At 33.4% G+C, this 72,089-nt stretch overlaps 1 pseudogene; it reads right to left on the bottom strand.

Annotated features, from left to right (window-relative positions):
* Window positions 1–7,733: 7,733 nt before the first annotated feature.
* On the bottom strand, window positions 7,734–34,825 carry LOC120186913 (annotated as a pseudogene).
* Window positions 34,826–72,089: the final 37,264 nt, after the last annotated feature.

The raw sequence follows: 72,089 nt of genomic DNA on the forward strand, positions 1-72,089 counted from the left end.
GAGACATGTCGTATTCATCGCATTTAAATATTGCACAAATATTTGAAATTTTATGATGAGGTCTGAGTGGACTATGTGGCCACCTGCCCTCCAGTCAATTGCTTGCTTTCCCAAGGTTGCAAAAAGAGTTTCTAATCAATAATATGTCGTTATGACAAGAGAATTGATAGGCAAATGTCGCACTTCCTTCAGTGATAAAATGATGCCTCAACCAAGTTCGTTGTCATGTGACCATATCGTCTACCCCATAAAATGACCGAAGTCATTTCTCCATCAGAATTTTAACAAGGTAGTTATAGCCTTGTAAACTTGTCTCTCACTTCTTGAGGTAGCTTCTCAACATCACGTATGGAATGTGTGTGGCATATCCATTAAAAATGCAATATTTAATTAGAAATAATAAATGAAAAGATATCTTAAACCCAAGAGAGTGAAAGACATACCCATTCAAAGCTCCATTAAGTGTTAATCTTCACTCTTGAACTTTTACAAATAATTTGTAGTAATGTGGCGTAAACAATACCGATGAGAAATATAGAGAGATTGTCAAAATTAGCGTATACATTGGATTGCGTATTTGATCCCTGCAACTCTATTAGAAATAAGACATATCACATCACGTCTATCACACATAAAATAAGATAGAACATGTCTTCATAAGTTCTTAAGGAAGATTTCCCAAAATTTTATTTTCCTTTTTTACTATTGCAAAGGCGATATGAATAATTTTTTTATTTCCGTTTTGTGTAATCGCTAATAATAGTATTTATGTATATCTTTCATACAACCAAGTGCCGTCGTTTTAAACCATCGACTTGCAGTGGAATAATGCATTAACACACTGTAAAAATATCTAAAATAACCGATAAAATTAGCATACACCTTCTATGACACGATCATTTTCGTATGCCGCTACAGTTTTCAATTTACAATCATTCTCGTTATGTGTTTCTGCATCATTTTTAGCCATGGTCGCAACTCTTTGTACGATTCCTCCCATTAGCCATACAATTTTTGTGGGATCGATACCATACATATTATGCTTTTTGGTAGTCAAATGTGTAGCCGTATTGAGATGCAATTGCAACAATAAAAGTGGAACTATTATTCATGGATTTACTTTGACCAGTGGAATGAAGGCATCATAAAGAACGTGCACATCCAAGTTACGATAACCCTGATTAAGACTGATGACGATGCATGTATAAGGTTGGACATATTTTGTGAGCTTCCATAAGTTATTCATCGTCTTCAAGCGTGATACATGAAACCTCCAATCACATTCCTACTTCTTGTGGACACATTCAGTAATGTACTTGTCTGTTGTGTTTTTCACAGTCAACGTAATTGAGCGACATATATTATAGTTCTTAATAGCAGCCATGATGAGTTCTTTTATCCTAAAGGCCATTCCAATATAGAGTTCACCATCACCACGTTGGTTGGATTACTCAATCTGTGGGAATTGTGAAAATTTTAGAGCGTTAAAGACTTCCATATCAACCGTTGTGAAGTGGGATGGTGGCTAGTAATAAGAAATAGGAATATCAGCACATGGAACATTGATAGGTATGACGTTGTAACACCCATAACCCATATATGTCTCGAAATACAAGTTAAAGATGCCACACTGGCTTTTCATACGTTCTATACTTGAAAACCCATAAAAGAATTTCATTTTAAAACTTCAAATTATCAATTAAAACCCATTTAATCATTCACGTGAAAACTTAAAATAATATTTTATCATCAAATTTTAATATGATTTTAGGCAGCAATTAGGCAGTTCGATGTTGTTTCTCAACACCTATGAAACTGCTAAATTAATGCTTAATTAAAAAAAATCAACCATTACTGTTCAAACAATTCTATCAGAGCAACCAAAACATTTATAATATACAAGTCACTAATAAGTTAAAGATGTCTTACTGATATTGTAGGTCGATATGATTTCCCAAGAAGAGATGTTTTCAATGCTCCTCACTTCAAGTCCTTTTCTTTCAGAACCTATGCATGAAAATCATCACTCGCTAAGTAAAACTTAGTGAGACAGTAACACATCTAAGGTGAGATAAAACATAAAATATCATAAATACTTCAAAATATTACAAATAAAATTTAAATAAAATAATTGAACTTTCAAACCGGTCATTCAAGTTGTTGTCTTCTTCGGAAAAACCTAAAATCATCATCTCATGATTTTATCAAAACCATGAAAATCAATATCAAACATAAAAGTCATTTCATACCCCTTTCATTCAAACATATTTCAGAACTTTCGTAATTCGTTTTCATATTCCTTTCCTTTAAGATACTTTCAAATCTTTCACATTTATTTATCATATTTTATTTTCATAGCCCAATGTATATGTAAGATAATGCAAGGTACAAGAGTCGAACATCATGTGTGCACTAAGCACCAACGGTACTAATCATCATCATTATATAATACACTCGAAGTGCAATCATATCATTTGCACCGACGGTGCCATACATAAAGTACACAAATGTACCATAACTTTACTTTACTTTACTTTACTCAACTTCTTGCCATGCCAAGTGTACCTACGATTCTCAATGCAACATACAACGGACTTTCAAATTATATTATATTATATTCAATTAAAGATCAACCTTTCCAAATAAGAATAATTTTCCATTCATCATCATAAAAATCATAACTTGAGCAATTCATACACTAAAATAATTCACATAACATTTCTAAAATCATCAAGAAAATATTTCATCATTAACAATAAATATTATTCTTTAAAATCATTTTAGAAAATTCATTTGAATACCTTTTTCAGAAAATATCATATAAAACATATTGGGTAATTTCATACCCAAAATAATCATAAATCTTTTATATGTCATTATGGAAATATTCCATAATTAAAATAAAATCAAACTTTTAAAAATAATATGAGGTTGACTTATTGCAAGTCTTCCTCAATTAGAATAATTAAATAAATAAACTGAAGTCACATTTGCCTCACTAGTAAATATTAACATCGATTTTACTTTTACCCTGATCCTTTGTTTTTCTCTTTTTGCTATGGTTAATTTTGGTTGCAATCCCAATCTATCAGAGAATAAATTATTCGACAAAAATAATTTCAAAATATATGTTAGTATCTAACTAACATATTAAATATACATTTACCTAAATTCAAAAACACAACTATCACATATTCGATAATAATTTCTATAATTTAATCAATTTTATCTCAAATTATTAAAATAATCCTTCTAGTCCTTGAAAATAATCTTTCTTGAATTTAAATCACTTAACTTTCTCAATTTATCAGTTAACCACGAAATAACCATTTATTTCATTTCAACCCCTATATTTTGAACATCTTCAATACAATACTTTCTTGATCACTTTCAATCCTAAATTAATCATCATATTCACCATTCTTTCATAACTTCCAACTTAGCAATTCAACTTTATATTTTTACCATTTTATCTCTAATATTTTCCCAAACCTTCAAATTGTTACTTAATCTCATAATACTTTCAAATTTAACCCCAATTCAACATTCTAATAAAATTACCAACACAACACTTCAATTTTCAAAAGCTTACATTTTAATCTTTTAACTTCCCTAACCTTGCAAAATAGCCCCTAACAACTCAACCAAGATCCAATTATTCCAAATCATCATTTCAAACAACCAAAAGCATTCTAATACTCAATTCAACCCATAGAACATAAAAATTTTCCTAACAACTTCTCCTCATATTTGAAACTTACAATTTAATCCCCTAATGGTCTCCAAATTTTTTCAAGCTTGATTCATCATCCAACATTCATTTCCATAAATTCAAACCATTCTCAATCAATAACATACAAAAATAAACCAAATTCAACAATTCCTCATAAAAACCCAAAGTGGCCAAAAGTTTTTAAGTTAGTCCTTTAATGGTCTTTAATAAAATTTTCAGACTTGATTATTACTTCATAACACTCCTAACATAAAATTCTTCGTCTTATTCACCACCACCACCACCATCATCATATGCATATGAAGTACCACCATAGGAACTCGGACTGGGAATGATGTAGAGTAGGCTCTATGGCAGCGTCTACTTAACAATACCGTATCTGAAGTCTGTTGCCAATGGTGGAAATTGAAATGGTGGTGGAACAGATGCATATGTAAATGAAGGATAATGTGCTTGAACATGTATATGAAGACTATACGAAGGGACAAGCGTCGTAAAGGGACGAAACATGTCGGTGGAAAAAACCTTTTGACGAAGGCCCCATATGTTGAAATGATGATTGGCTCCTCATATGGTAAAATCATGAATGATTTAAGTGGTTGAATAACGATGGTGAAATCAGTTTCTGAGGCTTTGGTGTTGATTGTGCAGGTGTCTGTATTGTTACCGATAATGAGACTAGAGCGTGTTTTGTTGTCTGGCTTGATTCCCTTTCGTCTCTACCATAACATTGCATCGGCAGGAGGTTTTGGGGAGACATATATATTTCTCGTGCTAGCTCCTCTTTGGTAAGTATATGTGGCTTCCCATTTTGTTTGTACCACAACATGTAATCATATACAACACTATGGTTGAATATGGGTAAAAAATGAAATGCCTATCAAATCTCGTCACCCACTAGATTATCCACACCTCATGATTATCCGCCCAATTAGCATTTGTCTTCCCTTGTTGCGTTAAGCGATACAATTCTTCCAAGTCTAGCAGTGGTGGTGAAATCCCTTGGACCCAGTTAAATTGTCGCAACACGCGATCGGTAAAATGTAACTCGACTATCTTATGATGTATCATCGGGACCGTCAACATCCAAACGCCTGAACTAAGGTATATTTCACCCAGAGTACACGAGCTAATAGCATGATCATTATATGGCGTCCACATGAACTACAAAAAAAATTTAAACTAAGTTAGATCAACTTGAATTAAAAATGATTTTTAAATTAAAAAATAAAATCGATTAAAAATATTACCTCATCTGTTATCTTATCGATCAAGAGTTAAAATCTGGCAGAGTTTTAGGTAGGTGGGCGTGAGATAGTGCACCAACCCACCTATCATTCATACAACAAAATAGTATTTCTTTTTATATTATAAAAAAGTATAATAATATAAATATAAACTTAGTTTTTTTAATTACCTCCAAAGTAGTGAAACTGAAATGGGGTTGGTTCTTTAATAATCGGGCATAAAAACGACATTCAGAACCAAGCCCACGATTGTAAAAACATCAGACACCCTTCAATGACATGTTTGTTTGAATCGATGGCTTTACAAAGCTCCCAAAACAGAAATGCCAAGACTATCGATCCCCAACTCGTATTTTTGGAATCACAAAAACTGCGTGGATGATTTAACCATATCAAATGCACTTTGTTGCGGGATTTTCTTGGTATCAAGATCTCCCAATAACTCGTAAAATATGAGCACGAGCAAATCGCTACAAAAACAATAAAAAATAAATTATCATAAATAAAAAATAATCAAAAAATTTAAAATAACATAAAATAAAATAAAAATTATGAAAAAAAATTAAAATATTTAATCGTAAATTTCAAAAATTATATTAGCATCTTTAATTTCTAGAGTAGCATTCGAGGGTAGATGTAAAATTGTCATCCAAAACTTTAATCTTGATCTTACCACCACCCAACTTGTTTGGAGGAATTCCAAGCAGTTCCTCACACAAGTCGTACTAGTTTTCTTTTGCAACACCGGTAATAGTCGTTCCGTCAACAAACAGTCCAAGATGAAATGAAACATCTTGCAAGGTAATAATCGCCTCCCTACATGAAAAATGAAACGTGTGTGTCTCCTGCCTCCACCTTTCTAGCGATGCATTTATCAGTGGAGGATGCAACTTAGTACCACCAATTATACTGTTAATGTAACCAAAATCGACTTTGTTAAAATACGGAACAATATCCGCATGAGGTGGTGTGAAACGGTTGATATAACACGTCAATGCATGTTCACACTCCTTCAAATTAAAATTTAAAAATAATAAATAGATATTAATTAACTAACTAAAAAATTACCTTTGGATTTATCTCGCTAATAATTGAACACATGTCTTTGATCAAGCCTTAGTAACCCCGACATAATACTAAATATTTGGATTTTTAAAGTAATAAAATTGCTTAGAGAAATTTTAGATCAGAATAGAGAAGAAACGTCAAAGAATTCGGAAGGTGTGAAGAAAAAGGTTATAGGGACCATATTTATAAGAGTCCTCACACCCCTTACCAAGCAAGATTAATGGACCTCTCGTTCTGCAGAATGCGAGGTCCGTTGAAAAGACACGTCTATAATACAATAAATTCCAACGTGTTAGCAGGAACCTCACGCTTGCGCAATTCGAGGTCCTGGAGAAATTAATTTTTTATTTTTTAGATTTTATTTAAATTATATTTAGTTAGGTAATTTTTTATACTAAATCTTTTTAAATTAGGTATTTTTTAATTAAGAAAATTTTATAAATTATATTTAGAAATTTTATTCTTTTATATTAATATTTTTATTAGGATTTTTATAAAAATCAGAAATTTTTTAAATAAGGATTTTTTAATAAGGATTTTTTATAGTAATTTATGATTTTTTATTTTTTAAATATGAGTTTTTTAATTCTATTTAGTTCCAATGCATTCCACCTGTCCCAAAAGAACTTTGCGTTCTACAGAACGCGAGGTCGTGGAAATTAATACTGTGATAAAATCTTGAGATGCTTCAATTTCTTGTTAGCCTGAGTTTTGTAGAACGCGAGGTCATTTATTGTAATATTAAATTAGGTTATCTGAAAAGTTCTTTCAAGTCAGACGAGTCTCGCATCCTACAGAATGTGAAGTCCTTAAACACGTTATGCAGAATGCGAGATAGTCCTACAAAGACAGTTTGAGAGTCATTTTTTCGAAATAATTCCTGGCGAGATTAGTTTTCTAATAAATGAATAAAAAAGGGTTTTTGTCACGATCCAATTTTTAGGATTGAAACAAAAGCTTTTAGGGATAAAACAGTACCTTGAAACAAAAGGACAGGTATTTTGAGTTAAACATTCAAGAGGACCATCTTAAAAAAAATCAAGAGAACCAGACAAATCTATGAATTTTCTATGGATTAATTTAGCTTTAACGGTATTAGTGATAAAAAATAATGTTATTTTCTTTACAAAACATGAATTTAAATAGTTATGTTTGCAAGATTTTTGTACATTATTAGTAGACTACGAAAAATCTTCAACAAATACTACACCCTAAACCATTAAAAAATTAAAAAAAAAGGTTAGACGTAGGAAAGCATTATCAAGTTAAAACTGCAGAAAAATACTTATAAACTAAAGCGACTTTCTATAATAATTTCTAGGAGATATAAAGCATTCCTAAACCCTCATAACAGTTGAAAACCCACTAGCAAATAGAGGTTCAATGTATAAGGCAAACAATGTAGATGCTATAGAATTTTGATATGGGAATGATGGGCAGTGTTCATGTTTCTTCCAATGGTGATACCATGGATGATATATAATTGGAATTCTTGTTTTGGTTCTGGACGAAGATAAAAACTTAAGTTAAATCGATTCAAAATCGAAGGAAAGCTAATCCTGCGAAATTTTCAAAGCCTTCTCTAATTTCTCAAGATCCTTCTGCTTTTATGTATGATATAGTAATAGTATTTTGTAACTTATACGACGGCGAACTCCCATGTATACTTTATATATCAGCAAAACTCATGGTGGAATAACTCTCTCTACATCATCTTTACCGGGTTTGTGAACATTGCCTTTCGAGCTATAACTTTCAGATTTCGTGTCGTCATCATCATCCATGCTGTCACCTCCTGGAGTGGAGTTCCCTCTGGTGTTTATATCTAGCTGGAGAGGTCCTTGAGGAGAACCAGACTGGGAACTGCTTCCCTTCGAGGACTCTCCATACTGATCTTGGGACATCCACAGACCACTCCCCAAAACGACTGATTGATTTGCAGGGCTGGTAGTGGATAGTGGAAGTTTTCTCGTGTGAAGTCGGTATTTCTGGAAAGTCACAGGAAAATTATCCCATCAAATACTCATCCATAAGAAACATTCATATAACCATTAATCTCTGGAAAATATTAAGACACTTAACATTTCTCCTCTTTTTTCACTCCTTTTATGAGATCAAACTACCAATATGAAAATATGAATCTAAGAACGAACCTGCAAATGACTCTTAACTTCATCATTGGTCAAGCCATCTACTTGCATAAGTTCCCTAATCTTCTCAGGAGTGGCCACTGCAAAAATTCAAGAAGCTTCAATCCAATGATGTCGACAGAAAGATTATCGATTCAGAGTCACTAGTTCTGTAACGATCTTTTATCCTCCATGATCAATCAATTATACATAATTTATACGCACATCCCTAAGCCAGATTTAATCTATACTTTCCATCTCTAAAGCAGAATCAGATTGAATGCACAAATTGTCACCAAGTACATTACCAATTCAACATCATTTGCTCAACTTGAGAACCTCCTAATTGCTGCAAGGCATTGATAAACTGGCGATGCAACTCGGGTGACCAGCATCTCCTTTGCTTCCTAGCAGTCTGCTGTTGTTGCTGCTGGCGTTGGGACAGCGGCTGTGGTAAGGACCGAAAATTTGACTGAGCATTGGGGGCAGAAGAAGAAACTGCCCTGCTACTACGTGTCCGTGATCCATGATTCATCTCTCACATTCTTGATTCCAGGCGTCAAATACGTTGGCTGTATCTCCTCTTTCTCTTCCTTCCTCACCGCAAAACCCAAATCCACCTTGAATGGCATAAACACCGTCGCTCCTCCCTTGTTTTTACATCCTTGAGATGAATCTCCAACGTTTCTCTTCTGTAAACCAAGAAACAATATCCAATCTTTAGCCATTTCATTTCATTATAAACTACACTTCTTCAGCTTAAATGTGGTTTAATCTCTCCTTTTTTTCTTTTTTTACTTTGAAGTACCTTAGAATCTTAGTTTTCTATCAATGGAACAATAATCAATCATCATCAATATTCCAAAGCTGAACAGAACTCATCCAATTTCTGTAACAACCCGGAAAAATGGAAAAAATAAATAAATAAATTGTAATTAAGCAATTAGGCGAAATTTGGGGATTAAATTAAAAGTTTTCAAAACTTCTAGCTTGTTTTATAGTTGAAGGAAATTCAGGGACCAAGCCCTGAATTTAACCATGGAGTGTCGGCAGAACCATATTATATACGTAGTTTTCTGTTTCAAAACAGAAATCAAATTCCCAATTTCCTTCCTCCATCGCCCAACTTCCAAACCCAATTCCAACGCAGTCCGACCACCGATCATCGATTTGAGACTACCATCGTGTTCATCATCGAGTGATGAACAAACCCCTTAAATCAATTGAAGTGAAACGTTGTCAAACGTCGTGAATTTCGATTCAAAGTTTTGACTTTTTTTAGCACCACTGCCGAGAAAATCTTCAATTCATCTCCGATCGTTGCTCAGTTTTCGGCACCTCCCGCACCATCGTGTTCCTTGTGTCGTTCCGAGTCCGTCGGTGTCCTCCTTGTTTCCATCATCATCGGCTCGTGAGGGAGGTGAAGCAGTCAAAGTTTTGGACATGTTGAAATCGAGCTCTCCGCCGTTTAAAATAGTGAACCGAGCTTTGTAAGTGCCTCAAAATCGCTTAAAATAATTTTTGGAAACTTTTCTATAATTTTTCCGACGCCGGAAGAGATCCCACGCGCCCCCACGCACCGTTCCTGCGTGTGGGGGAGGTTAAAAATCGATTGGGAAGCATTAAAACCGGTTTGATTGGTTCCTACTCGACCCGACCCGTTGATCGTCGTTGACTGTCGTTAACTGCCGTTGACCGTCGTGACTGCCGTTGACCAGAACTTTGACCGGCGTTGACCGACTATTAAACGGCCGTTGACTTTTTTTCGGGTATACCTATTCTGAATTTTACTTTGACCAAAAAGTCAAATTTTTGAAATGTTATATTTTATGTTTTTCGACGTCCTAAATCTGATTCCAATGTCCGTTTTGCCAAATTCTGATCCAAAATCCTCGAATCGAGCTTGTTAACCCAAAAATGCTTAGTATTTTAGCATTTTGATTATTTATTTGAGATATGGCTATGGAATTAATTCAATAAGATATTTTATGAAGGTACTCGTGTTTCACCTAAGCAAGGATCAGTTAGGTCTGGAGTTGTCCGTTCGTTAGATCAGTCCGAACCGCGTATTATGAGAATTAACCGTAGGTTTCCGTAAATTATTTAAATAAAAATTAAGATTATTTATATTAGGATTCTAATATGGATTTTTTCAATTCGTAAGATCTAGCGCTGCAGCAGAGCGTGATCGACAGACCCAATAGTAGGATTCCCTATCCGATTTCTCGGACTATTACAAGTGTGTTTCATGACAGTGTTATTTTACTGTTTTAAAAATATTATTTGAATTGTTTCAGATTGGTGATAATACAGAATATTGTTATGACATGATACCTGATTTCTGAATATTGGTTACCCGACATCTGATTACCGTATTTCTGTATATGATTTTCAAGCATGAAACATTTTCATGTTTTAATGGATTAATCACCATTTTCACTCAATACATACTTGTTTATTACTGTCATTAGGGGGAAAATATTGTTGGAGGAAAAATACTTGCAGGCTCCTAGGCTTTGTGCTCAGGGCTTTACTGGACGTGACGAGGAGTATGGTTTTGGGGAACCTACACATTTTGTTCGTGACAGATAGGGGTAGTGTTCATATTTAAAAAAACATGTTTGATAAACTGATTTTAGTGGAATATTTTATTAGTATGTTTTTATACAATTTATGGAGCACACTGGGCTGTTTAACTTATTTTGTAAATTTTCCCCCTTTCATATAACAGTAGACCGTAAACTAAGAAATTTGGCATCAGGGGAGATCAACTACTTTTATTTTGTATGAACATATATCTATATATGCTTTCAGTTGTATTTGGTGACATATTTTTCTATCGTATTTGATATAATCTTATTACTGATATTTTGTTCTGTAAATGTTTTATAAGGTTTTCTGTGATATTTTGATATGTATGTGTTTTACATGATTTTCAAAAATATGTATTAATATATGTTTATCGTATAAATACTTATTATGGATAAATTTCACATATTACTGAGAAATGGATTTCAACGTTGTTTTAAATATAAAAAGGAATCTCTGAATGGGATACGTGGCTGCTTAGGTTTTGGTCTAGCGTTCAGGCCGGGTCTAGGGGGTTACATTTGGTAGATCAACTACTTTTATTTTGTACGAACATATATCTCTATATGCTTTCAGTTTTATTTGGTGACATGTATTTTGCTATCGTATTTGATATAATCGTATTACTAATATTTTGTTCCGTAAATGTTTTATAAGGTTTGTGATATTTTGATATGTATGTGTTTTACATGATTTTCTAAAATATGTATTAATATATTTTTATGGTATGAATACTTATTATGGATAAATTTCACATATTACTGAGACATGGATTTCAACATTGTTTTAAATATAAACAGGAATCTCTGAATGGGATATGTGCCTGCTTAGGTTTTGGTCTAGCGTTCAGGCCGAGTCTATGGGGTTACATTTGGTGGCATCGGAGCTTTCTTTTTAAACACTCGGACCGTGGATGAGTCCTAAATTGGATTTTAAGAGATTTTGATATTTTAAAAAACGTGTCACCTTATTTTATGAATTATTTTTTTCGAGATCCCTGATGCTAATCTGACTTATGTTTCAAATTCTTTCTGTAGAGCCTTATAGATCCAACGATGAGTGCTGCTAGAGTTCGTAGGACAGGACGTGGCCGTGGTCGAGGGCGAGTCGCTCGACCTTCTGTTATGATAGATGATCCGATATCACCACGTGATCTCCTGTTCCGCATATAGATCCGACCATTTCTCATGATGATCAGTTTACTCCTATGAGAGACCCTCCCGTCACTGAAGATGAGGATACTGACATGAACAAAGACGCCATTAATAGAGCTATCTTTTGCATGTTTCAGAGAGCTGGTAGAGTCCCTAGTAATATGACTAAGGTCGAGATTTCAAATTCTTTGGTAGCTGTTGGAGTAGTTCCTTTTGAGGGAATTACTAGGGGACCTCCGACAGACGTTGAGTATTAGCTGAGGACACAGAGAGGACTATGGATGAGATGAATCTGAGGCCTGAGCAGAAGTTAAAGGGGCCCTAACTATGTTGAAGAAAGAGAGCTTCAGATGGTGGCAATCGATTTCTGGTAGTATTCAGAGGAACCAGCTAATATGGGATCTTTTTAAGACACGTTTCTGGAGTCGCTACATCAAAGAGATATCTACAGGAGCGACGCAGGAGTTTCAGAATATGGAGCAGGGTAGCATGTCTGTTATGGACTATGAGGTTGAATTCATCCAATTGAGTCGTTATGCTCCTGGACTTGTTGACACTGAGACAGATAGTTGCTTAAGGTCCAAGAATGGACTCAGGTATGAGATCAAGAGTCGAGGCGCTACCCACCGAGAGAGGAATTTTGATGCCTTGGTTGAGATATCTAATACTGCTGAGGAAATAGAGCGATTGGGTATGGAGCGCAAGAGAGATAGAGATCGAGCTCAAGACCGATTCAGGAGGCCTTCTGGTTCTATTTATTCTTCTGCGCACCCAAGCAAGAGAGGCATCGGTGAGTCCTTTCAGAGAGGCGGTGTGAGTGTCAGACCTGTTGCATCTGGTTCTTCAACTATTCAGCCGTCTAGACATGATGTTCTTTTGGGTCGCAACCCTTGCCAATATGCGATTATTGTGGAAAACATCATTTTGGGGAATGCAAGATGAAATTGGGCACTTGTTATAAATGTGGGTCTGGTGACCATCACTAGAAGGATTGTCCAAAGATACCTCATTCTGTTTAGATACCAGGTACTCCAACTCGTACTCAGAGTACTGTTCAGACACAGAGTACCAGGATCGACTAGTAGAGGTCGAACATCTCAGATTAGGGGTCCAATCAGATTTGAGGCCAGACAACCTACATTGGTTTACACTGCTAGACTTTGACAGGATCGTGATGGGCCTAATGTGATTGCAGGTACTATTACTATTCATTCAGTTCCTTACTTTGCATTGTTTGATAGTGGTTCTACCAATTCCTATGTATTACATTCTATTTCTGAGGTCTGAATTTCTTGTTAAGAATACTGAAAATTCAGTGACAGTTCAAAGTCCCTTAGGCAAGTCCATAGTGTTGGATCATATTTTTAGAAAGTGTCCTATCAAGATCAATGGGGATTTTCTGGCCGACCTGATGGAGTTACCTTTGAAAGAGTTTGATTTGATTCTTGGCATATATTGGTTGGACAAACATCGAGTCAATCTCGATTGTGAGACCAAAACAGCTGTTCTAAAGACCCTAGATAACCGAAAGATTGTAATGATCGGGGAACGTCGTGGATTTTTTACAAATGTTGTGTCTGCTTTGGTAGCTGAAAAGATGATTAGGAAGGGTTCCGAGGTATTTCATGCTTATTTTGGACACTAGAAGTTCTCAATCTTATATTGAAGGCATCCGGATTGTCAAGGAATTTCCTGATGTTTTTCCTGAAGAGTTGCCTGGATTACCGTCGGATAGAGAAGTTGAGTTTGAGATTGAAGTCTATTATGGTTCCACCCCGGTTTCAATGGCGCCTTATCATATGTCCCCAAAAGAGCTTAAGGAACTGAAAGTCTAACTTTAGGAGTTGTTGGATAGGGGATTTATTCGACCCAGTGTATCACCGTGAGGAGCCCCAGTTCTATTTGCAAAGAAGAAAGATAGGACACTGACTCTGTATTGATTATAGGAAACTTAACAAGCTCACGGTTAAAAACAAATATCCTCTGCCCAGGATCGATGATATATTTGACCAATTTAGAGGGGCTTCTATATTTTCAAAGATAGACTTGAGATCTGGTTATTACCAAATTAAAGTGAAAGATTTTGATATTCCAAAGAATGATTTTCATACTCGGTATAGACATTACGAGTTTCTAGTGATATCGTTCGGGTTAACTAATGCCCCTGCTGCTTTTATGGATATGATGCATCGGTGTTTCGACCTTATTTGTACCAGTTTGTAGTTGTGTTCATCGATGATATATTGGTGTATTCTAGAACTGAAGCAGAACATGAGTAGCATTTAAGGATTGTTCTACAGACTCTAAGGGAAAATAAGTTATAAGCTAAGTTGAGCAAGTGTGAGTTCTGGCTCAGCGAAGTGACTTTTCTTGGACATATCATTTCTTCTTATGGTATTCGGGTGGATCCGAGCAAAGTGGAGGCTATTCTGAACTTGAAGCAACCCAGGAACGTATATGATATCCATAGTTTCTTGGGCTTCTGGTTACTATCGTCGTTTCGTTGAGGGGTTCTCCTTTATTGCAGCTCCTCTAATGAAACTATTAAGGAAAGACGTTCCATTTGTCTGGTCTGAGAATTAACAAGCTAGCGTTGAGAAACTGAAGACTGTTCTAACTCAAGCCCCAGTGCTGATTTAGCCTGAATCTAGGAAAGATTTTTCTGTCTACAGTGATGCTTCTCACTCTGGATTAGGATGTGTTTTGATGCAAGATGGGAAGGTTGTCGCTTATGCGTCACGTCAATTAAAGCCGCATGAGGGTAACTATCCTACTCACAATCTGGAGTTAGCTGTCGTGGTTTTTGCTTTAAAGATTTGAAGACATTATCTTTCGGAGAAAAGTGTTATATCTATACCGATCATAAGAGTCTGAAGTATCTGCTTACTCAGAAAGAATTGAATTTAAGACCACCTCACTGGTTGGAGCTTCTAAAGGACTATGATTTTGAGATAGAATATCATTCAGGGAAGGCTAATGTAGTGGCCGGCGCCTTAGCCGTAAGGCGATATCAGATCTCATAGCCTTATTCGCCAACTTGAGTTTATTTGATGATAGTAGTTCGTTAAATTGTAAGTTAAACCTACTTTGGCCGAGAAGATTAAGGCCAAACAGCTCCTTGATAGCTCATTGCTTCCCATTATTGAACAAGTTAAGTAGGGTTCGAGTTCAGAGTATACTGTGGATCAAGATGGTATTTTGTATTTTCATAGTTGTTATTGCGTCCCTAAAGATGATGAGTTAAGATGGGTTATTCTTCAAGATGCTCATAGTAGTCCTTATGCTATGCATCATGGTGGGGACAAAATGTACAATAATCTTAAAGAGCGCTACATTTGGACTAGTATGAAAAATAATATTTTATATTCTGTGGCGAGGTGTTTGACTCGTCATCAGGTTAAGACAAAACACCAGCATCCGTCTGGATTGTTACAATCAATTAAGATTCCTGAGTGGAACTGAGATCACATTACAATGGACTTCATAACTGGTCTTCCTCTGACTCCTTCCAAAAAGGATTATATTTGGGTGATTGTTGATCGACTCACCAAGTTAGCGCACTTTATCCCTATTCGATTAATTATTCTCTGGACAAACTGGCTAGGTTGTATATTTCTGAGATCTTTAGACTTCATGGTGTTCCGTTGTCTATCATATCTAACCGAGATCCGAGGTTCACTTCCAGGTTTTGGAAGGCTTTGGATGAGGCTTTGGGTACTCGTTTGAATTTAGTACAACTTTTCATCCACAGACTGATGGACAGTTTGAGCGAGTTATTCAGGTGTTAGAGGATATGTTACGGGGTTGTGTGATTGATTTCCGTGGTAGCTGGGAAGATTTCTTGCCATTAACTGAGTTACTTAAAATAATAGTTACCAGGTAAGTATTCACATAGCACCATACAAGGCTCTGTATGGACGTAATGTCGTACACCTATAGTTGGATAGAGTTACATGATTGAAAACTTTGGTCCAGACTTGGTTCGAGAGACTGAAGATACTGTCAGACTGATCCGTGATCGCTTAAAAGAGGCATTTGATAGGCAGAAATCATACGCAGATAAGTGACGTAAGGATATCGAGTTTGAGGTTGGGGATCAGGTTTTTCTCAAGGTATCACCATGGAAGAAAGTATTGAGATTTGGACGTAAGGGTAAACTGAGTCCGAGATTTATTGGGCCGTATCGTATTCTGAAGAAAGTCAGACCTGTTGCTTATCAGCTTGAGTTACCTCCCCAGCTCAGTCGTATTCATGATGTTTTTCATGTGTCTATGTTGAGGCGATACCGTCCAGATCCATATCATCATTCAGGTTAATGAGGTAGAGCTGAGACCTGATTTGTCATATGAGAGGAGCCTGTTCAATTTTAGAAAAGGATGAGCAAGTTCTTCGGAATAGGCGTATTCTAATGGTCAAAGTTCAGTGGAGTAACCGTGGCCCCTCAGAAGCTACTTGGGAGACATTGGTCAATGGAGGTTCAATTTCCTCATCTATTTTCATAAGGTAAATTTCGAGGACAAAATTTCTTGTAGAGGGGAGAATTATAACAACCCGAAAAAATGGAGAAAAAATAATAAATAAATTGTATTAAGCAATTTGGTGAAATTTGGGGATTAAATTAAAGTTTTTAAAACTTGTAGCCTATTTTAGTTGAAGAAATTAGGGACCAAGCCCTGAATTTAACCATGGAGTGTTAGTAGAACCATGTTATATACGTGGTTTTCTGTTTCAAAACAGAAATCAAATTCCCAATTTCCTTTCTCCATCGCCCAACATCAAAACCCGATTCCGAGTAGTCCGACCACCGATCGTCGATTTTGAGTCCCCATCGTGTGATGAACAAACCCCTTAAATCAATTGAAGTGAAACGTTGTCAAACGCCGTGAATTTTGAGTCAAAGTTTCGATATTTTTTTAGCACCACCGCCGAGAAAATCTTCAATTCATCTCCGATCGGTTCTCCATTTTCGACACCTCCCGTACCATTGTGTTCCTTGTGCCATTCCGAGTCCGCCGTTTCCTCATTGTTTCCGTCGTCGGCGGCGCGTGAGGGAGGTGAAGCGGTCAAAGTTTTGGACGTGTTGAAATTGATCTCTCCACCATTCAAATTGTGAATCGAGCTTTGTAAGTGCCTCAAAATCACTTAAAATAATTTTTGGAAAATTTTCTGTAATTTTCCGATGTCGTAAAGGTCCCACATGCCCCCACGCGTCGTTCCTGTGCGTGTGGAAGTTAAAAATCGATTTGGGAAGTATTAAAACTGGTCTGACCAATTCTGACCCGTTGACCCGACCCGACCCGACTCGACCCAACCCGTTGACCGTTGACCGTCGTTGACTTCCGTTGACCATAATTTTAACCATCGTTGACTGACTATTAAACGACCATTCACTTTTTCCAGGTATACCTATTATGACGTTTCTCGATGTCCTGAATCCGTTTTTGGGGACCGTTTTCGCCAAATTCGAAGGTCATATTTTTGGAAGGTCATATTTTAAGTTTTTCGACGTCCTGAATGATTCCGAAGTCCGTTTTGCCAAATTCTGACTCGAAATCCCTGAATCGAGCTTGTTAACCCCAAAAATGCTTTGAAATTTAGCATTTTTGATTATTTATTTGAGATATGGTTATGAAATTAATTCAATAAATATTTTATGAAGATACTCGTGTTTCACCTGACGAGGATCAGTTAGGTCCAGAGTTATCCATTCGTCAGATCAGTCCGAACCGCGTATTACGAGAATTACCCGAGGTTTCCATAAATTATTTAAATAAAGATTAAGATTATTTATATTAGGATTCCAATATGGATTTTTCCAATTTGTAGGATCTAGCGCTGCAGCAGAGCGTGATCGACAGACCTAGTAGTAGCTGCCCTATCCGATTTCTCAGACTGTTACAGGTGTGTTTGGAGAGTGTTATTTTACTGTTTTAAAAAAATTATTTGAAATGTTTCAGATTGGTGATAATTCAGAATATTGTTATGACATGATACATGATACCTGATTCTGAATACTAGTTACCCCGACATCTGATTACCGTATTTTGTATATGATTTTCATGCATGAAACATTTTCATGTTTGAATAGATTAATCACCATTTTCACTCGAATACATACTTGTTTATTACTGTCATTGGGGGAAATATTGTTGGATGAAGAATACTTGCAGGCTCCTCGGCTTTGTGCTCAGGGCCTTACTAGACGTGACGGGGTGTATGGTTTGGGGAACCTACACATTTTGTTCGTGACGGATGGGAGTAGTGTTCATATTTAAAAAAAACATGTTTGATAAACTGATTTTACTGGAATGTTTTATTATATGTTTTTATATACTGTAGGAGCACACTGGGCTGTTTAGCTCTTTTTGTAAATCTTACCCTTTTTAGATAACAGCAGACCATAAACTAGCAGATTTGACATCAGAGGAGATCAACTACTTTTATTTTGTACGAACATAATCTCTATATGCTTTCAGTTGTATTTAGTGACATGTATTTTTCTATCGTATTGATATAACCATATTACTGATATTTGTTCTGTAAATGTTTTAGAAGGTTTTCTGTGATATTTTGATATGTATTTGTTTTACATGATTTTCTAAAATATGTTTTATATATGTTTATCGTATAAATACTTATTATGGATAAATTTCACATATTACCGAGACATGGATTTCAACGTTGTTTTAAATATAAAAAAGATTTCTGAATGAGATATGTGACTGCTTAGGTTTGGATCTAGCGTTCAGGCCGGGTCTAGGGTGTTACTATTCTCTTATCCTTATTATAAGCAGTTGTTATTGTTAGAATCTTTTTCCTTTTTGACGGTGATTAAGGCATCATCTTCTTCACTTTGATTATTTTCCTTCTTGTTCTTCAATTGAATAATTCTTCTAAAACTGGCTCAAGGTTTCTTGACATGCATTTGTCACGGGACTAGACTTCTGCTAGACGATTCGTGCGACACTTAAATGATTTCCAGGTCGAAATGGCGCCTAAGTCAGCCTTATCCACGTCCTTGTGAGTCTCTGGCTCACTAAGTGACGAACAACCCTCAAGGGTTAAACAACATGCAGAAATAACACTTAATCGGGGCTAATCCAAGCCACCTGGGTTGAAGCACATCTCTGAAGCACGTGCGCTGTGGGAACTTTCTAATTCACCAAGACTTGAATCACTTTGGCACTTTGAAAGAACTAGGAAAACGATCCCTTCGTTGTTTCCTCTCAAAATTTGTTCCTTTTTCTTAGCTATGGTTTGTATTCTTTTCGTGCCATTTAGTTATATGTTGAAGCAGAGATGAAAGGAAGTGAAATAAGAACGAAGTGGTAAGATCTATGAATGAATATCATTTAGAGAGAGGGTAAGTGAGCGATTTCTAATTTATTTGTTTATAAATAATTTATGTATCTGAAGTGTGAGCGAGAAGTGTTTGTTGTTTGGGGAGAGGGTTATAAATTCATTTTCGGTTCCTCGCATATTCTATCTATGGCTCACTCATCTCTTCAAGTTTACTCTCTTGTTTTTGATTTTTTTTTATTCATATTTTAAAATTTTGGATAAATTATTTAAATATTCAATAATATTTGAGTAATTTTTTTTCCATGTTAATGTTTTAAAACTAATAATTTAGTCATTAATATTATTAATTTTTAATAAATTAATCACTCATCGTTAACAATTATTATTAAAGACGGACAAAATATTGATTTAAGACATTAACCGACTGACTTGGTCTGTTTTGCCAAGTAAGACAACCTTTCACAATGTTAGGTGGTGAACTCCCCTCTTTAAATAAGTTTTACAAAATCCTAACCTCATAATATTATGCCAAGTAATCCAACCTTAGTCAAAGAGATTGAATCTCATATCATCATCAGACTTTTCTTCAAACTTTAGTTTCTTCTTCTCCACTGCAGCATCAACAGTAAAATCAGAGCCAACATTAACAGTAACTTGAGTAACAGTAACTGTAAAACTTATTAGGATCTGTTAGGTACTCTTTCACTTTATCAGTCTAAGGAAAAGAATACTATGTTACAATTGCAACAAACAAGACATTCTTGAACACATGGATATATATGTGAGGTACAATAAAAGGGTTAGGTACTAGATGGCAAGAGACAATGCAATAACCATGAAAACACTAATAGCAAATTTCCCAATAAGATCTTTCTAGGTGAGATCCAGAACCTTAGGGCTAAAGACTGAGCCATTATCATAAACAGATAAGACAATGAGATCATATGAAAAATGATTTCACTACTATATTTTTTTCTTGAATCTTTTCACAAAAAACGAGATTTTCTATGTGAGATTTGAATTTAATCACAAGATATTCTCTCGTGTCATATCAGGTCGGTCTTAACTATTTTTTTTGACCCAGGGTAAAATAGAATAAATGGGCCCCTAATTTAGAAGAAATATAAAAGATATATAATATAAAATTTATATTAATTTTTTATTAAAATTAACAAATAGTAGTTCATTATCATCTCAAAAATGTCAAAAATATATTTAAGCACCTAAAATATTTATTGAAAACATTGCCATTGATGATAGTGTCAACATCAATGCTTTCCAACATATATTTTTTTAATACATAACATAGCTAGCCTATTCAATATTTCTTGTGACATTGTTGATCTCAAGTAATTTTTCAACAATTTCAACTTTGAAAAACTTCTTTCCATGGATGCTACCGTCACCGACATTGTTAATAGGATTCGATAAGCAATTGAAATATTAGGATAACAATATGCAGCTTTAACAATTTCAAGAATTTCAAGCACTGACATGAACACATTTGGCAAAGTCAATTGCAACACTTTCATTTCAGGAAAAAAAGTCATTTTCATCAACATCCGCCAAATTATTATGATAAAAAATAATCTTAAAATTACTACAACGTTCTCTTAATTTATTATCATCAGTGACTTCAACAATATAAAATCAATTAAAAATCCAAAATAATTTTAAAAAAATCTTTAACTGCTCAAATCTATCTTTTAGAGAAGCAATTGTCATATCAACAACAACCAAAAAATAATTAACTCTAAAAGACTCCTCTGCTGATTGCATATCTTCATCATGATCATTCTAATCAAATTGTCATTTTCTAAAAATACGACGCTTAGTCAAAAAAAAACTACTCTATGTTCATATCTAATGCAAGACTTTTGGCAATATTCATACTAGCTTCGAACTCATTGTTTCTATAGTTTTCAAAATACGACATTACACCTTCCCTCTTTATGGTATCAATGCACGTTGATTTAGATTAATTTCTTACTTACCATATTGATAGAAAATAAAATATCATACTAGATAACCATTCCAAGTAAGAATTCAAAACATTCAAGGACACTAGTAAACTTTTTGCTTCACTTTTTGCTTTAACATCATTACCACAAGATTCATATAATTGTAACAAAGCTAATTTTATTTTAGGAGCTTGACATTAATAGATTTGATACTTTTAATTCGACTTTCCCATCAAGTATCAGATAAAGATTTCATAGTTTCTGGAACATTATCAATATTTTTTTTCATCTTTTGGTAGAACTTGCGAACAATGAATATATATGTTGCACAATCCCAAAAAATGAAATAGCTTTAACACAAGAATGTGCCATATTAGAAAGAGAAAGATTAAGATTATGACAAGCGTATGACATATATAAAGCTATAGGATTTATTTGAAGCAATTTCTTTTGAACTATTTGGTGTTTTCCTTTTATATTAGAGCCATTATCATATCCTTGGCCCCTTACATCATCAATATTCAACTCAAAAGATTGCAATGTATTTACTAATTCATTTAAAAACCCTAATCCAGATGTATCATCTACTTTCAAGAACTCTAGTAAGTACTCCTCTGTTTTTTGACATGTTTACATATCGCACTATCAGAGGCATTTGTTCTTGATGACTTACATCAGGGGTACAATCAAGAACATCAGTGAAATACTTTGTCTTCCAAATAATCTTTAGAATGAATGTTCTAATACTATGAGCCAAGAGTGAGATTAGTTCATTTTGAATTTTATGACCAAGATAATGATAATGAATATTTTCATTTTGAATACGTATAATTTGGTCTTGCATAGGTAAATCAAATTCTGAAATCATTTCAACTAACCCCAAAAAATTTCCATTACCCTCATCATAAATTTTCTCACTTGATCCTCGAAAAGCTAAATTATTTTTAGCAAGACATTTTAAAACACTTATTATTCTTATTAAAATTTGCCTCCAACGTTCTTTCTTTTTAGAAATTCCTTGTTGTAAATCTTTATCAAGTGTTTGATTAGTTTTTAATCTCACGCTTAATTCACTCCAGACATTCATGTTAGTCATATGCTCAATATTATCTCATGTTGTTCGAGTCTCTCACTAAGATGCTTCCAATCATTTAATCAATCATTTGCTAAACATGTCTTGTTATTTTTCTTTGTAAACAATTTACAACAAAAACAATAAACTTTGTCTACATGTTTAGAATAAACTAACCATTTTCTATCACTGTTCTCTCCATTACTCAACTTTCTAGAAAAAAAGCATATGAAAAATTCCTAGAATTATTGGCTAAGGGAAATTTCAAATTCAATTATCTTATAGGTCATTTTTCAACTAAAATATCTCTAGATTTATTATCAAGATTACCCCAATTTATAGGATCATAAATGTCCAGATGAGGGACTAAGTGTTGATCAGTACCAAATCCTCAACATTAGACTCATTTTGTGTATGATTATGGTCATTTAAATTAGAAATGTTATCATCTATAAGATTTAGGATATTATCATGATCATTTGCATCAATAACACCCACATCAGTATAATTTGGAGAACTATCAATATTATTTAAATTCACAACAAAATCATTTAAATTTTTATTAAAAGACTCTTCTACTTTCTTTTTAAAGAATTTGTTAAGAGATCCCTTTTGTGATTCTATTAACTCATCTATTTGTTTTCTTTTTTTTTCACTACGAGACAAAGGTTTTTTAGGCGGCATTATATGCAATGCAACTAATGTAAAAAAGAATAATAGCACATGTTGTAACACCCTCAGACCGATGCGGGTGACTCGATCCGACCCAAGGTGTCACATTAAGGCGACCAGAGCGACCCACAACAAAAATATAGGAAAATTTTAAAACTTTTTGTTAATCCATTTAAAACTGTAAAATAATTTATAGATAAAATACAAGTTCAAAAAATCATTTATATATATTAAATAGAATACAACCTACGTGCCCCCTAATTACATGCACCGTACTCTGCAAGCAATGTCGACGAGATTCCTTTACTGATGTCAATACAAGCACATAATCAAACTCTTTAACCTAAAATGGTAAGTAATAGAGTGAGCTTTGGAAAGCTCAGTAATACAAAACTACCAGATGAATGCATAGGTCATCAGGTATATGGTAAGGCATAGATTTCCTTAGTGGGACAAACATCATCATATTCTATCGATGATTTCAGATTCCATTAGCTAAGTATTCAGTTACGGACATGAATTTTCGGTCCAGAGGAAGTATTCAGAGAGACATATTCAAAAGATTAAATTGGGGAGTCTAGTGTGGTCCAACAAAACAGAGAAATGTGTACAGATCCTTTAAAAACATTAGTAGTTTAAAACATATTTTAAAACCACAGTAATACCTTCCAACCGAACATCAATATGTAGTTTCCCCAAAACTGCATCAATAAAAACTTACCCTAAGCACACAACAAATGAGCCATCCTAAAGGTATACATTAGGGCCTATGGGCATACCCAAGGGCCTCTTTAGGCCCGTAAGGATTTACCAGCTTGATCAGAGCTGAACTTCCATACTCCAGACTCCTACACGTACAATATCCAATAGAAATCAGATTTAGCATTAACTTTAATATCAAAATCATGATCCAGTATAATATTATAAAAATGAAAATGTAGTTATTTAAATCACATGAATGCCCTTCATCCGTACACCAAAATACAGTCCCATACTAAGGGAGTGCATTGGGGCTTTAAAGCCTACCCAAGGAATGCCTTAGGTACGTAAAAAATTACCAGCTTGGTCAGAGTTGAACATCTATACTACAGAATCCTACCCAGACAGTATCCCAATAATCGGTTTATACAATAAACAGTAGATTCCATGATCCATAAATCAGAAATGATTATAATTTCCAGTGAAAACAGTTAACCAGAGAGCACATATTAGGTAGTCATAGTTCATAAACAATAAATCAATACATCAGTAAATCATAATATCAAACAGTTAGAAGATACAGTAAAACAATAACTTCACTAAATCACATTTCATGAAAGATAAAATAATCATATAGCACATAGAGAACACACTAGATGATCCAGTTATTCTTCGGAGGTACTTGATATTTATCAGGTAGGGAACCACAAAACTGTTATAATTTAATAAAATTTTAGAAATGAAATCCCTATTAAAAAGGGTTCGATAGCTAACAGATTAATCAATCATTCATAAAGTGATATATCAGGATCATTTAGTGTTTGGATATATCTTAAGTGTATTTAAGAACTGTTGTATCAGAATTACTTAAGATTCAGATATTCCAGGGGTGATTTTTTCAATCAGATTTATAAGGGCATTATAGTCATTTAATTCCTAAAAAATTTGATAAATCATTTTAATAAGGGTATGAAACGATTTATAGAATTCCAAATTTCAAACATCTCAACAGGTTTCCAATACCAATCACATTGTACAAATCTCAGCAAAGGAAATACTTATCAAGTATGTAGGTAGAGAAAACTTCACGAATGTTCATTTCTAAAAACTGATTGCATTGTAGAATCAAACTGATCACCTTCAAAACCATATTTGGATTGATCATGAGGATACGAACGAGTATTTAAGCGGTATTTAATTACTTTCAGTATTGTAACAATATTAGGGATGATCAACCTACTTAGGTCGTACTTTATAAACCTCAAGGGCGTTACCGTATTTAAAGCTTCATCGGTATCTTTAAAATTTATCCAAGACATTTGCCCAATCCAAATCATGAGGGTATTTAGGTCATTTTGGTATTCGAGGTTGATTTATTTATTTCGAAGCTTGAGGGTATTTAGTCATTCTAGGGCTTAGAGGTACTTTGGGTCATTTTACACTTCAAGGGTGTCGTAACCGGTTTTTGCCCGAGTACGAATTTTTTTTACATGGCGGAAAAATAAAATGAATAAATAAATAATTTTGATTTTTAAAAAATAGTTTGGGAGTCGCCATTAACCTTTTTGAGTTAGGTAGGTCAAATACCTAAAAACAATCTTTCAAAATAGTTTTTAAGAAAACATAATTTAAAAGATAAATTGATCTGCGTATAACCAAAAAATTTTAGTAAAGAAGGGATTCGTGGTCGATTACGTTTAGGGAAGGATTAGCACCCCTATAACGCCCAAAATTGGTACTCATTAATTATAATTTGTCTCTATTATTGGAAATTAAAAATTCAAAAATATATTTAATTCATAATCCTGTTATTTCAAAATAATTTTAAGAAAATATATTAATATATTAATATATATATATATATATATTTATAAATAAGATATTTATTTATTTAGAAATATCAGAAAAGGACTTCTATGTGCTTTAAGACAGCTCATTAAAAAAATAAATAAATATTAATAAAACATTTTTCTAAAAATAATAATAAATTAATATATAATTTATAAAAATAGGATATTTATTTATTTAAGAATATCAGAAAAAGACTTCTAGGTGCTTTAAGACAACCATTTCTTAATATTAAAAAATAAATAAATATTAAAATATGATTATTTTTCTTAAAAGTAATTTATGTAAAATTAAAAATAGGATTTAATATATATATATATATATATAATATAAAAATAACTAAATAAATATTATTTATTATATATATTATATGACTATATAAATAATAATAATTAAATATATAACATGTAAAATTAAAATATAAATAACAATGACTAAAATAAATAAAATTAAAAAGTAATAAAACTTGTAAATATAAATGAAAGTATTAAAATTAAAGACTAAATTATAACATATTAAAATCAAATACCTTAATTCGTAATTAATCATTTAAAATTATAGGGGCTAAACATGCTATTTTACCTTATTATTAATTTAGTGACTAAAATAAAATCATATCGAATTCGAATATCAAATTAAAACAAATTAAAACATGCTTGTTGGGACTAAAATATTATTTAACAAAATTATAATGGTTATTTCGGTTATTTTACCTAAAATATATATAAGTAAATCAGTGACTAAATTACAATGAATAAAAATTAATAGACCGAATTATAATATATATAAAAACATGCTGTAAGGATCAAATTGCAAGTTTTCAAAGTTACAGTGGATGCGATAATAGTTTAGCCATGCGCGAAATTACACAAAGACCCTTATTTAAACGACGCCGTTTAAGAGGGTATAAATACCCTATTATGGGCCACATTTTCCCCTTTTCTTTTCTCTATCTAAAACTGATAGAGAGATTTCTCTCTCTCCTCTCTCTAAATTCCTCCAACCGGAGGAAGGTCGTTCATCGGTCGGCAGTCGTCTACAGCCGCCAATTCTTCCGTCGGCCACCGTTGACGGTGGCCGGATTTTACAAAAACACCACCAAATTAAAGCTCATGCTTTCCTTAATCTAGATCTAGAGTGGTTTTGGCTAAAAACCCTCTATATTTCCCTAAATCTAAACAAAACCGTAGGTATTACATTCGGTTTGCACAGTGAATCTGATGAGCAGGGTACGTTTTCTTCTCTTTTTTTTTCCGTAACTAACTGGGATCTTTGGTAGTAGTTTTTTTTTTATAATTCTCTTTTTTTTTCTTGCTTGTTGTGTGTTTTTTGGTTGTTTTCACTTGGTCCCTTATCGTTTGCAGATTCGTTGATGGCTTTATAAGCCACCACCGGCGCTTGTCTCGGACCGTGTAAAAGGGTGGCAGTTTGGTGAGTCACCAAACTATAGTGGTGACTCACCATAGCCCTCAACGTGGACGGCATTCCTTGTTTCTTCTGGAGGCTCGTCGAAGCATGGCAACGACTGGTGGAGGTGTCATAGAGGAGGCCGGTGTCATGGCCCTAGGGTTTCATCTGGAATGTTGTGGGCAGTTGGATCAAGGTCAGATCCAACGACTGAGAAGAGGAGTGGCGGCTGGAGCTGAGATTAAACCCTAAATGGGTTTTAGGGTTTCTATTAGGTTTGGACCAGTCTGTTGGGCCTGAAATGTAATAACAATATTTTTATTAGTAATAATAATAATAATAATAATAATAACAATAAGAATAAATATAATAATAATATTATTAATAATAAAAGCAAATGGATGAAAAAAAATAGTATCTTTAGTTGCCCCTCTTTGCTCATTCTTGTGTCAACAAGAATAGGGCAAAGAAAAAAAGATAATAAGTTTTTTTTATACATTTGACTTCACTTGATTATGATGGTAATGTTGAACAAGTTCTTCTTATTTGGGACTAGTTCTTCTCATTATGAACTCTTCCATTTTTCCACTGGGGAAGACAATCTATCTTCTGTGATAAGATCTAGCAAAAAGGTTTAACAAGCTCTTTTCATTACGAACTTCTTCTTCTTCATATGAGTTTTTCTTATTATGAATTATTCTTCTTCAGATGAGTTCTTCTCATTACGAACTCTTCTGAAAATATTGACCTTCAAAAGAGGCATTGTTGATTCAACTTCAATATGTGATGAATTAAATTAAAGTTGAACAAGTTCTTCTTATTATGAACTTCTTCTCCTTCTTCAGATGAGTTCTTCTCATTATGAACACTTTTGAAAATATTGATGTTGATCTATCTCCTTCTCTGATAGAGTCATGTAAAAGATTAAACAAGCTCTTCTCATTATGAACTTCTTCTTCCTCTTTAGATAAGTTATTCTCATTATGAACTTTCTTTTGAAAAGTTGATGTTGATCCATCGAGTGATGAATTTGAGAAAAAGGTTGAACAAGTTCTTCTCATTATGAACTTCTTATTCCTTCTTCAGATAAGTTCTTCTCATTATGAACTTTCTCTGGAAAAGTTGATGCAAATCCATCGAGTGATGAATTCGAGCAAAAGGTTGAACAAGTTCTTCTCATTATGAATTTCTTCTTCATTCTTCATATGAGTTCTTCTCATTATGAACTCTTCCGGAAATGTTGATGTTGATCCATCGAGTGATGAATTTGGGCAAAAGGTTGAACGAGTTCTTCTCATTATGAACTTTCTCTTCCTTCTTCAGATGAGTTCTTCTCATTATGAACTCTTCCAGAAATGTTTATACTGATCCATCGAGTGATGAATTAGAGCAAAAGGTTGAACAAGTTCTTTTCATTATGAACTTCTTCTTCCTTCTTCAGATGAGTTCTTCTCATTATGAACTCTTCCGGAAATGTTGATCCATTGAGTGATGGATTCGAATCTTTGCTAAAATATTTGAAATTCCTATTAAATATTCAACATGGATAAAATGAATGAAAATGCCCCTATTTTGCAAATGTCTAAATATGATGCATGAATGTTAAGTTAATCTTTATTTGATTTCAAAGTGGCCAAATCGGTCTTTCTTCACTTGTGTAGAAATATAATAAATCTTTCTTCTTTGAAAAGAGAATCTATCATATTTTAAGAGAGAATCTATCATCTTTGAAGAATGTAGATGTAGATATGCCAAACTTAGTAAATAAGAGAGCAATATCTGTTATGATTTGACTCTTGAAACACATCATAAGGAGGATTCGTCCTAATTCATTTCATGTCTACACATCTAATTGTATCTTGAACAAAGCCATTCAGACCATATCATGTCGAGATGCTTAACAACAATCTGCTATTCAATCTTAGTTGGCTCCACTAGTTTCTTGTTGTTAAAATTTCAGCTCCCCTTCTGTGGAAAGAAATCTTCATCATATTTCACTTCAAAGCTTAGTGTTGAAGAAGACAAACTTTATTTTAGATCAATAAATGGAAACACCATATGATCGCAACATTGGTTTAACACCATAATTGCCGGTTCAACACCATAATTACTGGTTTGTAAAACATTTGACAACACATTCATTCTTTCATGTGGCTTCTGCCCAGAATTTCTTTTATGCTTTTCTGTTTTACTTGCTTCCAAATGACTCTACAATGATAATAACTTGTTTGCTTTTCAACAATGATTGCAAATGTTGATAAGACTTACTTTAGATTCAATGCACCTAAAAGTATTAACATAAAGTGATATCCATAAATCTTTTGTTTATTTCAAGATTATGTTAATCCATTTACAAGGTGTTTATATGAATGAATAAATTGAATTTAAAAAATAAATAAATTGAATTTAAAAAAGAATACTTGGAATAAATAATAAATATAATGAAATGTATTCAAAGTCATGGCAAACATGGGAATGATAAAAATTCAAATGACTCAACAAATTATTAGCATAAGTATTTCTAAATTAATCAACTTGATATAATTTAGAGCACTGAGGTAAGCTTATGTCTGGAAGATCTCAAACATTGCCAGAATGCTTGTAGATGTAAAGTTTCTCCCAAAATATCAAACTCTTAAGAGGATTTAATTGCCAGATGCCTAATATCAACATGTATTTGAGCAACCATTTCAGGTTTTCAACTCAAATCCTTCATTTGATCTCAAGACGCCCTTTGCGGGTTTTCATCTTGACCCCCATTTTCTATATATTTTTTCATTTTTCATTTTTTTTCATCATTTTTTTCTTCTTCAAGCATAATATTTCTTGACAGAATATGAGTTTATTGGGTTTCTCATAACTTTTCTATCTATTTCTGCCAAGATTAACGCTCCTTCAGAAAAGGCCTTTTTTACAACATATGCCATTTCCCATGGAAATCTTTATGTATAGGCAAGATCTTTTTCAACACTAGATCACCCTCTTGGAATTCTCTTGGATGTACTTTCTTGTCATGAGACTTCATCATCCGTTTCTGATGCATCTTCCCATGGCAAATAGCTTTCAATATCTTCTCTTCAATAAGGTTCAATTGATCAAATCGAGCTTGGATCCATTCATACTCATCCAATTTTACCTCTCTCAAGATTCGAAGTGATGGGATCTCAACTTCAATTGGTAAGACTGTTTCCATCCCATAGACTAAAGAAAAAGGTGTTGCCCCAGTAGATGTTCGCACAGTAGTTCGATATGCATATAAAGCAAAAGGTAACTTCTCGTGCCAATCTTTGTAAGTTTCAGTAGTCTTTGTAATGATTCTCTTGATGTTCTTATTTGCTGCTTCAACTGCCCCATTCATCTTTGGACGATATGCCACTGAGTTTGCATGCTTGATCTTAAAATGTGCACAAAGTTTAGTCATTATTTTGTTGTTCAAGTTCAGAGCATTATCTGTAATGATTCTCTCTGGTAACCCATATCGGCAAATTATTTCTTTCTTTATAGATTTACAAACTGTAGACCTCTTAATATTGGCATATGAAGCAGCTTCAACCCACTTGGTAAAATAATCAATTGCCACTTGGATGAAACAATGTCCATTTGATGCTTTTGGTGTGATTGCCCCAATGACGTCTATTCCCCACATAGAAAATGGCCAAGGTGCTGTCATTACATGTAAAGGTGATGGAGGTAAATGAATCTTATCTGGATATACCTGGCATTTATGACATCTCCTTGCATAATCAATGCAATCCGTATGCATGGTAGCCCAATAATATCCATATATCATTATTTTTCTAGCCATGGAAAGACCATTTGCATGTTCCACATATCCCACTGTGTACTTCCTCAATGATGCTTCTAGATTCTTCTATACAAAGTCTCGCCATCAAGAAATTATTCAGCAGCGTTTCTTCTCAATGTTCTTTTATCAATCTCAGATGTATTTTGAGGATAACTTTGATACTTGATATATTGCAAGATATCGTAATACCATGGCTTGCCATCTGCCTCTTCTTCCACACTGTAGCAATGTACAGGAATTTCATATACTTGCATTTTGATTGGCATCATATCAACTTTCTTAGTTGCTTGAAACATAGAAGCTAATGTAGCCAAAGTATCTGCCATCTGAAGGTGACACTTTCAAATTCTTTCACTAATTCGAGGGTAAAATCTCGATATTCCAGCAATTTGGGATCTTTTGTTTCCCATTATCTTCATATTTGATACACCACTAATGATGAATCTCCATATATCTTGAGAAATTTAATTTTCCTTTCTATGGCTGCCTTCAATCCCATGACACAAGCTTCATATTCTGCCATGTTATTGGTGCAAAAGAACTCCAGTCTGCTTGTGAAAGGATAATAAATATTTTCTGGAGAAATAACGCTTCCCCAATTTCTCTTCCCAAGGCGTTGGATGCTCCATCAAAATAAAGCTTCCAGGATTCATCATTTGTGCTAACTTTTTCGTTCATGGATATGCACAACAAATCTTCATCTGGAAAATTAAAACCCAGAGACTGATAATCATCTGATACACGACTGGCCAGAAAACAGCTATGACACTTCCTTTTATCGCTTTTTGGTTGACATATACAATATCAAACTCGGATAATAACATTTTCCATCTAGCCATTTTGACTGTCAAAACTGGTGATTCCATTAAGAACTTTAAAGGATCAAGTTTAGATATCAGCCAAGTGGTATGATATAACATGTATTGTCTGAGTCTTCGAGTAGTCCACACCAAGGCACAACATAATTTTTGTATTGGTGGGTATCGAATTTCACAATCAGTAAATTTCTTACTCAGATAATAAATGGCTTTTTCTTTTCTTCCAGGTTCATCATGCTGTCCCAGCACACATCCCATCGAATTTTCAAAGACTGTCAAGTAGAGAATTAACGGTATATCAGGCACTGGTGATACTAAAATGGGGGTATTGGATAAATATTTCTTAATATTATCCAAAGTTTCTTGACATTCATCATTCCAGACTTCAGGATTGTTCTTTCGAAGTAATTTGAACACTGGATCACATTTGTCAGTTAATTGAGAAATAAACCGAGATATATAATTTAATCTCCCAAAAAGCCTCGAACTTCTTTTTTTGTATTAGGTGGTGGAAGATCTTGAATTGCTTTTACTTTATCTGGATTAATCTTGATTTCTTTTTGGCTGACTACAAATCCCAAAAGCTTTCCAGACGTTACCCCAAAAGTGTATTTAGCGGGGTTGAGCTTTAATTGATACTTTCTCAATCTCTAGAAAAGATTTCTCAAATTTTGAATATGTTCTTTTTCGGTTCGGGACTTGGCAATCATGTCATCCACATATACTTCAATCTCGTTGTGCATCATGTCATGAAACATTTATCATTTCTCTATGATACGTTGCCCCTGCATTTTTTAATCCAAATTGCATTACTTTGTAACAGAAAGTGCCCCACATGGTTACAAATATTGTTTTTTCCATGTCCTCAGGGCTCATTTTTATCTGATTATACCCTGAAAAGCCATCAATGAATGAAAACCATGCATGTCCTGCAGTATTGTCCACCAATGTGTCTATGTGAGGTAATGGAAAGCTATCTTTCGAACTAGCTTTGTTAGGATCTCTGTAATCCACACACATTCGGACTTTCCCATTCTTCTTTGGTACTGGAACTATGTTGGCTACCCATTCTATGTATTTGGATGCCTGGAGGAAACCTGCATTAATCTGCTTCATCACTACCTCTTTGATCTACAACAACATTTCTGTCCTCATTCATCTGAGCTTTTGCTGAACAAGTTTGTATTCTGGACTGATCGGAAGTTTATGGACCACTATATCTGAACTCAAACCAGGCATATCTTGATATGACCAAGCGAAGATATCTTTGAACTATTGGAGGAGATTTATTAATTCTCGTTTTATTTGGGTTGACAAAGTAGTACCAATTTTCACTTCTTTCATTTCTTCATCGGTTCTCAGATTTACAGTCTCAATCTCTTCTTTGTGAGGTAAGATTTGTTTATCTTCTTTTTCTACCAGTCTTAATAATTCGGTAGGAACATCACATTCTACTTCATCCTCACACTCATTGATTTCCTTTAAACATATGGGCTCTCTAAATTTATCTCGTGATTAAATTTAGGAATAATCATGCTATTAACATTGTGACACCTGTAAATTTAAGTCAGACATATTTCCGAAAGGATATAGTAAATTTATGAAATAAATATAAAGAATGAGAAATAATGAAAGTAAAAAATGTAAAGAATATAAAGAATGTAAAAAAAAATGATTGCCATTTAAGAATTTTAAGAAAAACTTCTTATATTTGATATTAAGTGAACTTAACATAATTGCCCTTACAAGATAACAAAAAAGTTTTCATATTCTTGGGCTAAAGCATAAAGGTTAGTTCTGATTATTACTCTGAGTTAATACTAAAAACTACAGGGAGATCTTTAGCAGTCCAATTATTGAGCGTTTCATCAGGAAGACAAGGGTGAATTCCAGACAAGTATTTGCCAGTTTTGTGGTCATTTGTGATCATATTGATAAATAATCCTCTCATAGCCTCCTCAACCACGCTTTGATCTTTCGTCAAATTTTCTTCTTTAAGAGCATCAACAAGCTATTGTTCTATATTAACCATTCCTCTGGATTTGAATGTGGACTTTAAAGGAGGGAAAGACATGCGTTCCCAAGGAATTTCTTCTCCCTTCAATCTTGCCCTTCTATTTCCACCTCTTCTTTTGATCTCTTTGTTCTTTTGCTGAAAATTAGGCTTAAATTCAAGCCCAAAACGATCTTTCTTCATCTTCATACTCACAGGAACTAAACTTCCCTGAAGATTCTTTCCCAAACCTTTCCCAGTTTTAGCTCCAATGCCTAAAGTCTGTTGTACAATCATTTTGGTGCAATCGGACAATCTGGGATGTGGAATTTTGCTTCCCTCAGCAATAAAGGTTGCATTGAAAAATTCCAAAGCTCAGAAAGAGCATTCGAGAGCATCATCATTGGTTTCAATATACAGAGCATCACTTGTCACAGAAGAAATGATTTATTCCTCAGCTCCTACACATATCAGCTGACCGTTTAACAACGAACTTCAGTTTCTGATACAATGAAGAAGGAACGACTCCTGCAGAATGAATCCATGGCCTCCCTAATAAACAATTATATGTAGGGTGGATATCCATTACCACGAAGTCAACATTGTACACTACTGGTCCTATTAACAGTGGTATTTCCATTTTTCCTAGCACCTTTTGAGTGCCATCAAAAGCTCGCACTACATTCTGATAACTCTTCATGTGCGATTTATCCACCGACATCCTTTGAAGTGTGACCAGAGGCATCAAGTTAAGAGCAGATCCATTATCAATTAATACTCCTGGCAAAAACATGGCCATGACAATGTGTGGTAATATTCAAAGCTTTCACTGATCTCATTCCGCCTTCAGGTATTTAATCATCAGTGAACGTTATGTAATTATCAGCTGCTATGTGCCACACAATTCTATCAAGCTTGTTGATAGATATATCTTCAGGAATAAATGTCTGATTAAGCATTTTTATCAAGGCATTTATGTGTACTTCTGAATTCATCAACAAATCAAGAATTGAAATTCACACTTGTTGTTTATGTAGCTGTTCAACCACATTATATTCGTTATGTTTCAGAAATTTCAAGAATTATTGTGCTTGCTTTTCTGTTACGGGCTCATTGACTGTTGGCGGGGATTCATCATCAAATACCTTTTGGGGTATAACTGTAGCTTTTCCCTTTACTTTTTCATGTTCTGATGCATTCGATGTTTCGGGAGAATAACACCTCCCACATCTTGTAAGGAATCCGACTTCACTTACTGCTTCAGATGTCGAATCCAGTCTCTGTGATTTCTCTTCTGCTGTTTCCAGAGAAATAGATCCTCCTACCATTGAAACATTGGTAGTATAATTCCAAGGTACCATGCGGGTATCCTTATATGAAAATGGTAAAGGAGTTGTGATGACCACTTTCGGATTTGATGGTGCAGGATTTACTGTAGATGATTTCACAGTAATAATCACGGGATCACTTGTTCTCTGTCTAGGTTTAGAATCTTTTGATGTGCAAACGTCATCTTCTCTTTTTCCTGGTTCTTCTTCAAAGAACTCTGTCTCTTTGTCATTCATCAATTTTTGCACCAAATCCCTAAATTCAGGGCATAGTTAAATTCCATGTCCCTTTTCTTGATGATATTCGCAATAATTCTCGCCTTCATCATGCTTTGGTTTGAATTGTTGCTGAATCATACCAGATAGGGAGAGTTGTTGAAATATCCAACCAAAGGGAGATTTAATCTCAACAACATCAGTTTTTGCTTTCCTTCCATTCTCTTCCTGGATTGTATTCACGCTTTTATCTCCATGATTTGGCAACGGATGATTTGACGTAACTGGTGAATTGAATTCCAGTTTTCCAGTATTAATCAAATTTTGGACCATCATTTTGAATGCCAAACAATTTTCAATAGAGTGACCTATAATTCCGTCATGATAAACACAGTGTGCTTTCACATCGTACCATGGAGGGAATGGTGGTTGTATGGGAATCAAAGGATAAGGCCATATGATATCTGCCTTTAACAGCGAATCATAGATCTCAACATATGGTACTAGCAATGGTGTAAAGGAAAGCCTTTCATTTTCTCTACGAGATCATTTGGATTCCGTTCGATTAGTGTTTGTTTCATCCTTCTTAACCCTTAGTTGGATTATCCTAACACTTTTCGAGGTATCCTTATTGTAAGCATTCGTATTGTTAACTTCGTTCTCCTTTTTTCTGTACATGGGTCTTTTGGAACTAGACCCATAACTTGATTCAATTTTGCCACTTTCTATGACATTCTCAATGAGTTCTCCAGAAAAGACCAGATCTGCAAAATTTCTGGTTGCGTTCCCCATTAAATGACTTAAATATGGAGCCTTCAAAGTGTAGACGAACATTACTGTGGCCTCTTTTTCTGATAGAGGTGGCTGAACTTGTGCTGCTGTGTCACGCCATCTTTGAGCGTACTGTCTGAATGTTTCACTGTTCTTTTTCTTCAGATTTTGGAGAGTCCATCTATCAAGGATCATATCTGTCACGTGGCGGTACTGCTCTAGGAATGCTTTTGCCAGATCCTTCCAGGATCTAATATTGGCTTTGGTCAGTTGAGTATACCACTTTAAGGCTGGTCCTGCCAAGCTATCTTGAAAGTAATGAATTAACAATTTCTCGTCTTTCACATGTCCTGCCATTCTGCGACAAAACATGGTAATATGAGACGAAGGGCATGTAGTACCGTCATATCTTTCAAATTCAGGAACTTTGAACTTGATGGGGAGGATTAGGTCTGGGACTAAGCTCAATTCACTAGCGTCAAACCCATAGAATGATTCAGTTACTTCTACAGATTTTATTCTTTCCTCTAAGCTCTTGATCTATCTGGTCAATTCTTCATTGGCTTTTTCTTTCTCATTCATCTCATTCAAATCTGGAATTAGATGCTTAGGATTAAATTCTCCTATCTTCATATTTGACATAAGCAGATTTTTGCTTGAAGATGCGGGATCCATTTGTTGATTTTCATTAAGTTTGGTCTCTTGAAGTGCTGAAGTGCGAGCATGAATTTGCACAGGTGTGATACCAGAATGATAAACTGGTTCCGGTGGGAAACCTAAAGGATACATAGGTTCCTGGTCAAAAGATACAGGATTTTCATGAATTTTCCCAATGGTAGCTTGCTTTTTGAGCATATCTTCTATTTTCTGCATCATACTGTCTTGTGAGTTTGCAATACTGGCTTTAATTTTCTCTAACTTCATTCTCATCTCTTCTTGTTCTTTATTATGCTGTTCTTCGAGACGTTGTATTTTATCCTCCATTTTCTTAATAGTTTGTCTAGTACCGTAGTGATGTTGAATTTCTCGTTTGGCCAGGATAACTGCGATTGAAAATCCTTTTTATATTAGTTTTTCAAATTTTAATTAATGAATGTTTATCTTAATGTAAAATAAAAATTATACATAAAGAAAATAATGCAATGAATAATGAATGTATGCAAAAGGTATTGATCCCAAAAAGTTAACTATCATAGAACAACTTCCATCGGCATACAAAAGTTTCTTTATAATAGTTCATAACTACAGATACGTCATAGATTTCCTATTAAGCTATATGATTTCCTTCATCAGCCATGACATCTTCTTTCCAAACTTAGAAACTGGATCAACGTGATGCTCAATAATTTTTGCTTCAGCAGCTAACTCCCCAACATATCTGGCAACTTTGTTCATTTGTACCATGGCCTCGAATACTATATTTCCTCTCTCTTCACTTCTTTATTCATAGAAATCAGTCGATTTTTGCCATTGTTCATTAGTTCCCTTGAGAGTTTGCTCTAACTCAGTGATTTTTACTTGACAACTGTGTAAAGTATTTTCAAGATCTCGGATTCGTCTTCATAGTGAAGCGTTCTCCTCATAACTCTCTTTAAGATCAGTAGGTCCTAGGCGAACCTTTTCTTGAAAGAATGATTCTTCAAGTTGCAATATGTAATCATTAAACTCTGAGTTTTTGTTTCTACATTGATCGAAATCTTCTTCCATTTTTGTTCGCGTTTCTTGTGTCCTTTGACTAAGTTTCTGGATTTGCACATTTTTGTTTCTACATCGTTGCATTCAATTACTGGCCACCTCTTGCTCTACTTCGAGTCTGGTATTGAAGTTCTTTATTTCCAACTCCCATTTTTCCTTTTCAATATCGAACTCTTCAATCCTTTGGCCCCTAACTTCAAGTTCAACAATCATATTGTTCATTTCAACTTCAAATCCTTTGAACATGGTGTTTTTCTCATCCTCAAATTTGTCAAACATGCCATTCTTCATATCTTCTAATTCTTTGGCTCGATCCCTTTCTTTCTTCATTTCATTCATAATCTCGCGACTTTCAGCTTTGTGTTTCATAATTCGCTCCCTTTTGTCAAGCTCAAGATCTTCCATTTTCTGTTTTCCTTTCTCAAGGCTTTTGAGTAAACGACTATTTTTTCCTTTCAACTCTTCTACTCGGCATTTCTCAATGTTCAATTCTTTGGTCTTCTGTACTGTTGCTCTGCTTGACCCTGATGCTTTCCAAGATTTGTGTAGCTCATGGTAATTCTTTTTTAACGTTCTGAACTCACCATCAACTTTTTCTTTATTTTCCCTCAGCATTGCACATTGTGCTGAATGAAAGTCAACGTCGACGCCCAGCATAGCTTTATCTCGTCTCATTTGCCCTAATTCTTTCGACCAACCTTCTGTTTCTGCTTCAAACTCAGCTTTTTGGATTTCAATCTCTGATGGAACTGACCGAATGTGATCTTCCATAGAGATATCCTCATTTTGATCTAGTAGAGGAATATTTTCATTTTTCTTGACAGACCTCCATTCCTCATAATCAGGAGTTAACATTACCTTCACTACTTTGGATCGAATACAAAAAGTTGTTTTCCAAGCTGTAATGACATCCATGATGTTTCTTTTGTAATTTTTTCTATGAAATGCGAACTCAGACGAATGTAATCCAACAGTAACAGGAACAAATTGACGACCCTCGTACTGCCTTATAACCAGAAGTGGTGCATATTCAATTCCTCCCCACAAACCGAGCAGCATCACCCAGTTGTAATCACCACATTTGTAAAAGAATTCCCTTTGAATTTTCCACGGGGCATGCCAAACGATATCGTCGCTTTGTAGATTTCGAAGGGCATTGATCCACATATCATTCGTGACTTCTTTCAACCATTCTTGCTCCAGAAACTCTTTCAATGGTGAGTAGTCCATACTAAAGCGACGGTATGAAACCTTTTCTATCCTCCAAAAATGGCTACAAATCCATACATATAACAATGGTGCACATCCCAAAAATCATCCACCTCCTAGCTTTCTGCAAGCGCTTAACGATCGAAAAGTCTCTACTAGAATTACAGAAGCAGGATTGACCCTTTTTTGGTAGCTGCTCGAACAAATCTACTACTGCGGCCTCAATGTATCCCAATGCTTTCGGGAAGATGACCATACCATATATACCCAGAGCAAAAAGATCAAATCGTACTTTATCATCTGGATGACTCTGAATAATTTCTTTGATGTTGGTCCAAGCAATGCCTTCACCCTCACCCTTTTTGTTTCGTGCGGGGTACTACCCATTCCTCTCGTACTCCTGCAATATTTGCTAATTTAACTCGGAAAGGTTGAGTTTTAACTGACCTTGAATAAATTCGATTCTCCAAAGCCCCTTCTATATGTAACAAAGTTGTATACTTTTCAATAGTAGGAACCAAATCCTCCTTATTGAAAGTGAAGCAATTATAAATGGGATTCCATAATTGAATTAGGGCTCGAAGCAAGTCATCATCAACTTCGACATAGAGAAAATATATGATGTCCCCGTAAGACTAGTAGAACTGCAACTTTTTATTTGAATCCCAACTCTCCCAAATGCCTCACAAATCTTGCATATCATTTCTTTTTAGCGAAACCAGAGCATAACTTGCCAACTCGGGTACATAATCATCCTGCAGACTGTCTCCCCCTTGTCTCTGTAAGTCCTCAGCCCATTGTCTTACTTCTGAGTTTGGAACTATTTGATTTGAACACTTTTTATCCATAGATGAAGGTTTTCCAATGAGACGATTAACTCGAAGATCAATACCTTTAATCCTTCATGATGATATGTAAACAAAAATAAAAGAAAACATAAAAGGAAATGAATTAGTTCAAATAATAAGGAAAAAAATTAATTTAATATCTACCCAAATAATTCTATTTAAACATGCTTTCTACATACTTTAAATAATCTAAATTCACATGCAATTTATTTAGCAGGGAAATAAATAAATTACAAGAAAAAAGTTAGAATTCATTTCTCCTTCGTGTACACCTATTTTGGACAAAATTTTGGCATGGATTCAGATCAGAAGAGTTTCTAGGGTTTATATATGCAGAGTTTCAGATCTAAGAGTAAAGGTACCCGGATTGTCCTTATTAGTGCCCTCTTGGGCTGCTAAACCCTTAATCACAGTCCACTATAGACTTAAGCAGATCGAGTTCAATTCGAGGGAACACATTTTCCCTATGCCTGACATGGAGAATAAATTCTCACGAAGACATAGAGCATATGAACCCCGAAAGCTACTTGCTAGGTCTGACACGGAGAATAAATTCTCACGAAGACGTCGCTTTCACTCCCACTTAAAAGGGACAAATCTAAAGTATATAGATTATGTTTATACAATGCAAGTGTTGTGTGTGAGGAGAAATGTTCAAACCTCTTACAAACAAATAAATAATGAAATTTAATACTTGAAAATAAAATAAAAATATTAATAAAATAATATAAATATTATGAAAATAATAAGTATATATAAAAATTTTGAAAGGAAAGAATTATAAATTAAATATATGAATTTTTAATTTCTAATTAATAGAGACAATTTATAATTGATTTTAAAGTTTGACCAGTCTCCAACAGAGTTGCCAAGCTGTCGTAACTGGTTTTTGCCTGGGTACAAACCTTTTTTACTTGGCGAAAAAATAAAATGAATAAATAAATGATTTTGATTTTTAAAAAAATATTTTTGGGAGTCGCCATTAACCTTTTTGAGTTAGGTAGGTCAAATACCTAAAAACAATCTTTTAAAATAGTTTTTAAGAAAACATAATTTAAAAGATAAATTGATCTGCGTATAACCAAAAAGTTTTAGTAAAGAAGGGATTCATGGTCGATTACGTTTAGGGAAGGATTAGTATCCCTATAACGCCCAAAATTGGTACTCATTAATTATAAATTCTATCTATTATTGGAAATTAAAAATTCAAAAATATATTTAATTCATAATCCTGTTATTTCAAAATAATTTTAAGAAAATATATTAATATATATATATATATATATATATATATATATTATTTTTATAAATAAGATATTTATTTATTTAGAAATATTAGAAAAAGACTTTTAGGTACTTTAAGACAACCCATTAAAAAATAAATAAATATTAATAAAGCATTTTTCTAATAATAATAATAAATTAATATATAATTTATAAAAATAGGATATTTATTTATTTAATAATATCAAAAAAGGACTTCTAGGTGCTTTAAGACAACATATTTCTTAATATTAAAAAAGAAATAAATATTAAAATATGATTATTTTTTAAAAATTAATTTATGTAAAATTAAAAATAGGATTTAATATATATATATATATATATATATATATATATATATAATATAAAAATGAGTAAATAAATGTTATTTATTATATATATTTATATGACTATATAATAATAATAACAATAATAAATAAATATATAAACATGTAAAATTAAAATATAAATAAACAATGACTAAAATAAATAAAATTAAAAAGTAATAAAACTTGTAAAAATAAATGAAAGTATTAAAATTAAAGACTAAATTATAACATATTAAAATTAAATACCTTAATTCGTAATTAATCATATAAAATTATAGGGACTAAACATGCTATTTTACCTTATTATTAATTTAGTGACTAAAATAAAATCATATTGAATTCGAATATCAAATTAAAACATGCTGGTCGAGACTAAAATATTATTTAACAAAATTATAATGGTTATTTTGGTTATTTTACCTAAAATATATATAACTAAATTAGTGACTAAATTATAATAAATAAAAATTAATAGACCGAATTATAATATATATAAAAATATGTTGTAAGGATTAAATTGCAAGTTTTCAAAGTTACAGTGGCTGCGGGAATAGTTTAGCCATGCGCAAAATTACACAAAGGCCCTTCCTTAAACGACGCCGTTTAAGAGAGGGTATAAATACCATATTATGGGCCATATTTTCCTCTTTTCTTTTCTCTCTCTAGAACTGAGTGAGAGATTTCTCTCTCTAAATTCCTCCAACCGGAGGAAGGTCGTTCATCGGCCGGCAGTCGTTTGTCACCGCCAATTCTGCCGTCGGCCATCGTTGACGGTGGTCGAATTTTACAAAACACCACCAAATTAAAGCTCCTACTGTGGTGGCTGTGAGGCAAGTTGATTAACGAGACGACCGTAATCAAAGAATAATCAAGCGACGGGGTGGGGGTTTTGACGGACTTTGGCAAGCTCCCCACGGTGAATGGCGGTGGTAAGCACAGATCGACCATAGGGGTTTTGGTTAGACGGTAGTGGTGCTTTGAATGAGGCCAATAGCGACGAAAATCGGCGGTCGACAAACAAAATCGGTGGTGGGGCAAGTCAAACCCCTTCCTCACTTCTTTATGACAAACGATGATCGCTCCGGGTAAATCAAGGGTTGAAATTGGGTCAGAGGATGTTGTCTGTGCTTATGGCGGTGACGACGCATACCGACGATAGTAGAAACAATGTGAATCATCGAGGAAAACTTAAGAACCAAGGGGATGTTTCGGATTTCATGAATGGGGTGTTCTAATTTCGGGGTTTTTAGTTATATATCCCAAACCAAAATTATTATAAATTATATTTATTAAATTAGTCATAAATAGTGACTTAGGCTAGTTGGTAGGGTGATGGTTGGCCATACACTAGGTCATCGGTTCAAGCCTTTTAACCATCCTTTTTTATATTTTTGGTGTCAGCTGATATTGTTGGTTTTGGGTAAATTATAGGGCTAGTCCCTAAACTTCCTATATATTCGATGTTGGCCCATAATATTTCAGAATTATCCATTTTGGTTCCTTAATTAAATCTGCAACACCACAATGAATGAATTATGAAATTAAATAAATAATCTATATTAGAATTTTGAAAATCAAATCCTCAATTGCAGTATAATAAAATATATGTTAAAAATAAACTCAAAAACTTGATGATAGTAAATATGATAAATACATAAAAAAATTAATAAAAATTATCAAAAGAAATAAATTCCAATAGAATTTTATCTTTAGGGTTATATTTGAATTTGGAATTGAATTGAAAAGTCAAGAGTAATAACTAGTAACTTTCAAATGAAATTTGAGATATGAAAGAGAAAATTGTATGTTAATTATATTTAATTTAAAGAGGTTTAATTGTTGAATTGAACAGTTATAAAAGTTGAAGAGGCTTAATTGTTGAATTTAGAAAGATAAAAGTTGAAGAGGTTTAATTTTTGAATTAAAAAAGATAAAAATTGAAGAGGTGTGTAATTGTTGAAAAGGTTTAATTTGATTTTGTTTTTAAATTTGAAAAGGTAAAATTTGAAAATAACAGTTAATAAAAAATTTAAAAAACTGAACAATTCTAATAAATTCTAAAAATAATTAACGTTTTTGTTTTTAAATTTGAAAAGGTAAAATTTAATTAATTTTTGGGCCTTACCTAATCAGTGAATTTAACGTTTATAAGAGGTTTATTACATTTAATTAAATAAAAACATTAATGAATTGTGGGCCCCTTTTTTGATTCTATTATTGAATTTAATAAGAGCTTTAATTTTGTTTTTAAATTCTGAAAATAACAGTTATAATAATTGACCTTTATTACATTAAATTAAAGAAAAAGTTAAAGAATTTGTGGACCCTATCTAACTTGTGAAACCATTTTATGTATGCTTTCAAAAATAAAATTTTTATGAGCTCTGGGCGGGCGCCCCTTTAGCCCTGCCCAGGGTCGGCCTTGTGTCATATGAAGCTAAGAAATCGTAAACTTCATCAATTGTAAGAGATTTACGACTATATATCTCTAAAGGTCGAATAAAAAGGGGACAACAAACATAGTAAAATTAACTCCAAATCCTCTTTATCATATTTAATCTTCATGATCTCCAATTATGAGATAATTTCTTTAAATACAGTTAAGTGATCTACCAAAGACATACATTCAACCAAACGATAAGGATAAGGATAAAGATGTTACTTCAAAATTAACTTTCTAGTTAGGATTTTTATATACATAGTTGCTCTAGCTTCAACCATAATGCAACGACAATCTTCTCTATCAACACGTCCTGTAGAATTGCATTCAATAGTTTAGATGTAATTGTGATAGAGCCTTTCGATCCTTACGTTGCTTTTCTTCAAGCATTAAAGGCATCATATCTAACCCTACTAGGGCATCATCTAAATATATTTGTGTTAAAATTGCTTCCATCTTCTCCTGTCATAACTAGAATATGATATTGTGACCTAATAGCGAAATTTCATGCTTCAATGATGTATTATCATGATAGAAATAAAAAAACTCGAAAGTTATGATATTAGTTTATTAGAAAACAATGAAATGCAAAACAATCGCAAAAGAAATAACACCAAGATTTTACGTGAACAATCCTTTAAAAAAAACCATGGACAGATGAGGAGAATTTTCACTAATATAAAAAATGACAATCAAATTCTGGCAAACAATCATTGGATGCACGAAGAGGTAGTAGACGGTGGGACAAGTTTGATGTAGTTGAGTGGCATGCAGACATTGCATACAATATTTGAGAATATCTGAGGAGTCTAGTGTTGGGAAAATAGACTGCTACAAAACGAGGCGTTAGCACTGACTGGAAAATATTAAATAAAATAATCAATCAGAATGATAACCGTGTCGTGGTAATCCACTGACTTAGAAACAAATTCACCCCGATGTGTGTAATCGCTACAATGGATAAACAACCCCCTGAGGTTAACACGGCTCTCCAAGAATTCGTATACCCGAAAACTGGAGTGAAATTGGTGGTATTGCTCTTCTCTCAACTCAAATAACACTCCAAAGAGAGGAGTGTTTCAAAGCAAATGTTTTCTTGGGATATCTCAAAATGAATGAAATTGCTCACTATTTATATGCTAAATAGTGAGGGTAAAATCATCATTTCCAGTACTAGTGTGATAACCTAAAGTAGCATATTTCTAATACTAGTGGGATAACCTAATTTGAGCATTATCAACATTCCCCCACTAATGCAAAAGAATTCTTTTGTAAAGATGAGAGCAACGAAGTTAAAACACGAGAAGAGCAATAACGAGATTAGTTGCTTAAGCACTAGTAAACGTATCTGGAACTAGTACATAGTGATGATGAGCAATCTTTGTCTTAGATAAGTGAAACTAGTCTTGAACTTTCTAAGATTGGGGTAAACTCATAACACACAACTAACCCCTTCATCCACCAAAGTCCTCGATGTATCTACAAAGAGTATATAAAAAAGTGTATATATGTTTAGCCCTCTTTCCTCAGGATTCTAATAAGTGTACTAGAAAAACGAACCAACGTTTTTCATAGAAGGTGACTAATCCTTCTCACTTACGTAGGTTATTTCATCAAGTTTATCTCAACATAAACCACTCAAACTGAGCTATGAAATAATTAAGAGCTTTTATAATAGCTCAAGCTCACAAAGGGTATGGTAACTTTCTTCAAGTTCATTAAAAATGAACCACCCAAACTCTGGGATAAGAAATCATTAAGAATAAATATTCAACCTCATAATTTGGTGAATTCAATATGTCTTTCTCACTAGAAACTCCCATTAAATATGTTCTTCTCACTAGGAACTCATAAACGCTTGGGTTTGAATTCATTAAGAGTTTAATAAAACTCATCCTCTCAAGCGGTAAGTTCATCTAGTCCTTCACGATTAGAACTACTCACTCAACTCTGGGTTATGAACTTATTAAGAATAGATATTCAACCAAAACTGGTAAATTCATCAAGTCTTTCTCACTAAGACCACCCAAAGTCTGGGCTATGAATTTATTAAGAGTAATTAAGCTCATCCTGGGCATGCACATTATTCATCATAGGGATAGGCAGTATGAATGCGCACTATGAGTCTTTCTATGGTTTCGTTTGACCACATGGAACTTAGATAACTATGTTGGGTATCCACCATGAATTCCTCAACCAATGGGCTTTAGACCAATCCCCCTCGATAAATCTAGGACCAAGGATCTGCTAGGTTCTTTTCTGACTTCACTTACTCTAAAGAGAGCACTCCATTCTTTATTAAGAGTCTAATTGATTCATGTCTTATGCGAATATGTCTTTTCTTACCATTGTACACATATTGTAGCTTGTGAATCACACAACAAAGAAATAAGAGGAGTCGGTCTTCTCCACAATGGAATATCTGCTAACAAGATTCTGAGCCACTCGGCTTCTTGCCCAGCTAGTTCAAGAGCTATAAACTCTGACTCCATGGTAGAACGAGCAATACAAGTATGCTTTGATGATTTCCATGAGATTACTGCTCCACCTAAAGTAAAAACATTCCCGCTCATAGAGCTTACCTCATCATTATCAAAAACCCAGTTGACATCATAATATCCTTCCAGTACCACAGGATAGCCAACAAACTCAAGTTTCTAATCCAAAGTACCCTTAAGATACTTCAGTAAGCGTCTAAAAGTAATCCAGTGTTCACCACTCAGATTATGAGCATATATACTCAGTCTACTCACAGCATAAGAAATATCAGGCCGAGTATAGTTCATTAAGAACATTAAGCTTTTGATTAATTTAGCATATTCTGTTTGAAAAACACTACTTCCTTTATTCTTAAAGAGATATATGCTAGGGTCACAAGGAGTTCGAATAGGGACAACATCAAAACTGTCAAATTTCTTTAGCACTTTGTCTATATAATGTGCTTGATTTAAAGAAAATCCCTTTTCAGTTTTGGTAATTTTGACTCCTAAGATTACATTGACTTTTCCCAGATCTGTCATCTCAAATTTAGTGGACAAGAAACTATTTGTTTTGTTAATGGAATCAATGTTAGAACTGAAAATCAACATGTCATCAACATACAAAACTTATTATGATGCAATCAGTACCAAACATCCTTGAATACACACAAGCATCCGAACCATTCATAACAAAAACAAAACTAAGTATAGTTTTATGAAATTTCTTGTACCATTATTCCCAAATAGATCTCCTCATCAAGATCTCCATTCAGAAATACAGTCTTAACATCTATTTAATATACTCAACTTATGAATGAAGGCTAGTATAAATAATGCACGGATCGTTGAGATGTTCATAACGGGAGAGTAAGAATCAAAGTAGTCTAAAACAAAGTTTTGAGTGAACCCTTTGACAACTAGCCTTGGCTTGTACCACTGGATCAAACCATCTGATCTCATTTTCTTCCGGAAGATTCATTTGCTACATATTGGTTTAAATCCTCTAGGCAAGTCAACTAATTCCCAAGATGATTAGACATTAGCGATTCTAGTTCATCAGTGCTTTTCTAGAAACTAGCATCGATAGATCTTATTTTTTAGGATCCTCATATAATATTTAAGCTATATGATCAGATAGAGAGTCTAAATCATTTATCTCAGAAATAAAGGAAGTGATACAATTTGGTCCAAATAACCTTTTACTTCTTCTAGGCTCGAAATCAATTTCTTAAGAAGACCTATCAGGAATACTAAAATAAGTGGATATAATATTTTCTATTTGAGTTTATGCATTTAATCTACATTTTAAGACACCCCCACATTTCTGACGTTTTAGGATATCCATAAGTGTCTTGTAAAACGTGTAAACAAATACTCAATCATACTAGAGTACAGTTTGTTATGAGTTTTAGCCATAAAACTATATTTTAACAAACTCAAGTTTTGTTTACACATAATTATATTCTCAAAGTTTTGAGAAGTTACAAATCATTAAGATTAAAATGCATAAACCATTATGAAATTTTTATGACTTTTTCTCATTCAAAATGAATATCAATTTTTTCCTAACATTAGGAAAAAATGAACTCAAGTTTAAAACTAGAGATTTTAGAACAAATTCTGAAATAGATAATCTCTTTTCTTTCCTCTACTTAGGAAAATCACTTAAAGAAATTTAATAGCTACTACACACTTTTAGTAGCAATAGAGTCTATCATATACTCATTCATGATATTCAACATATTAGCCTTAAAGAGATCATCATATATTTTATTTACTATGACTAAATTTGGTATTCCACTCAACCAAATTAATCTCTACTCTTTTAACTTCTGCACTGAGTTTTAAGAGTTTTTATCTTGTCATAATATTTTATAAATTGGAATAGTGAGCATAGTAATGAACAATGCGCCAGGTAGGTTTCTATGAAAGAGAAGTGATGCACTAGGCACGCTTAAGTACCAAGTCTTCATAGAACTAATCCTAGACATGAACTTTCATACTCATCACACTACTTTACAATAAATCATTTGTGAATTTTCTTTTTCTTTAAATAATATCTCTTTAAAGAATTATGCTTGATACTTTTACTAACAATAGTATCTTAATAAGCATATATATTTTTGGGCTCACACTACCACCTTATCCTTAGTAGTACTACCTTAGTCTTTACTAGTGATTTTATCTCATTTCATAGTATCCACTAAGTTTTAAAGACTAGCTCAAAGGCACATGCAATCTAATTCATGTATTTAAAAGGCATGAATTAACAGACAACAAGTCTAAACAATCTGACCTCGCAAGTAGAATCACAATTCCAAATAGACTTATTAATCATGCATACAACTTAATTCTTTTCATCATCATTTTAAATCAGCATGATCCCAAAACCCATCATGACAATCACTTCATCTGGTCCATCATCTCTTTTGAATCTTTCGAATTTAACAACTATTCGATTTGAAGAATCTTCTCGTTCAACATCATCATCTTCATGATTCTCCAAAATTGCAACCATCTTGTTGTCTTTATAAATTTCTCAAAAGAAATTATTAGTATGATAAAATAGTTGATATTTATTTTCAACTTAATATTCAGAAACTGAATAATCTTACCCCACATGAAAATAAATAGTTTCTCTTATCCACATATCAACTATCATTCATACAAATTAAAACTTTTGCCATTCGACCGTTCCAATGTTTTGAATAACATAACCCAAAATATTTATAAGCCTTTAATAAATATTTTCCATAACCATTTGGCCTTTTAACAATTATAAATGGTTATTAATCTTTCACTAATCTAATCATTAAAATTGCTCTTCAATTCAATAAAAAATATTAAAACCAATGTTTTCATGGCCATTATGAAAATCATTAAAAGCTATAAATAAAAAGGTTCTATCATAAAATATTTATAATGCACATTGTAATTGAATATATCATACCGTATTAACACATTGCACTATGGAAATGTAACATACTTCCAACAGAAATTGCAATTCTTACCTGTAATTCTTTCATAACTTTATTCTTGAATGTAATTCACCTGTCAGAGTGCAAACAACAATTCTCACTATTTTATTATAAATGTCGTTCAATAAAAATATTTAATGATAAAATATTTCTCCTTTGAACAAATAAACGTTTTTATGCTTCCTACTACTAAGGAATCGAATAATTATTTTCATATAATAACTTTATATCAATGCATTAATAGTTTATAACCATACATTTTAATGAATTGCGATCAAGTTAATTGCTTTATGTATATGCATTAATCTCATGCATTTAATCTCGTGTATTAATATACATTAACGTTAAATTACCATAAGTTTCGAATGCCTTTAAGACCTATTTTTAATTCCTTTAATGCTAATGTCATGCAATTCTTGATCTTAGCACAATTATGCACTAAAAACTCTTAAGTTTCAAACGCATGATTTAAAACATATTTGGCATTTAAATAAATTGTTCGTACTAACCTTTTGATTCTTACCATTCCAAGAATTGGAATGAATTCCAAATGTGCAAAGTAAAGACACGATCTCATGCAGTGCCATCCATATTCGATTTGGAAAATTTATCCGTGTAAGAATCATGTGTTAACAACAGTATAACGAATTTGCTTCTAAGAATCCATATAGGATGATTCTTTTACGTTTGATGAGCATCGATGAGCACCAATAACGACAAGCACCATTAATTGAATTTATAAAAATTTAAATTATAAAGGACTCAAGGTATAATTATAAATTAGATAAAAATTTAAAAATGAATTATTTAAAATAAAAGGTAAACTATATCAGTGACCACCTAACTATTACCCCTTTCATTTTGACCAATATTTTTGAAATTTTGTTTATCATGCCATTCAACTATTTAAATACATTCAATTAAGTCAATTGCCTTTAACATTTAACAAAGAAGTTGATGTGACAGTTAAAATATTTGGTATAATTACACATTTGATCATTGTTACATATATATTCTATCAATTTGATATTAATTTTAATGAATTAAAATAAACTTAACCCTAGAATCAAATGGATCCATGTATATTGAACCAAAATTTAACTTTTTATTTTAATTTATTTTAATTTTAAAAGTTACGACATATTCTATATTTATAACAAAAAAATATAACAAAACCTTTTTATAGAAAATTGAATAACTCAAGAAATAATTTAAGATATTAAATTTAAAGCAAACTAAATTTATCACCCTTTTGATATAGGCCAATCTCTAAGTGCAAATTTTTCAATGCTAAGTTCACCGAGAATGTTATCAATATAAAATTTTATTAAAGATGGAAATAAAATTTGTAACACCCTTAGACCAATGCGGGTGACCATATCCGATCCGAGGTGTCACATTAGGGCCACTGGAGTGACCCACAGTAAAAATCTCAGAAAAATTAAAATTTTTGTTAATCCATTTAAAACTGTAAAATAATTTATAGATAAAATACAAGTTTATAAAATTATTTAATTATTAAAAATAAAATTCAACAATATCTAGTAATAAAACAAGCTTCAAGCTTGAATATAAAAGTAGAATACAACCTTTACGCACCCTAATTAGATGCACCGTACTCCACAAGCGACGCCGGTGGAACTCCACTACTAATGTTGGCAAAAGCACAAGATCAAACTCATTAACCTGAAATGGTAATTAAAATAGTGAGCTTTGGAAAACTGAGTAATACACAAATACCATATGAATGCAATATGTAATCGGGTATATGGTAAAGCATAACTTTCTTTAGCGGGACATACATCATCAGATTCTAGCGGTGAATTCAGATTCCATTAGCTAAGTCTTCAATTACAAACAATAATTTATGGTCTAAAGGATGTACACAGAGAAATAAATTTAGAAGATTGGATTGGGGAGTCTAGTGTGTTCTAACAAAATAGGGAAATGTGTACCAATCCTTTAAAAACATTAGTAGTTTAAAACATATTTTAAAACCACAGTAATACCCTCCAACTGAAGACTGATATGCAATTCCCCAGAATTTCATCCATAAGGATTTACCCTAGGCACATTAAGCGTAGGTGTCAACCTAATGGAGCACCTTAGGTCCATAAGGTTTTACCCTGGCCGAAGTATAGGTGCCAACCTAAGGGGTATGCTCTCAGGCCCATAAGGACTTACCTAACGCACATAAGAGAGGAGCCACCCTAAGGGAGTACCTTAGGGTCCATAAGGTCTTACCACTAGGTCTATTGGGCGTAAGAGCCACCCAAGGATCACCTTAGGTATATAAGGAACTACTAGCTTGATCGGTACTAAACCTACATGAGGAATTACCAGCTTGATCAGAGCTGAACCTATATACTCCAGAATCCTACCCAGACAGTATCCCAATAATCAGTTCATACAGTAAACAGTAGATTCCATGATCCATAAATCTGGAACAATTATATTCTCCAGTGAAAACAAGTAACCAGAGAACATATATCATGTAGCCAATGTTCATAAACAGTAAATCAATACATAAGTAAATTCATAATTTCAAAAAATCACATTTTAAAATAGGTATAACAATTATATGGCACACAAGGAACACTAGAGGATCTAATTATTTTTCGGGGGTGCTTAGTATTTATCAGGTAGAGAGCCATAAAATTTCTGCAAAATGATTGAATCTAATAAAGGAATCCTTATAAAAAGCAGTTTGATATCTAAAGAATTCAACAATCATTTAGGAAGTGATTTATCAATATCATGGTATTCAGATATATCAGCAAGAGATTTAGGAATTGTTGCATCAAATTTATTTAGGATTCAGACATTTCTTAAGTGCTTCCATCAATCAGGCTTATAAGGGTATTTCAGTTATTTGATAACTTAGAAATTTGATAAATCAGCTGGTATGCAACGATTGATAGAATTCCAACTTTCAAGCATATTAATGGGTTTCCAATTCTAATCGCACTGTACAAATCCCAGTAAAGGCAATACTTATAAAGTATGTGGATAGAGAAAACTTCACGAATGTTTATTTTTTAAAATTGACTACACTGTAGAATCAAACTGATCATCTTCAGAACCATCTTTGGACTGATCATGAGGATACGATAGGTGTTTAAGCGAATTTAATTACTTCACGTATTTTAACAGTATTAGGGATGATCGAACTACTTAGGACATACTCTATAAACTTCAGAGGCGTTACCGTATTTAAAGCTTCATCGGTATCTTCAAAAATTATCCAAGGCATTTGCTCAATCCAAATCTTGAGTTTATTTAGGAGGTATTCGAGGTTGATTTATTCATTTCAGAGCATGATGGTATTTAGTCATTCCATAGCTTGGAGGTATTTGGGTCATTTTACACTTCTGGGGTATTTTGGTTATTTTACGGTTCAAGGGTATTTCAATCCTTTACTTCAGTCTAGTCTTTCCATTTAATTCAATTTTTTAACAATTCAAACATAAATAGTACTTACGATGTTTTAGCCTTTAGGTGTTTGCTGATAAATTAATAATTCTAGGTTTTGTACCTTCTCGGATGTTAAGATCTAATTATCAGTGACTTTCTAAATAGATCAAGAATTTAATAAGTGTATCAGTAGTTTATCAGATTAAATACGAATTCTCAAGGTACTTTTACTATCAGGTTTAGTCCGGACCATTTTTACCTCATTGGGGTAATTTCATAATTCCTTAACCAGGTGATTTTGATATTAAAACTTTTAATGAGAATAATTATAATTTAAAGATTCTGAGGTTAATTGCTTTATCGGTTAATCACTGAACCTAAAATTATTTCTTATCAGTCTTATAGTATCTTATACGTGAAATGTGAGTCTTATTCAGTTTAATTACTTTACATCGTATTCGGATCGAGTTTATAAATATTAACTACACACATTTAACCAAACATATCCATCCATGCATTAACTAATACCAACATGTTCCATAAAGCATACATAAGGTAGTAATGTATTACCTTGATTTTCAAGCCACGTCGATTAACAAATTAAAATCCATTTGATCACCCTCGAACTTTAATTCATCGTCCCATAATGTCTTGAATACATGGGAAAACCAATTAAATTAGAAACAAAACTTAAACGTGAAAATTCATATTGAATCGAGATATAAAATGCTGAAAAACAACTTACCGAGATTGAATATGGAAAACAGACTTCGGATTCGAACTCACGATGTTGAAAAAAAATAAAATATTACTTTTCAGAAAATTTGAATTTCTGGTCAAAGTCAACGGGCATGTCAACGGTCAATGGGCAGGTCAACGGTCAAGTCAAAGTCAATGATTCAGTTCAAGGTCAATGAATCAGATAGATTTGGGTTTACTCAGGCCGATTCAGGTAAAACATGTCCGATTCAAATCATGTTGGGCCGATTCAATCCACATGGACCATTTCTAGAAGGCTTATTGGACCACAAACAAGCCCGACGCACGCTCCCGACGCGTGATGACGACGACAAGGTAGGTTCAGGAGGCCGATTACTCTGGGTGCTTCTCCACATTCAAACATAACCATAACAACTTAATTTAACAACCAAAATAATTTAAATAATCCCGAATAACATTCAAAACCTTACCCAAAATCAGCGATCAGCGACAGAGTGATGATGGGCGATGATTTTGGTCGAGTCTCAAATGCACGACGAAGAGAAATTCCTTGAAGGTAGCGGTGAGGTAATCTGACGCCTTGAACAACCATAAAATACAATTAATCGAGGATATGAGGGGAATTTTGTCTAACGTACAAATGCTCATTGACAACGTACGATAGGGTATTTCGGCGAGTGACCGACTGAGGCGGATTTGGAGTTAAGCGGTGCTTCAGTTGGTGGTGGTAGTGACCTGCACCGCCAGCCGGAGGTAACTGGTTGGAGGGGCGATAGTGGGGTTGTTAATTTAACATTCCAAAATCGGGGCTAGTGACTAAAATGGAAGTTTTGAAACTTTTAGGAATAATTTTGAAAGATTAAAAAGTTTATGGACTAAATTGGGAAATATTTTGTGAAGGATTTAATAGTAAAGTTAGAAAGTAGAAAGGGTAAAATGGTCTTTTCAAAGGAAATATTTTATCTTCTCTTTATATAAGAAGGATACATGTGGAGATGGGAAGAAAAATAAGAAAACTTTGGAGTCTTAGTTGGTTTTCTTCTTCCTCTCTTCCCGTGGCTCCATTGGTAAGGTAAGATGGTCTCAAGTGAATTTTTCCTTTCATTTTAAAGTTTCTTTTGATTCTTGGAGTGATAAGAAAGTTTAAAGGAAGCTTAAGATTGCTTAAAAATAAAAGATGAATAAGTTATATAAGATTGAAAGCAAAGAGTTTTTAAGGGAGTTATTAAGAAAAAGTTGGTAAACAAGTTTTGAAGTTGAATTTGACTTGTCAAGAGTGGAAATAAGAAATTCAAGATGCTAGAAACGAATTTAGAACATGTTGAGTTATTAGCTTGATTATTGAACTTAAGTATAATAGTTATATATGGGATGTTATGATGAGTTAAAGTGAAATAAGTTAATTTGTGTATGTGTGGTTAAGTTTAAAGGTACGAAAGAAGAGTACAATAAGGAATTTAGCTGGGTAATGGTTGACTTTCGGGTTTAAGGAATAGATTCTGGGTTGGTAGCATCGATACTGGTTTAGTGAGTACCGATACTACAAGACAAAATTATAAGGGAATTATGCATGGGGTATCGGTACCTGTATGAACAGTATCGATACCATTAGGAAGGGGTATCGATACCATTGTGGAGGGTATCGATACCAAGGAACATCGAAGCTAATTTAGGTATCTATACTGGTGTAGGGTTTCGGTTCCCTAGCATTGAAGTATAGGTACTGTGCTGGTAGTACCGATACTACTTAAGCTGAGAAGTAGAAATTAGTGTTTTACTTAGTTTGATTTGATAAGAATCTGTGCAAGTAATTGAAATTATGATATTTATTGGATTGTGTATTCATGTAGATATCGATCGAGAGCAAATTCCAGACAAATTGACAAGTAATAGTCATCGAGGAAAAGATAAGAGATCGATATTGACTAGTGAGGCCAGGTGAGTGCATATTAGTTAGTATACGATGTTTAAGGGAAATTAGACTTGCGACAAGTCTATTTCCTATGTTAGAATGCATGAACTCATGAATATAAGAATATATTTGCTATGAGTACATGTGTTACATGTTATTGCATGTGTTATATGATGTGTATGAATGTATGCTAGTGTGATAAGATATATGAACCGATATAAGTGATCTATGTGATTATATAAGTTTTATGATATTGACATAAGGAATGATCTGAACATGTGATATATGAACATAAGAGATTAAGTGATATGAGCTATGTGATCATAAGAGAATATGACATAAGATATATGAACATGTGAATTATATGGAAATAATCTATGTGTAAGTGAACTACGTGACTATGTGATCATATGAAAATGTGATAATGAGCTATGTGAAAGAACTATGAGATTATGTGCTTATGTGATATGAATATGTGAATGTGTGATAACATAAAAGATAATGCCCATATTATGTGTGATGAGATCTAGAGGTATAGTTGGCATGCCAAGAGTCGAGGGTTCTATGTGGTTTTTCGGGACATATATGTAATCCTCTGGAACATATATGTGGTACTTCGGTACACTTATTTGGTACATTGGAATATGTATAAGGTTCTTAAAGAGTGGTCCTTCGGGACATTTGTGTTATATGTGGTCCTTCGGGACATAGTTGTCCTTCGGGGCAAATTTCTAAGTGCAACTAGTGGTAATTTGACGAGCTGTGGTGACAACAATTGTGCACAACCTCTATGTACTCGCATATTTTTAGTTCTCACATGTGTATATGGGGTAATAAAGAGATAATATTAATAACTTGCTATGATATGATGTGTGTTCCTTTGAGAAATGGTGTATGTGTTATATGACGTGCATAAAAGATAAGTTCAGGATCATATCATAAAAGGAATGAGGACAATAATATATTTTTGTAAACACTAATTTTTTCATTTCATTTTTTTATTATTATTATTAAAATTATCATTATTATTATATATCATATATATTATTATTATTATTATTTAAATAAATATTACAAGGCCCAACTATGGCCCATTTTACAAAACCCAAATGTCCCAAAACGGTCCAGGCCTAAGCCAAACCCTAATGATACAAGGTTTATATCATCTCATCTGCTCCCAACCGCCATCAATTCACAACCGTTGGATCTGGCCATGATCCAATGGTCTTTAAGCTTCTAGAAGTACCCCTAGGGTTATCATAACCCTAGGGACCACGAGGCGCCGCCTCCACGTCCAGACGCCTTACCGAAGCTGCTGCTACCACGCCTCAAGCCTCGCCAAGCTTTCCAGAAGGCCAGCTGCCTCTCCACACGTCGGGCTCTATGGTGAGTCACCACCATAGCTATGGTGACTCACCTAGGGTCGCCATTTCGGACCAGTCCAAAGCCATCACCGATGGTGGCTATAAAAGCCACCATCCCTTGGAAAAAAGAGGGGATGAAGGAAGAACCACAAGAACGAACAGAGAGCAACGAGAGAAAAAAACACAGCAACCAAAAGCACTATACGAACCAATATACAAAAAAAAGAACAAGAAAAAGAGAAAAGAGAACAGAAGCTTACCGAGGAAACTACATAATCATCGGAACCTTCCACACGTCCTCACACTCCGCCGGAGAGATGAAAAATCGAAGGTAGTAATCGTTGATTTACTACGTTTGGTGGGGTTTTAGGTTAAAACAACCTCAAAATAGGTTTTAGGACTTTAAGATCTATATTTTAGGGTAGGTTAGAAAAATCCGGCCACCGTGACGACGATTATCGCCGGAGCACATCGATCGGCGAGTGGCCAGCTCTCTTCTATGATGAGTGTATTTAGAGAAAAGAGGGAGAATCTCTCAGTTAGAGAGAGAAAGAGAAGAAAGAAATGAGAAATGGCCATTATGGTCGGCCATAAAGGGTTTAAATACCCCTTCTCAAATGACGTCGTTTTGGAGAGGGGTATGTGCGTAATTTCACTATTGGTCAAACCCTTTCCACAGTACCCACAATTTTGTAATCTCCTATTTTAGTCATTGAAATCTATTGTTGAGTCTTTTAATTCAGTTTCTTAATTTTAGTTTATTATAATTTAGTCCCTAAACATAATTATATATATTTTAGGTAAAATAACCGAATTAGCCATTATAATTTTGTTAAATAATGTTTTAGTCCCGGACAGCATGTTTTAATTTATTTTAATTTAATATTCAAATTTGATATAAGTTTATTTTAGTCCCTAAATTAAATAAATGTAAAATAGCATGTTTAGTCTCTGTAATTTTAAATAAATAATTATGAATTAAGGTATCTAATTTTAATATGTTATAATTTAGTCACTAGTTTTAATATTTTAATTTATTTTTAATTACAAATTTTATTGTTTTTAAATATATAAGTTTTAATTTTATTTATTCATTGTTTAGTTATATTTTAATTTTATATGTTTATTTTTAATTAATTATTATTACTATTATTATTATTTAGTCATATATATATATATATAATAATAATATTTATTATTTATTTTTTTTTTTCTATTAAAATCCTATTTATAAATTACTTTTAAATTATTTTAATCATGTTTTAATATTTATTTTTCAATATTAAGAAAGGGCAGTCTTAAAGCAACTGGATGTCTATTTTTTGATATTCTTAAATAAATAAATATCTTATTTTTATAAATTATATATATTAATTTATTTTAATTATTTTTAGAGAAATATTTTATTATTTATTTATTTTTTAATATTAAGAAATGGACTATCTTAAAGCACCTAGAAGTCCCTTTTATGATATTTCTAACTAAATAAATATCTTATTTATATATAAATATTTTCTTAAAATTATACTAATAAATTTGAGATAATAAGATTATGAATTAAATATTTGAATTCTTAAATTTTCAATAATAGAGACAATTTATAATTAATGAGTACCAATGTTGGGCATTATAGGGGTGCTAATCCTTCCCTAAATATAATCGACCACGAATCCCTTTTATTATTAAAAAGAACGAATTTTTGGTTAAAACGCAGACCAACTTATCTTTTAACTGATGTTTTCTTAAAAACTCCTTTAAAAGATAATTTTTAGGTATTCGACCTACCTGACCCAAAAGTCCGATGGCGACTCCCAAAACATTTTAAAAACCATTTATTCACATTATTTTTCCCGCCAAGAAAAATTTCGTACCCAGGCGAAAACTGGTTAAGATAGCTTGGCGACTCCGCTGGGGACCTGGTCAAGCTTTGAAATTAATTATAAATTGTCTCTATCAATTAGAAATTAAAAATTCATATATTTAATTTATAATTTTTTTCTTTCAAATTTTTTATATATATACTTATTATTTTCATAATATGTTATATATTCTTCTTGATTACTATTATTTTTAGGTATTAAATTTCATTTGTTTGTCAAAGGTTTGAATATTTCTCCTCACACACAACACTTGCATTGCATAACATAAGATTTATAATCAAGCTTGTCCCTTTTAAGTTGGAGTGAAAGCGATGTCTTCGTGAGAATTTATTCTTCGTGTCAGACCTATCAAGTAGTTTTCGGGGTTTATATGCTCTATGTCTTCATGAGAATTTATTCTCCGTGTCAGGCATAGAGAAATGTATCCCCTCGAATTAAACTCGATCCATTTTTGTCTGTAATGGACTAGGATTGAGGGTTTGGCAGCCCAAAGGGGAACCAACAATGACAGTTCGAGTACCTTTACTCTTTAGAACTGAAACCCTGCATATAATAAACCCTAGAAATGCTACTGATCTAAGATAATACTGAAACCCTGTCCATAGATGTACACAAAGGAGAAATAAGCTCTATCTTTTAATTTATTTGATTTCATTCTTTTCTAAATAAATGCATGTGAACTAGAAATCATGCAGTTAGGTTACTTTTTCTAAACTAAGCATGGAACTAGAAAGCATGAGGTCAGGATTTATACCTTGATAGAATTTTTTTCTTTCCATTAACTGGTACTAACCAATTTATTTTTGCATTTCTCATTTTTATTTTTCATACATGTTGTTTGCTCTAACTTGTTTATATTGATTTCTTTTATTTGCATTGCATGATCATATCATAACAAAAAGGTGTTGACTTGAAAGATTGTTCATCAAATTGGAAAGAATTCATAAATGGACAAAAAATTTATAATCAAATAAAACATGACGCGGCCAAGGAAAGACATCCAAAGGAAACCCCGAGGATAGAAGCAAGTTATGCACGCAAAGATCCTGTTATATTAATACCAAAAGTATTACAAAAAGATCCTACCAGATTGATATCAAAAGCATTCTACGGTAAGAGTATCAGTCGGGACACGCAAAGTAAAGGAGGTTTTTATGAAGCTTAAGTTTGTTATTTGAAGAACCAAAACAAGGAATTGAGCACATAAGTGGAAACCATGCATGAAGATTTCCAAAAGATTAGTCAAGCCTTTCGAAATGCTGGAATAGGAAACACCCCAAAAAAGTGGATAACAGAGGTCACCAAACTGAAAAAGAACTACAATATACATGAAGGTTGAGCCAAGAAGTTTTCTCATGATTTAAGAGTTGTAGAAGAAAGACGCAATACATCTGTCTTGGAATTGGGAAATTGTCAAGCCAAAAATCAAATGTTGAATAGTGCTATGACCAACATGGAAGCATCATATCAGATCCATCAATATCAGATTGATACTGAATGAAAAGCCATTATAGCCAAGAACAAGACATTGAAGAAATGTTTAGATGATTATGGAGATCTTGTACGAGAACTTCTTGAACATAAAGATTCTCTCACAAAAAAAAATTAACAACATTGTCTACAACTTCGAGAATTGACACATGAGATGAAGGAACACCAAAATGTCATGGAAGAAGCTGCAGTCCAGACAAGCAATATGGCCCATAAGCTGGTGAACTTAGCTGGATTCACGAGAGAATTAAGGTAGATTGATAACTCCACACCTGAGCATGAGTGGAAGTTAATTTGGCTTTTAAGGGAAATAGAGAAGTTAGGAGTGAAAGCTATCCCTTACATGTAAAAGTTTTGTTTGATGCACGAAAACTTTTGTGTTCAATGAAATCTGTTCTAAGATGATCACTCTTGAGTAACACCTTTTCATACATGCATTTGCATTTTGCATCTTTGCATTTTCATTTTGCATTTGTACTTTTATGCTTGCTTTTATATTGAACAATTTGCATTTTTATATTTTTGTTACATTCACATATTTACATTTGTATTTGCTTTTTGCATCTTTGCATTTTTATGTTTGTATTTACATTTTCATTTTTGCATTTATATCTTTGCATAATTATATTTTATTTCAAACTATTTTACATGCATTTAATCATGACAACTGGAATAATTCGTGGAGAATTCCATGACAGAATTTTTGAAATCAAAGTGGAGCTAACTTGGACTTCCTAAATAAGGATAATATCCATGAATGAGATTTTAGCAAGGGTTGGTAGAATCGAGAAATTGCCAGAGCAATTTATCGAGACACAACAAGAGATGACTGATCAAGTAAAAAAGTTCCAGGAAGATTCAAAGGAACAACTGACCAAATTGATGGACCTGGTGAATATTGTAATCAATGGAGAGAAACCCTTAGAGGATCCTGTTGAAAAAATATTTGAATGGGATTATGAATGATATAGTTGTTGCAATAGAAACAAATGACCAAGAACTTGTCAAGAGATGTGGAAATTTGATAAATCTCCAAAAATCGGGTATGACCCCAGAAAATTCGACAAAGATCAAGTTGAAGAGAAGCATGGAATAAATTTCAGTGCCATTGAAGAAAGCTAAACAAAGCAAACATCTAGATCGTCAGTCACAAGGTCTTCAAGAAAGCAAAGTAAACAATTGTAATATGACAGTGATGTCAGGGGAAATTCTACCCAAGTTTCCTTCAGTTTCATGCAGTAAGTTATATCCTGAGTTACTCAAAGCCCATCTTATTGGCCCATGTCAGGCTAAGCCTTTGTTGCCTCCTTACCCGAGATGGTATAATGAGAAAGTCTTTTGTGAATATCATGCTGGAATCCGAGGACACTCCATCGAGAATTACGGTAACTTCAAACGAAAAGTTCAAGACCTTTTGGTTCATAAAATCATAAGAGTGGATGTTAACAGTCAATCCATTTTGATCAAACAATAGGGATTCAAACCCCAAAATGAATTTAAAAAGGTCAAGGTAAATGAAGATCATACATCAGAAGATATTGAAAAGAAAAAAGGAAAAATTGAGGAATATGAAGTATGTATGATAGATTCAACTCCTGATACTTCTCTAATGCTAAAAAATAAGAAAAAAATGAAAAGAGAGGTAATTCGAGACTGGCCCATAGGTTTAAGAATGAATGGGAAAAATGTAACTCTGAAGAAACCTCAAACATTTGTATCAGATTTTCTGAGGACAAGTGAAGCAGTGGGCAATATAAAGAGTCTGGTAAATACTACTCCAATCACAGCTGTAAGATGCATTCAGAATCAGAACAAAACTATCATCACCAAAGGAAGTTGTTCTGAATATAAAATTGAGCCCAATTTCCACTCGAGGAAGAAAAAGATGATGATAGAGACTGATCAGGAAGAAGCAAATATTTGTGCATTTGAGGGTTTATCCAAAGGAGTATTGACACAATTACAAACCCAACATTAGAGGAGTAATGATGCATAAACAAGTGGAAGTATTATCTACCACTGTAGTACCTTTCTATTTTCAGCATCTTGTTTGAACTTGTTTTTTGTTCCTTTTCTCCGCTTTTTGTGCAATAAATAAATTTGTGTTGCTTTTATGGTTATGAGCAAGGAATCAAGTTTTAAACTTAAAATTCTTGAGTATCAAGTAGATTAAATAATCTTTTAATTTTTCAAGAGTTATAGATCTTTGGCAAGTGGGAAAATTATATCTTCCATATCCCATCCAACGCCAATTACTTAACCCTTACCAAAACCAAATCCTGACACTACAATTATCTGAGATTCTGAAGAAATGTCTCTACCTATTTTTGAGACACCAACTTCAGATGTTTACTGGTTTATGATAATACCTTCCACCATATACATGACTTCATAGGTCACACTTATGTCCTTCCTGATACAAAACCATCATAAACAAAAAGACCTCAAAAAAACCAAACTTTCAATTATCCGTGAATCTTCCTGCAAGAAGAGACAAGATGAGGCATCTTGGACCAACTTATTGAAGATAATTTCGAGTGATTGAGGCATACTCAAAGAAAAAAAAATGACTGATTTAAATAAATATATCATGCATTAATTACATTGTTTTTATGTAAATAAAGTTAATCTTGAATATTCATCCCCTGGAGATACCTCTTTTTACAAAGACTTCTATGTATAAGATGACTGAACTTTGCGATCAAGCATGCAAACTCAGTGACATATCGCACAAAGATGAATGGGGCAGTTGAAGGAGCAAATAAGAACATTGAGAGGATCATTACAAAGATCATTGAAACTTACAAGGATTGGCATGAGAAGCTACCTTTTGCCTTATATGCATATCAAACTACTGTGTGAACATCTACTGGAGAAACACCTTATTGTTTAGTCTTACCAATTTAAGTTGAGATCCCACCACTTTGTATCTTGAAGGAGGTAAAATTGGAGGAGGCTGAAGGGATCCAAGCTCGATTTGATCAATTAAACCTTATTGGTGAGAATAAATTTAAAGTTATTTGCCATGGGCAGATGTATCAGAAACGGATGATGAAAGAGCACAACAAGAAAGTACATCCGAGAAAGTTCCAAAAGGGTGATCTAGTGTTTAAAAAGATCTTGTCTATACATAAAGATTTCCGTAGGAAATGGATGCCTAATTGGGAATGGGCCTATGTTGTAAAAAAGGCCTTTTCCGGAGAAGCGTTGATCTTGGCAAAAATGGATGGGAAATTTCTGAGAAACCAAATAGACTCAGATTCTGTCAAGAAATATTCTTTAAAAAAAAGGAAAAAATTGAATCAAAATAGGCGAGTCATAGAGCCTCGAGTTACAAGATTGATCAAGTACAATTAGTTCAAATATTCATATTCAACAAGAAGCGCAAGAAATACTGGAGATGAAAGAATCTTATGGAAAAATCCCCAGCAAGACAGATCCAAGTCAAGCAAAGCAAGATTAAAGGCATCTAATTAAAAGAGAATATCTTCAGAATTCATTCCGCCTCTCAAGATTGATTTTTATTTGCAAAAATTGGTTTTTAAAATATTTATGCATGATATGTTAAATGATAAAGGGGGTTCAAGATGTAAATTTTGAATAACATCTTGAAACCAAAAGAGAATTTGAGTTGAAAACCTGAAAAGGCGGCTCGAATATTTAATGGTGCAACAACGACATAAGAGACGATCTTAAGCTCTTAATGAAGCACCACACATCCCAAAGATGTTCTTGAGAGTCTGGAAACAAGAAGTATCTCTACGAGATGAGCATAACAACGAAAAATATCTCTACAAGATGAGTATAAAAACCATTTCTTCAAGTTAATGAAAGCCCAAAGAGACATATATGATGGATTAACCTGAGAAACCCTACTTTACCAGAATCAACCTACACCTTAAATCAGTCAATAATTTTGACACTTGACATAGGACTATAATTTTGAATGATTTAAAAGAGTATTTGATATTCATTAATTTCATGTCTTATGATTTGATTCTATTGTGAACCTATAATAGGCAATATTTTACAAAATTTTCATTCTTCGATAAAAAAGGAGAAAAAACATTTTCAAACAGGACAGTCTCAAATGAGGAAGGTCCTTGAAGCAAGTTGCCTGTTCTACCTTTATTGTAGAAAAAGAAAGTGATGCCAAAAAGATGAAGCATTTCACATTCTTGAAAGAAAGTGGTCAAGAAACTAGAAAGTTTGGAGAATTGAACTTGTAATGCCCTCTCTTGTGACATTATCAGCAACTCATCAAGAATGATTACCTTGTACTAAAGGGATATACTGAAAGCCCATTTCAACTAAACCTTTCCATGGTTCGGTAAGAATGGGATTTGGAGGTGTCTATCTTGAAGTAGAAGAAGAGCCAGTCACTGTAGCAGTCATTGCAAGAAAATGCACCAACAAAAATCTTCAAGTTTATCCTGATGATGTTTATTTCTTCCGGTAAGGTTGTTACACTGGATGCCACTAACAACAAGGTCGAATTCACCAAATCTACTCATTAATTGCTCTAACCGATCACCATTCAGTTCTTGCGCATCTGTTTTCAAAGGTATGCCAAGACAGTATAAGGCAACCTTTGCATCACTGATCCTAGAGAAAAGAGACAGGACATTGATATCACCGGGGAACATGTCTCTAGCAGATCCTCCTCCTCATATATGGTTTTTAGGGAAACCTAAAAGCATTTCCACCTCATCAGGTTTAAATGGAACAACTTTATTCCTTCTAACGTATACCAAATTCTATTTTCGACACTCATCAAGAGCATACTTCTGGACACTCAAATGTGACTCATCGTCATAAGCTTTAAGAGCCTTACAAATCCTTTCTAACAATTTGGAACTTTCTGTACATGTTTGTAAACAATTCAACTTTGTTTTTGGATCCCAGGAAGGCTATCATTTTTTTTGTCAATGGAAAAGCATCATGTATGGTGAGTGGAAGAAGCTGAATAAGAGGAAATCTGTTCTCCATTGACAGATTATGAATATAGCCCCTTTTCCGTGCAGCAGCACAAAATTACTTCGAATCTACAAATTCTGGCTCTACATCGTATAAGTACTGTGACATTTCGGTCTAAACCCCAACTGGAGAAAGTGCCACGTTCTTGTAGTAGAAATAAGGAGGCCCAATAGCAACTTCTGGAAGTGTTCTTTGAGTTATCTGATTTGGTTTGGTAAAAACCCCAAAACCAATCATTGGATTTGGAAGATGAACTGCATGATTGTTTCTATTAATAAACTTCTTTTCAAGCTTCCTCTACTTTTTCCTTTTCATAAAAATCATAGCCCGAGTTTCATCTTTTCTTGTAATTGGGGTCATTGCATAATGCTTCCTATCTTCTACCGAAAGAAGTGTGTCAGCAACCTTAGCCAGTTGAGCAGCACATATAAATATATCAACTCTGTAATTAATGAATCCGGACCACATCTCTCCATGGCTATTGAAGCCCCAGTCTCTGAGTACCCTATTTTTGTCAAGTATAACAGTTTACTCTCCTCACCAGAATCAGAATTCAAGATTTCATCGGTATCAGAAGAACTATCAATATCTATGAAATCATCCTGAAAGATCTCTTCATAATCAGATGAGTAGTTATCATAATCAACATGTTGCATGGTGCGAACTTTTCAAGAGCCTTTACCACTGTATATGTAATCTTGCTATTGCATCAAAATAAGATTATTGTTCATATAAATTTGTTTCTCTCCCACAAAAAGTATATTCCAGAAATAGCCTTCACTAAAAACAATGTTCAATGTGTCAATCTGGAATGAATTACCAAGCAACTTATACCACTCTGTCCGAATATATCCCTCCAGATCTAAAAAATGGGCACCTCATTCAGAAGAGACACATATCTCAGACATTTTCGTCAAAATGATTGATTACTTCTTAAGTTTGTAACAACATGAAAAGAATTCCTCAAGTTACTTGACAACTGCTGTTTAGTGACATCAGAATGAGAGTATTCAAGATAAACATATTTGGGGCATGAATAAAGCCACAAGTACCCACAACAGTAAATTGTCAAAATTGACCTCGTGGGGATCATGATATTGAAATCAAACAAACATTGAAAGTAAGCCTTACAGTTTAGAAGGTTGGGGGCATTTTGAAGGCCCAATTCAGACAGATCCATGCGGGACATCTTGAAAGCCATTTCAACCAGAAATAGAATGGTGGGGCATTTTGAAGGCTCATAGCAATATGAATATTTTAGCATTCTTGGAGTCTCATCAACAAAAAGAAAATGTTGGGGCATACTGAAAGCTCATTTCAATTAGAATCAGGAATATTGATGCATTTTGAATCACGTCAACAAATGTTGGGCATGCTGAAAGGCCATTTCAATCAGAAATCGGAATATTGGTACATTTTGAACGTCTGTATTAGCAAATGTTGGGGCATGCTGAAAGCCCATTTCAATCAGAAATTGGAATAACATTTTGAACGTTCATATCAGTAAATTCTAGGGCATGCTAAAGGCCCGCATCATTATGTGTTAAAGATAATTTCTTTGAGCAAATATTTCCAATAAAACAGAAATGAATGAAGAATGAAAATGGTGAAACAGTGACAGTGGAAGTGACTATACATAATTGCTTCGTTCATCAAGTAATTACATCAGGGTCCTGTTGTTAAACAAATATCTACTCAGCAAGTATGGTTTCAAATACTCAATCTTATTAATCAAGTGTCACATGACAACATGTTCTTTGTTAAGCTATATCACGGTTACAAGGATAAAGATGGTCCCCATACAGACCATTCGATCCAGGGTTCAGTTCCTTAAGATCTCGACTTTGAATTTGGTCTTTTGTGTGTCAGTGATGATTAGAAATATTTCTTTGAGGTTCATGGCGGTTAGTTTTAATCATACTGTTGGGGTTACGAAGCCATTTTTCATAACAATTTTCACCTACTTCATGACATTGAAGAGAGAGGCTCGAGCTTACGTATATTACCCTTATTCCGTTATTACTGGGGTTATCATTGCCAGTCAGGATGAACTGAGTTTTCATCTATTTGTTTTATCATGTACGTTTCATCTATAGCAGCAAGAATTCCATGGACCTCTTTATGTACATGGATTCTATAGCTGATGTGTTTCTACTTCCTAAAACACTCATTATGAAAAAAACGTGATCAATATCACTCTTGCCCGAGATGATATCAAAATCATTTGGTATCTCTTAATCAATTCAACACTAGCATATTTTGTGAATTTAACCAACATTTTGGTCATGAAACACACCAACATCCCACTTTTATTCCACTGAGTTTTGTTCTCAAGTAGTCTTGTGACATCATACAAAAGCTTTAAACACTATGAAAGAGCTTCATTGACCAAACATCTATGCAGAAATCACAAGAAAGGATAAATGTGTTGTCAAATGTTTTACGAACCAGTAATTATGGTACTGAACCAATGTTGCGATCATATGGTGTTTCCATTTATGGACCCATGATAAAGTCTGTCTTCTTCAACCCCAAGGTTAGAAGTAAGATATGATGAAGATTTCTTTCCACAGAAGAGAAGCTGAAATTTTAACAACAAGAAACTAGTGAAGCCAACTAAGATTGAACAATAGGTTGTTGTTAAACATCTCGACATGATATAGTCTAAGTTGCCTTATTCGAGATTTGAATAGATGTGGAGACATGAAAGGAATTAGGTTAAATCCTCCTTGTTATGTGTTTCAAGAGTCAAATTAGACCAGACTTTACTCTCCTAAATTAATCCCTGCTGAGTTAGGCATATCTACATCTACATTCTTCAAAGATGATAGATTCTCTCTTTAAAGATGATAGATTCTCTCTTCAAAGATGATAGATTCTCTTTTCAAAGATGAAAGCTTTATTGGATTTCTACAAGTTTAGACGAAGAAAGTTGGTTTTATCAAAGACAAAAATGGGACATCAAGGTCATAATTTTGATTACGGCAAGAATTCCATAAATGAAAGATTTCTTCTGAGACTTGAATAAAGCAAAGAAGACACAAAGATTCAGGTTGATCAGATGATTCTTCAGAAATATAGCATAGATTGCTACACTAATATCCAAAGGTAACCCTGGAAATAAATGATAAAGTAAATGAAGACCGAGTTCGCCACTTTGATGTCAAATAAAGATTGCATCAACATTCATGCATTCATAAGAACATCATTTGCACAATAGACAATGCATTACATTGATACATCTGAGTGCATTCAAACATGAAGTTTTACAGATCTTCATATGAAAAAGAAGATTCATAATGAAAAATACCTTACAAGAAGAAGGTAGAATTAAAAACTTCAAATGCAGGAATCACGCAAACATCTGAAGAATAGATGGACGCAATCTACAGAAGAAACATTATTTTAAAATGGAGCATGTTACCCAATCAACAAGTTATTTCAATGATAAAATGCTTTCCAAGGTTTCTCATTTAATCTTTTCTAAAAATGAAATTGTTGAATAGTAAGAAAACGATTTCCATAGTTTCTTACTTAGTAAACTATTTCCCACATCTGTAAGCCCTTCAGTGCATGATGTTTTAAAACCTTCGGGTCATCTATAAGCCCTTCAGTGCATGAGTTTTCAAAACCTTCGGGTCATCTGTAAGCCCTTCAGTGCATGATGTTTTCAAAACCTTCGGGTCATATGTAAGCCCTTCAGTGCATGATGTTTTCAAAACCTTCGGGTCATCTGTAAGCCTTTCAGTGCATGATGTTTTCAAAACATTCGGTCATCTGCAAGCCCTTCAGTGTATGATGTTTTCAAAATGCCTTCGGGAGCTTATTGATGTTTGCAAAACCTTCGGGTCATCCATAAGACCTGCAGTACAGGATGTTTTCAAAAAGCCTTCGAGAGCTTTTTGATGTTTTCAAAACCTTGGCTCATCTGTAAGTCCTTCAGTGCATGATGTTTTCAAAACCTTCGGGTCATCTGTAAGCCCTTCAGTGCATGATGTTTTCAAAAAGCCTTCGGGAGCTTTTTGATGTTTTCAAAACCTTCGGGTCATCTGTAAGCCCTTCAGTGCATGATGTTTTCAACATTTCCAGCTTACTCAAAAGAAGCCAAATGAAAAAATTATTTCTTTTTCATCTTTGCTCTATTCTTGTTAACACAAGAATGAGCAAAGAGGGGCATCTGTAAACACTAATTTTCTCATTTCATTTTATTATTATTATTATTATTAAAATTATCATTATTATTATATATTATATATATTATTATTATTATTTAAATAAATATTACAAGGCCCAACTATGGCCCATTTTACAAAACCTAGATGGCCCAAAACGGTCTAGGCCTAAGCCTAACCCTAATGATATAGGGTTTGTATCATCTCATTTACTCCCAGTTGCCATCAATTCACAACCGTTGGATCTGGCCATGATCCAACGGTTCTGATGCTTCCAGAAGTAACCCTAGGGTTATAACCCTAGGGACCACGCGGCGCCGCCTCCACGTCCAGTTGCCTTGCCGATGCTACTGCACCCATGCCTCAAGCCTCGCCGAGCTTTCCAGAAGGCCAGTTGCCTCTCCACACGTCGGGCTCTATGGTGAGTTACCACCATAGCTATGGTGACTCACCTAGGGTCGCTATTTCAGACCAGTCCGAAGCCATCACCGGTGGTGGCTATAAAAGCCACCATCCCCTGGAAAAAAGAGGGGAGGGAGGAAGAACCACAAGAACGAACAGAGAGCAACGAGAGAAAAAAAACACAGCAACCAAAAGCACTATACGAACCAATATACAAAAAAAATAGAGAACCAGCAAAAGAGAAAAGAGAACAAAGCTTACCGAGGAAACTACATAATCATCGAAGCCATCCACGCGTCCTCACACTCCGTCGGAGAGACGAAAAATCGAAGGTAGTAATCGTAGATTTACTACCTCAAAATAGGTTTTAGGACTTTTAGATCTATATTTTGGGGTAGGTTAGAAAAATCCGGCCACCGTGGCGACGATTATCGCCGGAGCACATCGGTTGACGAGTGGCCAGCTCTCTTCCCAGATGAGTGTATTTAGAGAGAAATGAGAGAAACTCTCAATTAGAGAGAGAATGAGAGAAGAAAGAAACGAGAAATTGCCATTATGGCCGGCCATAAAGGGTTTAAATACCCTTCCCAAATGACGTAGTTTTGGGAGGGGTATGTACGTAATTTCACTACTGGTTAAACCCTTTCCGCACTACCCACAATTTTTAATCTCCTATTTTAGTCACTGAAATCTATTATTGAGTTTTTTAATTAGTTTCTTAATTTTAGTTTATTATAATTTAGTCCATAAACATAATTATATATATTAGGTAAAATAACCGAATTAGCCATTATATTTTTGTTAAATAATGTTTTAGTCCTGGACAGCATGTTTTAATTTGTTTTAATTTAATATTCAAATTTTATATAAGTTTATTTTAGTCCCTAAATTAAATAAATGTAAAATAACATGTTTAGTCTCTGTAATTTTAAATAAATATTATGAATTAGGGTATCTAATTTTAATATGTTATAATTTAGTCACTAGTTTTTATATTTTAATTTATTTTTAAATTAAAAATTTTATTGTTTTTAAATATATAAGTTTTAATTTTATTTATTCATTGTTTAGTTATATTTTAATTTTATATGTTTATTTTTAATTAATTATTATTATTATTATTATTATTATTTAGTCATATATATATATATATATATATTAAATAATATTTATTTATTTGTTTTATTTGTTTTTTATTAAAATCCTATTTATAAATTAATTTTATAAATTACTTTTAAATTATTTTAATCATGTTTTAATATTTATTTTTAATATTAAGAAATGGCAGTCTTAAAGCAACTGGATGTCCATTTTTTGATATTCTTAAATAAATAAATATCTTATTTTTATAAATTAAATATATTAATTTAATTTAATTATTTTTAGAGAAATGTTTTATTATTTATTTTTTTTTACTATAAAGAAATGGGTTGTCTTAAAGCACCTAGAAGTCCTTTTCTAATATTTCTAACTAAATAAATATCTTATTTATATATAAATATTTTCTTAAAATATACAAATAAATTTGAGATAATAAAATTATGAATTAAATATTTGAATTCTTAAATTTTCAATAATAGAGACAATTTATAATTAATGAGTACCAATGTTGGGCATTATAGGGGTGCTAATCTTCCCTAAATGTAATCGACCACGAATCCCTTTTTATTATTAAAAAGAATCAATTTTTGGTTCAAACGCAGACCAATTTATCTTTTAACTGATGTTTTCTTAAAAACTCTTTTAAAAGATAATTTTTAGGTATTCGACCTACCTGACCCAAAAGGCCGATGGCGACTCCCAAAATATTTTTAAAACCATTTATTCACATTATTTTTCCTGCCAAGAAAAATTTCGTGACCAGGCGAAAACTGGTTACGACAATTTTCATGTGTGTACTTGTTATATGAAAGGATATATGCTTGTGAATGATATGATAGTAATGATTGTTATGCATTGTTGTGATTTAAAGGTTACATTATATGTTTTTATGCCTGACCAAGTCATAGACTTAGCGTGTGAGTGTTTCACACGTAGGTTTCAAAGAGATAAAGGAGAAAGAGGAGCAAAACATGTCAGTATCTCCTTTAAGAAGTTCAGATCAGAAAATAAATGGTTAATGTAAATTTGTTATTTTGAATATAGTTGGCATGCACTAATAGAATTGAGTTGATTATGCTTTGATATGTTTTGTAAAACCAATTGATTTTTAATTAATGTAAAGTAATCATTTTATTGAATTGTGAATTTTAATATTATCCATTTTATAAAGAAAAAGTTTGAAAAGTCAATGTGACACATTTGACTCGGATCTGGGTCGGATACGGGTTGGGGTGTTACATTTAATGGTATCAAGCTAAGGTTTAGCCAGTTCTAGGCTTAAATTAAAGTCAAATGAGTTTTAGAATGTGTACATGCCAACACAAAGTAAAAAATTTCTAATCTGATAGTGTAAGGAGTGAGTTATCTTGTTGATAGAGTAAAGATTAATATGTTATAATAGAAGTATAATAATTGAAGTTTCGAAGTAAGTAAAAGGTGATAGACCTGATGGTTGTAGTAATTCACCTGCCATGGCCAGGCAGGATGAAGAGAAGACACCTCAGGGAATGCCTTTGTAAAAGTTAAGGATTATTTTTAGAAGATTGAAAATGCAATCGAATAGTGTTAGAGGATCTCCACTGTTTCAAAGTGGAGAAGTTA

The sequence above is a fragment of the Hibiscus syriacus genome, unplaced genomic scaffold (assembly GCF_006381635.1).
Source record: "Hibiscus syriacus cultivar Baekdansim isolate YM2019G1 unplaced genomic scaffold, ASM638163v2 tig00004035_pilon, whole genome shotgun sequence".
Classification (NCBI taxonomy): domain Eukaryota; kingdom Viridiplantae; phylum Streptophyta; class Magnoliopsida; order Malvales; family Malvaceae; genus Hibiscus; species Hibiscus syriacus.